Source organism: Pseudonaja textilis, chromosome 1 (assembly GCF_049901715.1).
Source record: "Pseudonaja textilis isolate UNSWEBS1 chromosome 1, rPseTex1.2, whole genome shotgun sequence".
Lineage (NCBI taxonomy): Eukaryota > Metazoa > Chordata > Lepidosauria > Squamata > Elapidae > Pseudonaja > Pseudonaja textilis.
In genome coordinates, this window is record NC_141990.1 from 254,106,726 (window position 1) to 254,169,908 (window position 63,183).

The window sequence follows — 63,183 nt, forward strand, 5'->3', positions numbered from 1 at the left end:
CCCGATTTAACTCTAGCTATTGTTAAGTAACTGGAACAGCCAAACCTTGCTCACTCTGTAACTCATTAACCTGTTGTTCGTGTAGTCTCTCCTCCTTGCCCTTCTCCAAATTACTAAACTCAAGTTCTCAGAAAGCGCGATCCTCCTCACAGAGGCTTCCGAGTTTTTTCCCCGTACCTCCTTTGTCTTTGCTCCCCATGGATAGAGGTTTCGAAGTATTTCTAGCAGGACTACCAGATTCCGTAACAGCTTTGCTCCCTATTGCCATCCATCTGGTAAACTCACAAGATTCATTTTTCTCGCCATGTACATGTATACATCCGAACTACACTGTGTGGTTTGTCTGTGTCATATATGTGACACATATGTGTCATATATGTCATATATATGCATAATTTTATATTTATTTTGTCATGCTTATGTAGTGCATATTGGTGTGGGTGACCTTTTCAGAGCTGTATGCAACATTTCATTTTAATGTATGCCGATTCGTGTACATTCAAAGTGACAATAAAGTTATTCTAAGTCTAAGCTATTCCCCCTTAGAATTGGCAAAGAGGCAACTGGACTTTCTGTTGTTGTTTTTTTCTTTGAAGACGTTTCGCTTTTCACCCAAGAAACTTCTTCAGCTCCACTGGATGGTGGGCAAAAAAAAAAAAAAATGGCAAGAAGCCAAGAGTCAAGCCTCCTGGGGCATCTCTCAGTAAATACTCCCTTGGGGGCGGGTGGAAGGGAAAGGGGAATATGGCCTTTCAATTAGTACTGCACACGTGTTGTTTATTTAGGAGGAGGACCTCCGTGTTTGACGGACCTACTTCCCAGCTATGCCCACATTGGGGGGGGGGAGAGAGAGAGAGACCGCGGCCAGCTTCGTCTTCAGGCTCTCAGGAGGATACCCCGAGCCTGCTGCCAATGCCCTGAAACCAACCCCCACCCCACAACAATCTAGTGTTGCTTCGCTGAGGGAGGGGGAGTAGCTTCCCCTTCGCCTTCCAGGGCGAGACGAAGGCCCCGCCGCGCTGCATTGTGGTCCTCGCCGTTGTATGTTGAAGCCGCAGAGGCTGTCGGGAACCACGGGAGGTGGCGGCCAAACTCCGAGCGGCGGTCGAGGGCCCGGCTGGAAACAGGCACCCCATCGCCTCCTGGAGCTTCTCAAGCCTTCCCTGCAGCGCTCTCCCGGGCCCGGTTCGCCGTCGCTGCCGCCGACCGTCGTTGGGAACTCGGAAGAGCCTTTGGGAGCATCTCCGAATTTAGCTACCTCGGATGGGGATGTGGAGGCAGGAGGCGGAGCTACCTGGGCAGAGAAGGCCGAAGTTGAGAGCGAGAAGCGGAGCGCAAAACTCCTGCCTGGCGCGGTGGGTCCCTTGAGGCCTCCGAAAAGCAGCCCTCCGAGGCCCAGGAAAGTCTTTGCGCGGCTTCCCGGTGAGGTGTCCGTGTGTGCGGGGGGGCGAAACTCCGAAGAGGTCCCCTCGGGGCTCTCCGCCCCGGTCCTCTCAACTTTTTCTCCGCTTTCTGTGCTCCTTTAACTCTTCCTTGCCTCGTGAAGGTGGCGGTGCGGAGAGCTCCCGCCTTCCCGTGGAAGAACGGCAGGATCATGCTTGGCACCCACATCCCAAGGACGGTCTTTGGATCTTGGCTCTGCTTTTGAAGTTTTCCTTTCGCAGCAACGTCCCCCCACCCCACCCCCGGAAAGAGGAATTACAAATGCACGGGAGAAGACACGGAAACTTAAGAGACGGAAGATAGGAGTGTCTTCTAGTGCCTCCGTGAGAATTATACCAATTTCAGCTACTTCTTCTTCTACAATTGTTGAAGTAAATGCCGTTGTGACCTAGAGTAAGATTTCTACATCATGCACAATTTGCCGGCTCAAAGACGCTGAGAAAGCATTCGGTCTTTCTCTCTTTTTTTGCACATAACCTCTCGCTTTTGGAAAAAAAAAAAAGATTTGTGGACCAGGCTTCGAATAAGGGAGCTTAATGTAAACATACGTTGTTTTAACCCTTTTACTGCGGAAAACTAGAATAATTGATCCTCCTGTAGGCTTATCTTTTGTTAGGAAGATTACTTATTGCCTTTGTGTGACTACCCAAGGTGTGATTATTTAATGAATGAACATTGTAGTCAGGGTGGATGGCTGCTCTACCATTTCAAATGCTTTTGGAAATCGTTATGCAAACTTGCTGAAAAAAGCTGATATCGTTGGGAAAAATTGATCTCTCTTGACAAATCTCTTTTATCAAACAAGGTAAGTGGATCAATTCAGGCTCGCACAGTAAACACATTTTATGATTATGAGGTGTGATGGATTACTAGAATAAAATAACGAAGAAGTCCATTCTGAACATGTTATTTCAGTGCTGGTTACATTGTTTAGTTTTAAATGATTAAACTCATTCTCATTTTATTATATAGCTTTTAAAATATGGGAACTCAAATTGGAATAGAGAAAATGGTGTATGTTTAGCTCAATAATTACAAACTTGTAAAGGGTAAAAAAACTTTGAAACTAATTTGGTGGCCTTTTAATAAAGAGCTGTTTTCCTTTTTTTATTGCTTACTTCAGGGAACTTATTAAATAAGCTTATCAATAAGTTTGGTAAATATGCTTTGGTACAGTGTATTTTCTAATGCTGTACCAAAGCGTTTAAATCCCTGTATGTCTTAATTGAAGCTCTGAAATTTATAGAATCACAGAAAAGTTTATCATAACTTATTAATAACATCCAGCATTCGCTTGGGATAGAAGGATTCAGGTTCAAGGCTATGATAGTTCAGGGCTTAATGATTTATTTGTGATAATACTTATTTTTTCTTTTGAACTTTTTAAATATAGTATTTCATAAAAAGTTTCTTATTAATTAATAGCATCCAATTGCAAAATGGCACCTATGCTGTTTCTGTATTGATATATTTCTTTTTTAAAAAATTGTGTGACCATCTCCCTCCCACCAAGCTCAGAGAAAAATGAAAGTAGGTAGTAAAAGTTTAAAAATCAACTAAAGCAATTATAAGAGTCTTATAGATACCCCATTTTGTTCCAGTAGACTATGATGGTTGATTAATAGTCACATGAACAAACAAGTTTGCTTTATACCTATTATGTCTTTTGCTGAATGCATTTTTTCAAATTAATCTATCTGCAATAATGCTACTGATGCATTTTCTGTACTAGCAATTATTAATGCAAATTAGAATGTCTGTACTTACCCATGCTAGAATCAGATAAACGTCTATCCCCCTATACTTTTCTTAGGCACCTACTAAGGTAAGAATTTTAAACAATTATCCATGTCAAGTGAACTTTAGCATGGGCAATTATAGGGAAGTTTTACCAAGTTATATGTTGCACACAGATGTCTGATATGGTAAATTTGTAATGAAATTGTGACAAATTCAGATAAGTATAATTGGATACTTGTAGCTAGATAACACTGTAGCATCTTGATTTTGTTAATTAATATGAATTGGTATTAGTATGATTTCATAACTAAACTTAACATTAATTTCAAGATGATGTGTGAAGTGATGCCGACCATCAGTGAGGCAGAGATTCCCTCAGGGGGAAGTGGAAACCGTGGTTCAGGTTCTCCCCTTCAGTCGGATGCTGATTCCCATTTTGAGCAATTAATGGTATCCATGTTGGAAGAGCGTGATCGCCTCTTGGACACATTGCGAGAGACTCAAGAGACACTTGCATTGACCCAGGGTAAACTACATGAAGTTGGTCATGAGAGGGATTCTCTACAACGACAGCTTAATACTGCACTTCCTCAGGTATTTATTTAAATGAAAACTTTTTTAAATTTAAAAATGTTAAAATCAATATTTTAAGTTTAAATTCTTTTCTCTAAGTATTTACTTGTCATGCAAGAAGATGTAATCTAATGATCATGTTTATAGTGGTGGGTTTTCTCACAGAGAACCTAACATTAAACCAATGCTTGACAAGAACTGTAGCTTTTTAAAAACTTGAGTAGAATGACCGGCTAGAAGAAAAATAAAAAGTATTTACAAGATTAGCAGGTGTAGCATCCTGCTGTTTTTCTGACTGCAGATTAGCTTTGTCATCATAATCTGTCCCTTTATAAGGAAAGACATTTCAATTTTAACTTACAATTGTGAATCTGAAATATAAAATTATGCAGCATATTGTGACTTAGCCACTATAAGTCTTAGTTTTTCTCTTTGAAATTTCATATAAATAGTTTCACTATATTATTTTACTAGTCTGGCTGATTAAAAACTCTGAACTGTAGTGCATACAGTATTTTCTGAGGAAAAGTCTGAGCTTTCTTTAAGAATGACTTGACAAATGGCACCCATAGAACTTTACATCTGAGAGAAAATTTCATGTTTTCTCCATGGTAATAATGGCAACACAACATAACCATAATTTTCCAGTAATATAACACTTCCCCAATATTTTGGTTGTGGTTATAAATATATTGTGGAAGAGGATCTTCACATATCAAAAGATAGGAAAATCAAGGTTCATATGAATAAGATCCTTTATATAGATTTGTAATAGCCATAGCTTGATTCCACTGTATAACATATATGAAATATTATATTGTAAGCTACCCAGAATCATTGACTAAGATAGGTGGCCATAGGAATTGAACAAATAAATTATAAAGTTGTGTAGATGAGCATATTTGTGTGTGCATACATGGTATATGTTTATGTATGTATATTTATACATGCATACATATTTGAATATCATTTACAAAGTCTAAATCTCTCTGCTTCCTATAGATAATTACTGGAAATCATTAAATAATTTGTAACTCATTTTCTTCTCTGCTTCACTAAATTAGATAAAATGTGAATAATTGGAAGTCCTTTATGTGATATGTGGTAAAGATTCCAGATTTTTAAAATGTTTTCTTTTTGGTAAATGTATTAAACATTAGAGTAAGATTAGAACTAATACAAACTAAAAAATAGAAAGTGCAGAAAAGTAGAAACAATATAGTAAAAGAAATATATAAACAAATGATTTCTCCCTTCATAAGTATAAACAATTTTAGTAATTCATCACCTTCTCTTAAAACACAATAGCTGATCTTTTCTTCACGTATTTTATATCTTATCTATAAATGAATCTTTAAAGCTTAATTGTTCTAGTTAAGTCTATTGAAGGTCCAGAGATAACTGAATCTATTTTAACCTTGATCAAATAAACCAACTTGTTAATTTAAATGTTTTTAAATTAACTTTTTATCATTCTATAAGCTACCCAGAGTTGCTTCAACAGTGAGATGGGTGGCATTTAAATTTTTAAAAAAGTTATATTCCTTTCTTTTTACAGTGTTGGTTTTTAATCTCTTCTAAGACTGCATTGAACTTGATTTCATTTTTTCTTTGTCCCTTCTCACAAAGTCCTTTAAGACTTTAACAAGTCTCCTTTGTATATCCAATTTAAGAAAATTATCCAGATCACTCTTTTGGTTTGTTATTTGTATACTACTTCTAATTATTTAAGACATCAACCAGTTTTATTTGTATATCTGGTGTAGCATCTTTTTCCATATCATTCTTGTAGCCTCTCATTTTTAAATTCATTTTGAAATCAGGAATGTCTTGTCTGGTAAAACTTGTTCTTCAGCTGTAACATCTTTTAAACATAGTCTATAATGACAGACATTTTTAAAATTAAATTCCGGGTCCATTCTTTACAAATACCTTTAAATGCATCCAGTTAATGTATTTTGCTCCATTCTATTGTATTGGTTAAATTTAAGTGTTTTTCTTCTTCAATTGTAATCTTTAGTTTCTTCTAGTTCTCTCTTGTAGTCAACTTTCAAAATCTTTTCCTTTCTTCTTTTTAAAGAATTCAAAGCAACATCATTATCTCGCAGGAAGAATTTTTATAATTATTTTCAAAATCTTATTTTGAATCCTATCTGGACCTTAATCCTTTTGTAACTTTCCAAGATCAACATTCTAATCATCTATTTGCTGTTTATTCCAAAAGGGAAAAAATGAGGTCCTTTGCATTTAAAACTTTTGCTAAAGATAGAAGGAAACTCAATCAGTGCTCTAAAACTTGTCACTGCAAAGATTCCTAATACCTGAAAGCAGTTGAGCAATTTCCAAAAGTGATTAAGAAATGAGGCTTGGCAAACCTTAGATCCATATAGGCTGCATTCTGGCTGTGAGCTGCTTGAAATCCTCTGCTCCCAGCCCCTCAACTTACAAGTTGACCACAAAAACCTCAGTTTCTGCAGTCTGTTCATGAGAAACAGCTGTCTGGAGAACACGTGGTTGGTTTCATGATCTTTACTTTTTCTGGAGAGATTTTGCTGTCTAGCCACTCATCTATGATGCAATTTTGTCCCTGCTCCTTCAGGAATTGATTTCTAGTTCACTATGGATCCTCATCAAAACTCATACCAATATATTTTTTAAAAAATATTTTAAAAGTGATGTCTGGGTTTTGTTTTTTGATTCTAGGTGTTGTCCATTAAAAAAAAACTTCAGATTTAAACATAACCTTTGTATTCCTTGGTGGTTTTGGAAAAAAATTGCAAACAAAAGTTTTTCTTCTGAGATTACTATTAGGTGAAGTTCAGATCTTAGATAAATGGATTTAGGATATCTTGTACTTAAGGGTTCCACCCCCTCCCTTCCAAAGAGCATGTTTATATTGGTTTGTTTTGCTTTAATGGCAACTGCTAGGAAAATGAAGGAATTTGTTACCCTTCATTCTTTCTGTATTTTGTTTTAGAAATTTGTAAGAAAATGCATAATTCATAATGAAATAACCACTGAGAAAAACATGTAAAATACCTTAAAGGATGGATTTAGGGGAGGTGTAGTTAAAAATTAATAAAATACTGCTCAGATACAGTCATAGAAATGAAGGGCTTGGACTTATAGCCTTTGCCTAATAAGATGGATGTAACTTTCTTTTGAAACTGAATCTGTTTTTGAAGTAAATTCATATATTTGGCTAGTCATGTTTATATTTTTAAGAATTTAAAGTTCAGAGCCACCTGCTTTTAGAGAACAGCTTGGTCACAGTATTTTCTATCCTGATAATTTCTTCATTTGGTTACTGTAATGTGTTATGTATGGGGCTTCCCTTGAAAACAACCTGTAATCTTTCAGTAACTCAGAAAGCTATAATGACAATTGTAATTTAAACAGCCAAAGAGAAGCATACTATCAATTATTACATCAATTCTGAACAAACTGTTCTATCTGCTCATTTGCCTCTGGGCATTATTTAGTGTCTACCTTTAAAATGTAATGTAATGATTTAGGAGCCAAGTATTTGGCAGTAAGTGCCATTTTTCCTACATCACAAAATCTCTTCTTGGGATCTTTCTGTGGAAAGTACTGTATATTGATTCATGTTGAAGAAGCTTTGTGTCTAGACCTAATACAGTAACACATATAGCTTTTGAGAAGCTTCAGCTAACATCCCCCCAAAAATCACTCTTTAAGTTTCCAACAAGGCTTAGGCAAACTTGATCTATATTCCATTTTTCTCCATAATTTGCACAGGTGGTCCTTTCATTTTTAAACTCTTAAACCAAGCAAGACAGTGGCGATTTAGAGCAGTGGTCCTCAACCGTTGTAGCTTGGTGGCCTGGCTGGGGAGGAAGGGAAAAGCTGGTGCATGCATGTGCATAAATGCAACTCAAGTCACGTGAGCGGTGGGACAGTGTGCATATGCATGCGAGTACAACAACTCAACTTGTGCAAGTTGAGTTGCATGTGCATATGTGCATGTGCACTGTCATGCCACTCACTCAAGTTGAGCTGCACGTGCATGCTCACTGGCTTGCTGCTCTCGCAGCCTGGTTCCAAATAGGCCATGAGCTGTTACCCCGAGGTTGGGAACTTCTATTTAGAGTCCAATGAATCCAGGACTATGGCAGTGCTGGCCAGGAGAACCTTTGCATACCTATAGTCTATATGTATGTATCTATCACCTTAATCCTGTGCTACTGTAATTTACTGTACATAGGAGTGCACTAAATATGATTTGAGAGCACCAGCTAATGCAAGTTGTAGTTTTGCAGGAACCAGGTTTATCCGGTATGGCTACATAACATTGGTTATTATGGGAGATTGATTAGATAGTTTTCTTACATTACTTTACTCAGCCTTTAAGATCTTTGAAATATGTCTAATTTGTGATGCAGTAAAAGAGTGATGTTTTAGAGGCAGTTACTTAGCTGTGGCATTTTTAGCTTGAGTGCCCTTGTTATGGAATGCTTTCAGCATCTTTATCATTGAAATGCTCTTGTGGTTTTGTTGGTTTCGTGTCTTTTACTCTTTTATAAAGATTAGTGATGTATAAAACCAGTTAATTATTATTGTGCTCTGGTTGTAGAACATCCTTCTCAAAGAGTAGAGATTTCTGATGCTTTTTGGCACCATGTCAAAATCTGTCAACTTTCCTAAGTATTTAATGCTGATTTATCTCAATCTGGTTGCTGGGAGTAGTCTCATTTTTATAGTTTCTACTGTTTGTCTTTATTTTATTGTTTGTAAAAAAAACAAAAAAAGTGTACATGAAGAGTCATCTTTTAGAAAATTCAATTTTTAGAGTAAATTTTATTTATACTTTTTTTTAACATATATTAGTGCTTAATAAATAGTGTACTGTATGGGTCAATTTATGTATACATAATATCAATAATAATAATACTTACTTGTATATAGTAGTATTCTTCCAACTTCTCATTTCTACCTCTGCTGTCGAACTATTTGTAAAATAACTCCCATGTTAAAAAAATATTCTGTATCTTTATCTTTTATCTTTAATATTAACCCATCCATTTCCGCACAGTCTAATATTTTTTTAATTATGCTTTCATCTGTAGGAGTTCCCTTATTTTTCCAATATTTTACAATGCTTGCTGCTGTCAACACATATAATATTAAATATACAACCACTTGTTATATTTTTGGTAATATACCTAACAAAAATATTTCTGGCTTTAAGTCTACATGTTGCTTTATCATGTTCTCTAACCAAGTATGTATTTTTGTCTATTTTTTTTTTGCTTTTGGGCATGTCCACCACATATGGTAGTGTGATTGTATTTCCAACATTTGACGGACATGTTTTTGAACATCTTTGCGGTCTTGCAGGTGGCAAATGAAAATTCAATTTATCTTCAATTCATATCATTGTACAATCTATTTACAATTTTTATATTTTATTTCTATTTTTCATTTTACCTAATTATAAAAAGAGAAATGAAAAATTAAGCAGATAATTTAGTAGTCTGAATTACTAAAGACTCTTCCAATCAAGTGGTAGAATGCCTATTCAAATATGAAAAGAGATAAATTCTTCAGAAACTTGTATAATTGATAGGTAGAGAATTGATATACAAGTAGAATACTGAGATATTTAAGTTTTAAGTAATCAAGTTATTTTAATTGATAGGTGGAAATTAAACTTATAAAGATACTTTGATGCCATTCTGAAATTCTTAAATTAGAAGTTTATGTGTTTTTTAGGATTATGAATTGAATATTTAAAATTCAGTAAAATAGGCAGGAAATTTGTTAGTTTCTGAATAACTTGTAACACTTAAAACTCCAAGTTAACATTTTGAATTCAGTACAAATATTTTAGAAAATGCGACATCATATTGTTCTGATCTTTATATTGATTTATTGATTTTTTTTAAAATCAGTGTAGAAATAGGCAGTGTTAAGTAGATTTTGTGTGGTGTGATTCTTGGACTACATGCAGTTTATTAAATCTCAGCACATAGTTTCTGCTTCAAATATAGGAAAATTTAATATTTGCACGATGAAATCTGGAATATAGTTTCATAGAAATAAAATCCTATTTTGACTCCTGGAATGTTGCAGTTGTAGAAATCAGACATTTTTTCATTATATTTCTTATGCATAGTTTGATGTATCAGAAGTGCTTTATTATGTGCTTTGGATAATTGTGATATAGTGTCATTTATATGTTGTACATCATACAGATAGTCTTTGCTTAGCAACTGCTGGAAAAAAAACTTAATGACCAATGCCTTCATTTAAAACATTCACAGCATTTCTCAGTCATACGATTGCCATTACAATCAGTACACATGTTCTTTGCCTGACCTTTTCCCCCCCTCTCTTTGCAGAATAGAGAGATTGGATGGGAAAGGCCTACAAGGGAATAAGTGGGCACACAATGCGGAATAGACCAAGCTATTTGTATAGTGTGCTTGTGACAGCCAGCACCACAACATTTCTTTCGATGTATATTCCCCATTTGTGCTGGCTTACTCTTTGTACTTCCTTCCTCTCCAACGTAAATACAAACATTAATTCCTTTCTTGCTAATTATAACAAGGGAGGATGCATTCCAAAGGGTTTGAGAGTCATTAGGAGGCAAACAAAACTGGAAGGTGTAAAATTAATTTGTTTTGTTACTTTCATGCCTGCTATCCTGGTCCCTCAGTTAGTTTCCCAAAGTATGGGGAAGTGAGGAAAGGGAAAACATAGTTGTGGTTATGTGTTTTCCTACTTAGTGGCCACTTCAGTTAATGATAGAGCTGCTGGTTCCAAGTGTGATTGCTAAATGAGGACTACGTATAACTGAAGTTCATTTGCATGCTAGCTAGGACTGATAAAAATTGAAGTTCAAAACATTTGAAGATACTATGCTACTTATTCTTACATAAATTTTGAATCATTTTACATATACAGCAGGATTTATTTGGTTCTCCTCACTCCTCCTTGATTGTACATACTTCTGTTTTCTCACCAAATGGCATCACCTGCTAATTTTGATGGACTATAGAAGTTAAGCTGGCTTGAAACTTCCGGTTTGAAGGGCTTCCGCGGCGGGCAGGAATCCACGATCGTGCGCAGTTTCTGCCTGGGCTCGCCGCTGGAGCGCTCCGAGCCGGCTGGCTTCAGGGCTAAGCCACCCCGTAGAGGTGGTGAAGAGTGGGGAGATTGCCAGCAGGGTCGAGGAGAGCCGCATCTCTCCTCCTCAGCTAGCCAAACTCCCTTTCCCGAAGGCGGTAGGAGCGGTGGTCAGAAATGGCCACCTCAAAGAAGCACTCAACCGGAAAAGAAAGTGCAGGAGGAAGATAAGAAGTGAAAGTTTTTGGCTGACCAGGTTAAAAAGCAACAACTAAGGCACCCTGGAATTTAAATTTTATAAAAGATAACATCGTTCCCAAAGAAGAGTCGGAAGCAGCGAAAGAAAGTGAAAAGGGAACTTTTTTTTTTTCTTCTCTCTCCTTCCTTACATTGGCAACTAAGAGATCTGAATAAGAAATCGGAAAAATCCGCTTTGGCATCAATAGGCAATTAAGCCAGAAATATAATTAAATGCCAAAGGGACAATAAAGATTTCTGGACACTAAAAAAATTTTTTTCTATAAGCAGGAAGGGAGAGGAAAAGAATAAGGGCAGGATCTGGAGGGAGGAGACTGCCTGGACTTCAAAAGAATCTAAAGTAAAATCTCAATAAGACTTCTAAAAGATACATTTTAACTGGAACTTTGCAACTAAATAGTAACCCGAGGAAGAGAAAGTGAAAAAAAGAAGAAAGTGTAAAAAGAAACAGCTTGCATGTATTTGGATTGCTTGGTGACTTTTGGATTTTTGGTTATTATATTTGAATGACTAAAAACAATTGGGTGGTTGTTTAAAATTTTTTACAATGGCATCACTTCTGGATGAATTGAAAATGGAACTTAAAAAATATAAAGAAGATGTACAAGAAGGGAAGGGCTCTTTTGGCTTCGTTTTTCAATTTTTAGAAATGGAGATCTGTAACTACGAGGAACAACAAGAAACTGTGCAACAAGAAGATTGGGACAAAGAAGAAGCCATCTTTAATGAACAAGTAGCTCTATGTGGGGAAGAAAGAGGAAAGGGGGGAAAGAAAATGGAGAATTTTAAGGCTTAAAAACAACAGCCAAAAAAGGGAAAAATAATTTGAAAGTGGATATAATTTTGGAAAGCAACAGAAAAGGGGAATACAGAAGTGGGAAATGGAGGTGGAAAGACGGGGGTAAAGGGAGAGAGAAGAGAGAGAAGATGGAAAGGAAGAGAAGTTACAAAGGTTTGGAGCAAGACGTAAAGAAACAGGACCTATTTAAAGATAATGGGTGAAAATCTAACTGAAAAAGGGATTCTGTGAAGGTACATAAGATTGTATTGTTATATTTGTAATAGAAATAATGTTAGAAAATTGGAAACAACATATGATTAAAAAGAAGGTCAGAATAGTGTAATTTAGTGAAACGTTTGTGAATAAAATAAATGAAATAAAATAAATGAGAAAATTGAATTAGGAAGGAATGGGAACATTTTAATTAGTCAATGTTTTATAAAATATAAGTGAAGTGGGGGGGGGATTAACTATGGAAAGTTTATAATTGTTCCCATAGAAGTATATTTATTTGAAAAGTAATGTGCAAAATGTTAAGATTTAAATGAATATTAATATTAATGATAGAATTGAATTGGAATGGATTGTTGTTTTAATTATATTATACATTTATAATTTTATCTTTTTTCAAGAATACAGTGTGTAGTTTTAGAATGTATCAAGCAGAATCCGAATGGAAGTTATGTATTATATTAAGTGTTATAATTTTAGGGGAAAGATATAAAGGCGTCATACTCCAATCAGTGATTACAGGAGAAATTTTGTTTAGTGAGAAAAGACGGTAGACAGTTGAAACAGGAGAGACAAAGAATATAAGTACAATGACTTGAATTGAAATGAAATAAATAAAATAAAATTAAGAAAGTTGAAAGAGTGGAGAAGCTATATAGAAAATGTAGAATAGTAATAAGATATGGAATGGAATATAAAAATGAGCACGAACTTGAATTTGTGTCTGTACGAAGAGATGTAACCCAGGATTATGCCACTTTCAAAAAAGATATTTTATGTTTTGTTTGTTTATGTTTGTTTTTAAAAACCAATAAAATTTCCAAAAAAAAAGAAGTTAAGCTGGCTTGAGCTTATTTGGTCCTTGACTAGAGAACCAACAAAGGATAACAGGGTTGTATATTAGACTAAGACATCTGAAAATATCCAAGACTGAAGCAATGGCAAGCTACTTCTATACTGTTGCCAAGAATATTGTCTAATTGTAGTCACCACCCATCAGGCTGTTTTTTACCACTATATATTTGCTCTGGAGGGTTCCTTCAGATATGTAGAGCACAGTTCAGGAGGTGGCTAGGGAAGAAGATGGAAGATATATCTCTCAAACTTTTAATATTAAACATTTTAGAAATACTAAACTAGCACTTGGATTTGTAGTATTTGAAATTGTGACCTTTACATTGCATCATTTAACTGATCTTTGCGAGGGGGGGGGCGTGGCATGAAATTACATGATAAGGATATGCAAATACCGAGTAAATTATTAAAAGTTATAGTTGGAATTGCGTGGTGAATTATAGTTACTTAGTTGGTGAAAAGTGAAATGCATTCTGGAAGGAAGAACATTAAAATATTAAAATTGTATTCTCAAAATTCCTTCATGTTAACATAAAATAAGCAGCAGTTTTGTCCAACTAGTTGTTCTGCTTTACAATATATTACTTTGTATAATACTGAAAGCAGAAATGTAGTAGAAACACATAAAATTTAAAATACAGTATAAACATTTTTGGCAACTGATTTGTTTTTCAGGCTGTTGGATTTAATATTCCAGATTTTGCTGTGAATTTTAGTTGCTAAAGAGACAAAAAGAAATCAAGCCATTTTAAATATTAATGTTCATTTTGTATTGATGCCATAAAACACTTAAATGCTTAATTTTATTTATTTCTACTTACACATATTCAGATTATATAGGTAATAGAAAGCTCTTCTCACCACATTTTATATCCTCTACACTTCAGCAAATTCTTAAAGCCTCTTAAGTCAAGTCTAACAGTTCTGTCTGCTTGCATTCCAATATGATGACCCAAGTAAGCAGAAAGGAGCTTAGTTGCTTTACTCTATAACCTTTTGATTTTTGTTGTGAAATGTGTTTCTTGATTCAGCTACTGCTAAAAAGCCAAATTAGAAATAGATTTTAAATAGCATTCCGTTCTTTTTTATTCAAGAAATAACTTTTATTCTTTAATGTTCTTTATTTTAATTAAGACATGTACCGTGTTTCTCCAACAATACGGCCTCCCCCAAAAGGAAGACCCAGCATGTTTTCTAGCCCCTCCCCCCAAATATAGGCCTAGTTTAAAACATCCAAAATTGGGGGGGAAGGCGGGTAGTGCCCCGTGGGCAGCTATGCCTCACCATCAGCCGCTCCTAACACCATGGTGGAGCACGGAGGGCCCCCTTACCCCTCCCTTACCCGGGTCAGCAGGCGGGCGGCATGGGCGTAGATGTCCGGCAGTGTTTCAGCCGCTTCTCAGGCCTCCGTAGCTTCCATGGTTCCCACTGGTGCTGGCTCCTCTCTCGCCAGCGCCGTCTCCAACAACAGTGAGTTGCTCCCGCTTTTCCCCCATCCCCGTAACAACAGGAAAAAAAAGATTTTGAGGTACCTGGGAGTGCCGCGCGCTGCATTTTGGTTTAATCCCGAGCGGCTGGGTGGGCGTGAGAAGAGCTGAGCAAGCGTCACTGCTGCTGCTACCTTTTGTGTTCCAGCCTCGGGCTCTGCAAGTTTTCAAAAGTCCCGGTGCGCAGCCTGTTCCTGGATTCCAAGCGCTCAGGCCGAGCTGCAGCTGTCCAGCTCTCGCCAGTGCCGTCTCCAATAACAGCAGCAGCAGCAGCGGGAACCGTGGAAGTTACAGAGGTGGCTCCTCTGAAATGCTTCCACGGTTCCCGCCGCTGCTGCCGCTGTTATTGGAGACACTGGCAAGAGAGGGACAGCTGCAGCTCAGCCTGGGTGCTTGGAATGCAGCAATGGGCTGCGTACTGGGACTTGTGCAAACTTGCAGAGCCTGATGCTAGAACACCCAAGGGTAGCAGCAGCAGAGATGCTCGCTCGGCTCTTCTCACGCCCACCCAGCCACTCGGGATTAAACCAAAATGCAGCACGCGGTGCTCCCAAGTACCTCAAAATCTTTTTTTTCCTGTTGTTATGGGGATGGGGGAAAAGTGGGAGCGACTCAGATGCTGTTGTTGGAGACGGCGCTGGTGCGCGGGGGGGAAAGAAATTAATTCACCCCCGAAAAGACGTCCTAGCTGTTTTTTCGGGGCTCAAAAAAAAAATAAGGCCTGGCCTTATTTTGTGAGAAACACAGTAAGAATAGTAAAACGTAAACAGTGGTACATGTGATCAATTAAACTTCACAAAAATAATTTGTTTTTACCTTCTTATTCATGCAAAATCAGTTCCAAAGTGACAATATAATAATGTTCATTAATATGCATACCATTTGTCAAAATAAGAATTTTGTTATCTTAAGATTCTGATAGTTTTCATCGTTCAGCAATATTTTCATTAATTTCAATGTCATTTATCTTTTAATGTGAACTGTTAACAAAAATGAAAAATTTAATTTTATAAAAATATAACATCTAAAAGTGATATAAGAGGCAATTAATGCTTTTAAGATTTATTGAAAAAAAGTTGTTTTTCTCATGTTACAAACTTGTTGAACTAGAATTACTGGATTATTCAATTTTTTTTTTTAAAAAAAAAATCTCCTTTGCATTATATGCATTAAAAAGAGACAATTTAGAGAAATGTTTTTCTTCCTCCTCCTCAAATACTGCAGATAAATGCCTTAAAAAGGATAACAGAATATTAAACTACTCTTGTCAACTTTGAATGCACGACAACTTTCAAATAAAATACTGTTAAATTTTCTTTTTAGGTAAATTAGCATAGGAAGGATGCTTTAGAAAAAAGTTGACTTGTAGTTGCTGAAAATGTAAGCTATTGCCTTATACTTCTTTTAGATATTATTGCATATGGGACAAAATCCATAAAAGCAATAGGTTCATTACAAAGTTATATATTACCATAGCAAGTTTGATTCTCCAGTTGTTGGTTTAAAAAAGAGGTAAAAAGAACTATTATTTGCTGTAAGCTTTCTCTTAATTTAAAATGGTAATAGTTTGGATTTCTAAAAGTTATCCATGACTGTCAAAAGATACATGTATCTTTCTTTTGATCAGCTGGTTATTTTTCCTCCTATTAGTCAAATAGACAAGTATTTTAAAGATATAAACATGATGACAGCAAAATCATCATAAATAGGTATAATATTTACAAGATTATAAAAAGAAAAATGTCAACTGCTGTCCAGAGCAATCTGTTCAAAGTTTTTAATCATTGCATAAAACACAAACTAATAATTAACTATTATATTTGTATTCTAAACTGTATTAAAACTGGCTCTCTTGGCTTTCCCACACATTGTATAAGTAGATTAGTGTATTTCATTCCTAAATAAGGATTAGAGCTTGAATTTCTGGAAGGAGCAGCAGACACAAAGAAGCTAAAGAGTTTTTAATCACCTGTTTCTATATTCCTAGAAAGTAATGAACATGGAATTATAATCTTATTTTATTTTCCAAGCAATAAAATGTTTTTAAATTCTGGTCTGGTGATTGTGGAGACTTCACCTCAGGCAATGTGATAGAATTCATGAACCTAATAAAATTCTCAGGTGTTTGGAAGGACTGTCGTGAATAGTAGAAAACTGACCTTTCGCATGTCCATGAAACATTTTCTCTATTATTTTTCAATTCCACACTCTGGTTAATACCTAGGCATGAAACATTACATGGCATAAGGAAGAAACATTTACATTGAATTTTACATGGAGGGATAATAGTGAGCCTCTTGATCCTCACCATCACCTGTTTTACTCAAGTCATGAAACAAACCAAGCAGTGCCGTGTGGATGTGTATGCATGGACACATATTCATTATATCATTACCAAACTAATGAAGTCTTACTTGTCCATGTTGAAGAAAGGGGAAATGTAGTAGGCAATTTCTGGCCATTCAGGGAGAGGCTTTGGAGAACAACTATCTTACATTAGTTTCTCTTGAAAATAAGGAAAATAAGAATGTTCAGCAAAAGTATATATATCCTTTGCTGCTTAAGATGGATTTTCTGGAATTAGGAAATGGGATTGATTATCTTGAAAATAAAACTGAAATAATTGTTATTGTTTAAATCATTGTTGGATTTCCCTTGACAGCTTATTGTTTTATTTTGCTCAATTCATCTGACTGCAGATGGTCCATAAAGGAAAGATCATAAAAGCAACTGGTAAAAAAATACAGTAAAGTCAATCCAAGAAGAATTACATTGATGAATACTTTCAATGCCAGTGTCTTTAAGAATACTGTAATGAAATATTTTGGTAATAATACTGTGATAGCATAAGAATACATGCTGAAAAGTGACACAAAAATTCATAAGCATAGAATATAAACTGTGTGGCTAGAAAATATGGAAAAGATTGTTTGAACATATAATATTTTCTAGAATTATCCAAACTATATTTAATATTCTGATTAATAACATTACTTGCTACCCCTTTCCAAAATCCTCAAACCTGGATATATAGACACTTACTAGCTGTATTGCTGTGTTCTGAGAAAGTTTAAGAGATGTATTTATTTTTGTCTCTAAGGGTAAAGCCAGAAGTTTAATTGAAGAAAAATATGTAAAGCATCTGCAAGTTGTAGACTGATGCATCTGGTGTAAATCTAAACAGTACTTTCAGACAGATTACTGTCTCCAATATGGCGTCACAAGACAGTGGGAAGTTTATTCAAACTCATCCATGTAGAAGTAGTATAGTTTTCCAATAATTTAAACCAAGCTTTTGTATTGGGTTAATATTCGGATCAGATACTTCCTTTGAGCTTCACGTTGAACTGATGTCTTGCTGGCTTTTGCTGACTAGCAAGACAGCTTTTGTAAGGAGAATTGTGACTGGACAGCGGATCCAAGCTGGTGTAATTCTCTGTAACAAAGGAGAATTCATTGAGATCATTCAGGTGACTCCAGATACCTGCTCCTTGTGAGTAGACTGCATAACTGCCTTTACAGTCAGCTTATATGTGGAGTGGCTGGAGATAGGTTTACATCAAGCTTTACATTAAGTTCAACTATGTCTTATATTTTAATCAAATCTTTGATTCTTTTTTAATTTTTTTGTATATTGGAAAGATATAAATTCCTTCAAACTGGCAAGATTTTACTATGTTCATCGGGTGAGTTTCTACCTCCTTAAAAGATGATGGAGTAAATTTGATTTAAACATTTTTTAAAATATATGATTGTTTGGATTGTTGCAAAATGGTGTACAGATTTTAGAAAGTTGATAGCAGATTAAGGAGGCAGAATTATAGTTAGAATTATAGTTTTGAATTATTTAGAAAATATTTTTCTAACATGAAAAAAATCACTTTAATTTTGTATTTTGTGAAGAAACATTGAAGTTAGACACTAGAGCTGAAGGATAAAGAAAATGGAGCACAAAATTCTTAATACAAACTCTTGAATACATCTCAGCCAAGGTTTTGGATAGAATAGATTCAGAGATTTGATAAAATTGACAAAGTATGTTCTAATAAATTGTAAAACAAGAATGAGCTATAATGAATGTCTATGAAATTAATTTGATGGGGAATTTAAATATAATACAAATGACTCTTATGGATGACACAAAGGAGGGGAACTGATATTCAAACCAGAAATTGAATTGGATATTTTCCCCTCCTGGATGTACAAAAGAGCTGTGCTAAGATTTGGAAGGACACTTAGCAGTGGGAAACAAAATGGTAAATTTTACTTATTGATAGAAAAGAAAGCAATGTCAGACTTAGTTTTGCTAACTATGCCACAAATGGACTGTCAGTTCTTCCTGGTTGCATTTATCATCAAAAAAAATTTCTTGGCTACAATATCTCATTGGATGAGTTTTGGCCAATCACTGACTTTTTATGGAAAAAAATTTTCTCATTGACATCCAATTCCTGTTTCTTCCTGAATGTTATGTGAGATGTTGATACTAACTGTAATATTTGGCACTACCGGTATTTCTTTGTTAAAAGTCATACTTTGTTTTAAACCAGAAAAGTAACGAAGTCTTGTATAGTAGATAGAACAAGGAATTCTGTCCGATGATGTAACAATATTCAAAGTTGTGTATGCCAGAATGATCATATAATTCAGTTTACATACTTAAGAATAATATTAATATTAGCATTACTTTATTCTTTAAAAACATAAACTTGCCCTTGGGTTGAGATGATCTCCAGGTAATAATATAAACAGAACTATGCTGCTTTCTTGACATTTATCAGAGGTCTCTACCATTACTTATTTTTAACTTCGGGATTCCCTAGTGATTTTCATCCAATAGAAATAGAAAGCTTGGATGAAATAGAATGGCTCATGTTGAGTACTGCTGTATAAAATATAATCATGATTTCTAGAAGTGATATTAAGATACCCTGCATAGTATTTTGTTTTAGTATAACTTCAGTCAAAGTTATCTATATTCTACTGCCGTATACAATACATATTGATGTAAATGTTTATAATTATTATTTGCTTATATTTTTTCAGGAGTTTGCAGCACTTACTAAAGAGCTTAACATATGCAGAGAGCAACTCCTTGAAAGGGAAGAGGAAATCGCAGAACTGAAAGCAGAAAGAAACAATACAAGAGTCAGTTCATCTTCTGGTATCATTTGTTTCTTTTTGTGCTAGGAATTTTTCTTGGAATGGAACCCTTCATACAGTAGTGAATAAAATTATTCATTTTATTTTTCTGCCTTAATTTCAGCAACTTCCACCTATTAAGAAAAACATTTCATTTATCAAGATTGTGTATTTAACTTGCATAATATTTATGTAGGATAATTTGTTCCCTTGTTATGCTTTTCATATACCAAAACTATTGGATTTCTAATTGCAGGTCATTAATATATAGTCTCTCAGCGATCCTTTAACTGAGTTTTCTGAAAAGACTCAAAGTTGATATTTGCAGTCATTAGCCCAACCTATTAATCCAGGTTTTTATTACACAATACAAATATGAGAAAGGTAAACTCAACTGGCTGTCATGAACTTACACTTCATTGGGTGTATCACTATTTAATGAATTCAAAATCATTCAAAGCAGAGATTAGCAATCCATGATTTACATGCACTGCCTAATACTCTTATGAAACCTGAAATCTGTCAAGCACAAAATTTGCTGATTAATTTTTTCAGAACAATTTCTATTTAAAGAAATTAGAGTTAGAGATATATTTTTTAAAGAAAAGTGTTCAAGATATAATCAGATTTTATAACAAATATTTAAATGGCACTCTTTCCTTATTTTGAAATGGCCCATTTTTACAAAGAATGTAGGTGAACAAGCTATTTTAGATTAAAACAGTGAGAATGTAGAATTGTGTGTGATTATAGACTTTCCTAACAAAGTTTCAATGTGTTTGTGTAGGTTAGTTTTGTAGACATTTAACCTTTAAACTCCTCCTCCCCAAATATCACTCACTTTAAAGTGATGCAACAAAGTTCTTTTGTAACAAGTAAAGCTTCTGACATGAAGCAATGTCTGCTGTATTTATATGCTCTGTAGAGTATTAAAAATTATGTAGATGATATTGACGTCTCTAAGTATATAAAGCCAAATAATGTTTATGGTATTATACTTATATGATTATTGCATATTACAATGTGATACTTATCCCTAGTTTTAAGATAACTTACAGATAGCTCTTGACTTACATCTATGAGGGCGCTCACAATTTTGGTCATAAGTTGTGATGGTTATAAAGTGAGTCACCACATGACCAGACCCAATTTTATTACTTTTTTAGTGATCTTTAAGCAGATCCTGCAGTCATTAAGTGAATGCCATGATTGTTAAAAAACCCTTGTTTGCTATGGGATGGGTTTTCCCAGAAATCGGTAGTAAACACAGTTTTCTGGCAAAAACATTATAAATCACAGGTTCAGGGTGCTACAAATGACGGTAAATACCGGGCAGTTGTTGAGAGCTCAAAATGTGATCACGTATTGTGTCGGGTGGACATCAGAGCTCCAAAACCATGTCATAAATCCCATGCTTGGGGTTTGTCAGAACTACAAACAGTTGCTAAGGGACCAGTCATAAATCATAGATTTCCTGGATAACTTAAGCAACTAAATCAGAAACATTCAACATTACCATGTTCTCCATTACATCGATCAAGAAGATAAACATATTATTTTTTCTTTGCATTTCTGAGGTTCCGTGTTAGATGAGCAATTTTTTGTGCATGTAGCCTTTAGACATCAATTTATATGAATTAAGGACTGGACTAAAATGATACTTGGTTTTTAAAAAATAAAAGAAAAAATGAAAACTTAGATTTTCATACTTTTGAATAATGAATAGATTGCTGTTTACATTATAAAAGTGCATTTTTTTCCTGTAAGTTACATTCATCTTCAAAAATGATAATATATAATAATTGGATATAACTTGCATATCTTTACAGAGAAGCAGAAACAAAGTTATGTCTCACTGATAGTGAAATATATTTGAATATCATTTTCTTCAGTTTAATATATCCTACTTTTTTCTCATGTAATTGCATTTGATTTTCAGTTACTACTAGAACATTTGGAATGCCTTGTTTCCCGGCATGAAAGGTCTTTAAGAATGACCGTAGTAAAAAGACAAGCTCAATCTCCAGCTGGTGTTTCTAGTGAAGTTGAAGTTCTCAAAGCACTAAAGTCTCTATTTGAACATCACAAAGCCCTTGATGAAAAGGTAAATGATTACTGATGTTTTTTCTTCTTCATGATAATTTTGTTTTCATTTTATTTATTTTATAGGATTCATTAAGGCTGCCCAGCTCCAAGAAAACTCTAGGCAGTGTACAGTGTAACTGCCAATATATATGTTAAAAACATGTAGTAACTATTATTTTATTAGTGTGAAAATTAGTTCTTTCAATTCTTTTCATTTAAGAGCAGTCTGGTATTTTTTTTAAAAAATGGAGATATAGACTAAACATCTGTTGCTTATGTAATATGTTTTGTTTGTACATCAAGAGACCAAAATTCAAAATTGGTGTTGTAAGTTGATCTAAATCATAAAATGAAGCAAAAATAAATATTGCCCTTCCAATTTCTATTCAGGCAAAGCTTATTATTATTGTTGCCTCAGCTCTGGTACATGGCATAAATCACAACTAATATAGCAGTATTGGCATTAATTTAAATTTCTGCTGTGATAATTCATTTAAGTTATGAAGTTCGGTGGTGGTGGTTGTCCAGTACATCCATGAATGGACTACAGCTTCCATAATACCTCATGATCATTTCCATAATTATTGACCATATGACTAATCTAAAAGGGTACCATATAGTCTACCCCATATGCCTTTCTATTATAGAAACATATTGCCATCAAAAGTAATAGAAAATGCATAATGGCTTATAATTAGTTTTGCTTAATCACTTGATGGTTCCAGTCACCGGAAATGTGTTGATAAATTTGTGTTGTTTTTAAGATTTATCCCCATTCACCGACATTACTGATATAAGTTTATTCTTGATAGTTACTGAATATTTCAGCATCTAATGCCAGCAGGATTGTTTGGTGTTTATATGTTAACTTTAATCTCCTAGGTAAGAGAAAGATTACGAGTAGCACTTGAACGATGTAGCTTGTTAGAGGAAGAACTAGGTACTACACATAAAGAGGTAAGTTATTTCCAGTAAACTACAAATGTAAAAAAAAAATGTCAGGCTTGCACAGGACTTATCAAGGAAGAGAAAGCTTACTTGTAATCAGGGGCTGTTTGGCAGTTTCTTTGGCCCTGAGAAATTAAGCTAGTGATATATATTATAATATAGCAAGAAATGGGTGGGACCAAAACTGGGGGGTCTTTGGGGGGTGTATGAGACAGATTTTATGGGTAAAATTAATACCTTGCTGGAAAATCAAATTCCAAAGTAGATACACCTCACTCAGGTGAGCAAAGTCATAGTGAAATAAAACAGATTTAATTTGTTAGTATGGACTTAACATTGCAATTACAATACAGTTTGGAACTACATAGAATAGAATAGAAATACGAATAGAATAGAATAATATTCCACAGGTTGGGCATTCTGTGTGGTTCACGTAGCTTGCAAAAAGGGGATACTTTCAACAGGTCCTTCTAGATGATCAGACTGGAAAGGCATGGTCTGATACTTTCCTGTTCACAGCTTATGAACTACCAATTAATTTCTCCAGTTTAAAAAATATGCAAGCTCCCACTACTGCTTTCTTGAACTTTTTCAGAATTCTAAAAATTACCTGTCCAGGTTCATAACTGTGTAGCTATTAATTTTCCATGGAATCTTTTCACGAGGATTGAGTTTTCACTAGCAGATACCTAAACTGTTTTAGCTTAAATTAAAAATTGATTGTCCAATCTTGATTACTAATATATGACAATTGCTGATTTATTGTTAGAAATTTTTTGTATTATGTTTTAAGGCAGGCTTGTTATTTGATCAACATCTTCTGAATAGATTATAGGAATTGACCATGGTTCTTTAAAATTAAGGTCATTAATATATCTATCATCATTATCCATTCGTGAATCTATTTTGTGAATATTATCATTGCAAATATGTGTTAAATGTTCCTTTTTTATTTGAAGTACTGCATGTCATTTAATATAGTATTTTATTCTTTTTATTCCAGTTAATGATTTTGAAAGAACAAAACAATCAAAAAAGAACACAAGCTGATGGAATGTCTGATATTAATCATCAAGAGAATATACCTAGCACTAATGGGAAGGTAGGTTTAAAGCATCTTTTCATTAGCCTTTTCAATTTTTTGAGAGGACAAAATCTGCTTGTGTGCAGCAATATAACTTATTTCTCCGAACCATTCCAATAAAAAAAGAGCAAGTAAGCTATTTTAATGTGTTATTTTCTTGATCATTTAATCTATATACAATATCATTTTTTGATAGAGGATGTTCAAGTAATAAGAGAAATACCATTTTCAGGCAAAAAATGTTTTTGGCAGGTTCTTTAATTTCGAGTGAAGACCAGAACTCCACAATGGTAAAAAAAATCCTGAAAAGTAATAAGAACAAGCTATTTATTCTTTTTGTTCTCCCTTGAATTGGTGGTTTAGTACAGAGGTCCCCAACCCCTAGGGTATGGCTCAGGTAGTGGCCAGTTCGGAACTGGACCACGCGAGCTACACAAGCACCTGCTGCTCGTGTGAGTGGAGCTGCAAGTGGCAAGAGCTTGCGCTTTTGCAAATGGAGCTCTGTCATTCTCACGGAACTATCCCCTATCCTCCTCATGCTGGGCCATCAAGCTGGAAAGATTGGGGACCTGTGGTTCAGTATGAAGAATTATATGGCACATATCTATGGTCATGGTGTTAATGTTTTTTTTTAATTAACTGGCTTTTTCCTCCTCTAAATAGAGATCTTCCAATGGCTCTTTGAATCATGATGAAGATCTTGCTAAAGTGATAGAACTTCAAGATATCATAGAAAAGCAAACTAAAGAACAGTCGCAAATGAAAGAGAGAATCACTGCCCTTTCTAACAGAGTAGCAGAACTGGAAGAAGATCTTGATACTGCTAGAAAAGATCTAATCAAATCTGAAGAAATGAACACGAAGTTGCAAAGAGATGTACGAGAAGTAAGAATAAATCACTTTTAAATATGATTTTAATTAATTATATTCACTGTTCGGTGTACTTGTTTTCCCCATGAGTTAAGCATGTCTGGTCGTCTGATGTAAGTTCTAGGTTTAGGTTATTTCCATTAACTACATATCAATAAGTTCTCAACCTGAGAAGAACAACTGCTTTTATAGTTGTTGTTTTTATTAAAGACTCTGTTGTTCTCAGTTTCCATGCCATGTGAATCAGTATGATGATCACACAAAACAAAGCTAATTTAGCATATTGAGACCTATTGATATTACTATGACTTCTAAAATTGGTCAACTCAGAAATATTGATTATTGATGGATTCTAAAAAAAGATGTCCTATTACACTTCCTACTAAGAAGGATAAGAATGTTGGTACTTGGTAGATATGCAAAGTTTGAAATAATATTTTGGGGCTAAAAGATTCCCCTTTCCCATGGAATTTCTGGAGGCTTTTTAAAAATAGCTTATTTCTGTTTCCAAATACAATTCTCAAATTTTTCCTCAAATATCAAAAGTAAACTATATATTTGGAATATTTACACTTTTAATGGTGAATGCTTTTAGTATAATTAGTAGTTTGCAGATTAAAGAAAGCTGCAGTTGTTACAAATTGTATCCCATATGGTTGTTTGGATCATTCCCTTAGGTTTCTATAATAAAAGCTATTAATTTTTAAGACAAGCTGTTGGAGGGAGAATATATTTCTGTAATTATCTGACAATGTTAATTTAGGCAATGGCTCAGAAGGAAGATATGGAAGAAAGAATTACAACTCTTGAAAAACGCTACCTCGCTGCACAACGTGAAACTACATCTGTGCATGATCTTAATGATAAACTTGAAAATGAAATTGCTAACAAAGATTCATTGCATCGACAGGTAAACTTATTTAAATAATACTTTGAGGTTTCCATAAATTAATACTAAAATTTCTGGATCAGAAGGGGAATATATATATATATATAATAATTCAATCTATTTTGACATGGATAAAATTTATGCAAATTTATTACCCCTTAAAAAAAAAAACTAAACTAAAAATAAATTATAAATGAAATCCCCTGTGGAAAGGAAAGGGGAGAGTTGTCACAATCTTAGATGACTTTTGGCTGAAGGAGATAAAGCACCCTCACGGGGAGCAAAATCAGGATAACATAGAAGATAATCACAAAGGTTAGGATTTACATGGAGTGGATGCATTTAATTAGTGTTTGACTTTTTATTTTGCAAACTGTGATATTTTTATTTAGGATGAAATAAAATAAAAAAAACAAAAAAGTGTCTTTTTGCCCAAGTCTGCATTTAATATTGCAGTGGCATCCATAACACTTTTGCAGAAGTTCAGTTTTACCCAATAAAATTGAATCCCAATATTCAGTTAGGGCAGACAAAATGAAATTTTTTACACATTTTTAATAGAATAATGTACATTTTGTAATGGTCGTATATAAATCTGCTTTTGAATGTTGTGTTGTATGGTTGTATATAATTTCAGCAATCTAACACATCGATTTGCTCAAGTAGTTTTGCTAATGCAGAAACTATTAAAATGTCACACAGAATAATGTCTGCAGCTGTTGCTTTAAGCAACTTTATTTTTGCTTCCAGAGTGAAGACAAGAATAGGCAGTTACAAGAACGATTAGAACTGGCCGAACAAAAATTGCAGCAAACTCTGAGAAAAGCTGAAACTCTGCCAGAAGTAGAGGCTGAATTGGCTCAGAGAGTAGCAGCACTTACTAAGGTAGGCTGACTGTATGATATATATTTAGTAGAAACAGTTGGTTCTTGATCATTTGGGATTTCTTGCATTTCATTTTTTAACCAGGTGATTCAAATTGCCTATCTAGTCTGTTTATCTTGTTTTCTAATCCTTTGATATAGTAGTTCATTGTTTTTAATTGCTTTGAAGATATTGAAATAGCCTTTTGTACCTGATTTAAATACTGTCTTATAAACTTTTTTTCCAGTTCTTAGTAGGACAGATTAAGGACTCCAGCAATTTTGTACCCAATATTTAAAAGTAATTTTTTTTTACTTTTAACAGTCTTAATCTTTATTCTATCCAAGTAGTAATTCAACATCCAAATAATGTTATGGAACTCAATTTCTTTTCATTCCTTTTGTACCCTTTCTCACGAGATTCATCTTAGCTTTAGAAAGTATCTTCTGTAAATCCAATATAAAAGAATTATCCAGGTTACTCGGCTTATTTGTAATTCACTTTTGATTAACATTGGCATTAACTTTTCAGTTTAACTGGTTTAATCAGCATTAACTATTTGATATGCCCAATGAAACATCTGTCTTTATGTCATTGTGTAAACTTCTGTTTGTAGATTTACCTCCAGTGTCAACTCTGTCTTGTCAAAACATCTTTTGCACACAGTCTAGCCATAGAAGCAAACATCACTCTTGACACTGTCAATATTAACTTCTGTTTCCAGTTTTCAAAAGTATCTTTCAGTATTTCCAATGTTATAATATTCTATGCCATTCTGTAGCTGTCATTTGGTTTGTTTTTTAAAAATAATTTTTATTAATTTTCTTTTATTTTTTTACATTGTAAAACATCATGGTAACAACAATGTTCTTGGCATCTATACAAGATTTTGATTTAAATATCATATTGCATTATATTGCATTTATCTACTATTAAATAATATTTTAGCTATAATTACTATTCTTACATCTTTATATAGTTTACAAAATTTTACTTTACTTTCTTAAGGGTTGTTTCAATTAACATTTTTGTCTCACTTCTTGGTTCTGTTTGTTAGCCACTTATACCAATTGTTCCAAATTGTAAAGAATTGAGTCATCTTTTTCTTTCAATTTCATTGTTAGCATATTCATCTCAGCACTTTCTGTTACTTTAAAAGTAAATTCTTAATGTCACTTCATTTCCTTTTTGTTTTTTCTTGCTACCATTCTATTCCTTATTTTTGTAGCTTGACTGTTTGCCTTCTCGGAATTCTGCAACTAAAGATGTTAATCTGTTCGAATATACTTCCCTGTCTAGGAAGGTAGAATTTATACAAAGGACTTAAGTCCTTATTTCTGCTTGCTACTGCTTGTTGTTGTTTTAAAAAACAAAACTTTCACACATTAAAATGAACGTGGGGAAGATAATAGAGGGTTTTTTTTTGAGATGCATAATGCAAAGGTATCTCTTTTGTCAAGACTTCCTGTTACTTCAATCATCATAGCAAGATGTTATGGGGTGAGAAAATAAATAGCTCATTTGATGCATGAATTCATCCACTGTGTTTTGCCAGCCTTGGCAGTAATATATCTTGAACATCTTGCAGTGTGTGAACAAAAATAGCAGTCTCATACAGCATGATATGCTTGTTTGCTAATATTTTTTCTTCTAATGCATTCTTAGATTTTAATTACCAGTATTATTTAAAATGGCAGGCTGAAGAAAGACATGGAAACATTGAAGAACGATTGAGACAAATGGAAACACAGCTAGAAGAGAAAAATCAAGAACTACTAAGGGTATGTCATTACAGTGATAACATTGTGTCTCTTTTCTTTGACATAAAAAACTGATGACTTTCAGGTTGGCAGAGGAAAGCATAGTTTACATGAAGTTAAAATAAGGTAGGTAAAACTTGTCTTGGAGTATACATGAAATACCAGTAAAAACAAATTAGGTAGCATTAAAGGGTTAAGTAGGAACAGAATCATCTGCCTGTAATGAAACATTAATGTTAAAATCACACAACAGTTTTCACTTGAGTCAGGATTGACATCTGGTAACTATATGAACAAATGCCTATTTCAACCAATCTGTTATTTCATGTGGCCTTTCAAAAGAGTTAACTTAGATGATAATGATATAAAATTTGCTAGGTATCATGTTTGGGAAAACAAAGATAAAGCCTGATAAAAATCCAGGGTTGAGATACATTAAGTATGCAAAACATAGTGGTGCTCATTCTTGTTACTTTCTTTTTACTGCCCTTTCCTCCTATTCCTCTTATTTAGGCTCGGCAAAGAGAGAAGATGAATGAAGAACATAATAAACGTTTATCTGATACAGTTGATAAACTTTTATCTGAATCTAATGAGAGACTTCAGCTTCACCTTAAAGAAAGAATGGCAGCTTTGGAAGATAAAGTAAATATGAATGAATATTGCTTCTAGTGCAGTGGATGCTTGATAAATTGATAAAACATTGTAAAAACTATAAACTTCTGTCTGTCTATATCCATATCTATCTATCTATCTATCTATCTATCTATCTATCTATCTATCTATCTATCTATCTATCTATCTATCTCTATCTCTATCTACAGTTGTTAATAGATAAAAGTAATGACAGTCTAGTGCTACAGTCTCTCCTTTCTTATTGGCAACAAAAAGCAATTATATCTACGTATACAGTGGACTGAATTAACTGTTATGCATCTTCCTATCCTGAAACTTAGGATCTGGGGATCAAGAAATAAATAATACTCTATGTTGTTTTTAAATAAGTAGAAAGCATAGGGCCTTGTTTAGTAGAAAGGTTGCAAAGAATGAGTATATCAGCCAGGATAAATGGAAGAGTTAAGTATTTTATAATTGTAAAAGTAAAATAGTAAAGAGTACTTTTTTAAAAAAAAATGCAGACCCAAATCTTAACAGCTCTTTGTATTAATGAACTTTTGAATTAACTTTAATACCAGAATTCCCTTCTCCATGAAATAGAAAGCACCAAGAAACAGGTGGAGGAGCTTCAAAATGAAAAGGTAAAAATGAAAATAAAAATGATGTCTTAAGTTGTAATGAAAAAATAAAATAAAAATGAGACTTAACTTTTGTGAAGTTTTAATATGTTATACCTTTTTGTTGCAGTCATTTCTGCACTAGCAATAATATTTCACTTTCCATAGTTTTAAAGGTTTCATGCCAAGGATAATATAGTAGCCCAAACATAATAATCCATTACAACTATGCACAAATTGTGATTTTTTTGGGGTTTGTAATTGTACAAAACTGTAGCTGATTGTGGATCTTAACTATTTTGCTTCACTTCTTTTTTCAAAACCTGTGTTTGGTGAACCAGTTAAATTATTCATAGCTATACTAGTAATAATGAAAGAATGAAGTGTATTTTGGTGATAACACAAAATATTTTTGTTTTTATTCAAAAGGCACTCAAATTTAAAATTTAGAATTATCTAAAATATTTGGACATGTTTAAAAAAGTATGCACCTGTAACATTAAGTTATGTGAATAATCTTTCTTTTTTACAGGATCAGTTGGTAGTAAACATTGAAGCAATAAGGGCTGAAAATGACCAGTTAAGGATCAGGGCCCCTGCCCTTCATCATAGGTATAATTATTAATAAAAATAGTTCTGCATTCAAGATGTGTTAAATTAATTCATTTCACTGTCAACAACTAACGAACCTATAGGAGAGTAATTATTAATGCTAAATGTGCATCTGTTTTCATTTCAGAGGGCCACATTTAGGTAGTGTACCAGATTTTAGATATCCACTGGCACCTTCAGTTATAGCAGACAATCAGACAGATTCCTACAGTACCTCAGTTCTAAGACGGCCCCAGAAAGGACGCTTAGCAGCTCTGCGAGATGAACCTTCAAGGGTAAGTGGGAATTTAAGCAATTAATTTTTAAAATAGCTTAAGCTAGTGCACCATTTAAAAATATTTATTAATTTATCTTCAAGTCAGTCTTGACTCCCCCTGCATGGAGAATTCTATGCAATTTTCTAGATAATGTTTTGAAAAGTGATTTGCCATTGTCTTCCTAGAGCTAAAGCAAGACTAGGTTTTTCTGCTTCTAGTCTATTGCATTAAACTAAACTGGTTCAGTTTATTGATATAAGTCGTCAAAGGTTTGCCTGCTTTTTATCTGGTCTAAAACTATGCTAATACCATTACGTATAGGTGGCTTGGGCTGTGCTATTGTTGATTTTATTGTTTTATATTGGGGAAGACTGTTTACCCTGAAACATTTTTACTTTAAAGTAAATAACATTCCATATAGCTTGTTTTGCTACAAGACTGAGAACTATGTATTTCAGGTTCTGTATTTAAAAACATGCATTTGAAGCAGCTGTTATGAGCAAGTCTTAATGCAGGAGGCAGATGGGAATATGAATTGCAAAATATAACCATAGCAAAAGCAAAATTGTTCAGACTTCAGTGCATGTGTATGTTTATATTCATATATCAATATCAAATAAGGCTATATTCATTACTTACAATACTTCAATAACTCAATGCATTGCACTGTACTAATTATGCAAAATTAATCTTCCCTCAGTCCTCCTACAGAAGTAAGATTTATGTGGAATGTTTGCTTGATAAGCTATCATAGATTACTGCATCCAGCCCCAGAGTTGGGCAGCTGGTTTTAAATATTTGGTTGGTACTTTGTATGTAGCATTAAACAGATAAGACAGTTGATTTCAACATTGCTTACCAGGAAACTGGAAACAGATATTTTAATTTACGATGGTTCTCCATCTGCTATTTTGATTCTTTCATTTATATCCTGCTTTTTCTCCAGGAGCTCAAGGCAGCTTACATAGCACTCTCTCCTACTGTTATTCCACCAGAACAGCCCAGTATGATAGGTTGGGCTGAGACATATAGTGATTGGCTCAAAAATCACCCAATCTGATCTCCCAGGTACTAGTCCAACAGCTTCACCGGTGCATCTAAAAGCATTTGCATAGAGATTGGATCTAGACTTACTATTTCACAACTTAAAACTATTTCCCATTGTGGAATAGAGTCAGACCCAGCCTTGGCTCCTGCTAGATAGAAAAAGGTTGATACTTGCATATTCCCCATTTCTGTTTCTCTTAAGTGAAATTTAATCGGGGAAATCTGGATCTAGCCTGTATGCTGTGTTCACATAAACTGGGATTCTAATGGATCCTGATTTGTCAAGACCAAGTTGCATGTGTATTTTATTGAGTAAATCATCTAATCCTACTTTGTTCCTTCTTTACAAGCCTGGGTTTTAAAATAAAGCTTGTGTCTTCCTATTAATTCTGCCTGATAAAGTGGGGGGGCGGGGGGGCAGGATTAAGCAATAGTTGACACACTAAGTATTTCTTAACAGGAGTAGCCAAATGGGAATCAAAGGACAGTTTCACTGGTACACGATTCGTTTTCAGTTAAACAAAGATTCTCTAGACTCCTTTGCTATTAGTCTGTATAGGTTTTTTTCTGTTATTAAAAACTACACATACAGAAGTTTTTAAATAAGTCTTGCTTATTGTTATTTTATAATGTTGTCTTTATATATTGAATTTCTTGGTTTTTGATCATAAAGTATGTTCCGTGAATATAATCTAATGTTTGTTTTGCTTTTACTGCATTCTAAATACTGCTGTTGTGATTGATTTCTGCAGCATGTAAGTGAAGTTATACAGACTATATATATAATTATTTATTAATGAAAGAGATATTTAAAATTACAGCTGTAATTATGTATTAAACAGGTTCAGACTCTTAATGAGCAAGATTGGGAACGTGCACAACAAGCAAGTGTGTTGGCAAATGTTGCACAAGCCTTTGAGAGTGATGCTGATATCTCAGATGGCGAAGAGGACAGAGAAACTATATTCAGCTCAGTTGATCTCTTGTCACCTAGTGGTCAGGCAGATGCACAGACCTTAGCCATGATGCTTCAGGAGCAATTGGATGCCATCAATAAAGAAATTAGGTACAGGATTTCTTTTTGTCATTGTTTTCCAGTGTTACATTTGAAGTTCACTAATGCCCTTTTATTCACATAACATTAGAAGGCTCGCTTCCTTTCAGTGGCTTGACCTGTAGGTGCAACTAATAATATTAGGACCCCATTCTGTAAGGGGGGAGGGGGATTCCTAAAGACTGTTGCCCTGTCAAAGAAGGCTTGTCTCCTGGGACTTGCCAAATGTAATTCACTGACAGGACATGACTACAGCGTACCCTCTTGGCCAGATCTGGTGGAGTGGGTAGATACAATGGGGGAGGTCCCTCAGATAACCTAGTCCATGCCATGAATTTTATCAGAAATATACAAACTAAATTAATATTTTATGGGTTGTAATCGATGAGATGAGTTTTAGCTATCAATAACTTTTTTGTTTTTTGTTTTGCTTACCAATTCATTATACTACTGAATACTGAAAAACAGGACGATCAAGGCAGTAATCTCTGTAAAGCAACTTATTTTCTGTTGGCTAGAATTAGCAAGCAAAGTTTTTCATTTCCCCAAAAATAGGGTTAGGGTAACCCTAACTGCTCTTATTGTAAGAATCTGAATCTGAATAAACATTTCTTCAGTGATGTGTTATTAAGAAATAGGATATTGGTTGGTTATCTTTCATTATGATTTATAATAGGGTATATATTAAAATTTAGATACTACAACTTATTTATCCCAACTAATTGTAATTGTCAATGAATTTTTAAGAAAAGTACTTGCTAAGATGCATTTTTTTTCTAAATCAATTTAATTATAAATTATTTTTGATCTTAATTGATAATTGTGTATATGTGTGTGTGTATTGGCCACCTAACTCCAATGAACTGGAGTTTGTACTGCATGGAATAATTTCAGCAGTCTTTATTTGAAAATTATGTTTCTATTTTATTCCTACAATTGTATCAAGCAATTCTATACAGATCCTAAGGTTAATTCTATAATTCAGTAATTTCATATTACATGAAAGTATACTTAAAATAATTCAACAGATGTTGATAAACAAATTCAGCATGTAGATTGCCTTTATTTACTTTGTTCTGTTTGGAGCTTAAATATGTATCCTTTCCCAAATTTGCCATTGGGCTGTAGATACATTTCGATATACGCCAGCTGTTGTACTTGCTGGTTGCAGTATTGCTTTGGTTAAATGAATTGCATCATTTGTTAATTTTTTAGATTGATCCAAGAAGAAAAGGAAAACACTGAGCAAAGAGCAGAGGAGATAGAAAGCCGTGTTGATGGTGGGAGTTTAGACAATCCTGGTCAATTTCGATCAATGAACTCTATCCCACCCCCCTTTCCTAGCAGAAACCTTTCTGGCTCCTCTCCACCAGGTAGTGGGCTTTCTACTCCTCGAAGAATGCCACACAGTCCTGCTCGAGAAGTAGACAGACTAGGAATTATGACATTAGTAAGTATTACCTGTTTCATCTTTCCTCTTTCCTTCCCCCGTAAGAAAATACATCTCTAGTATTTTCTCCATTTTACATGATGATCATGGCACTGTTTATGAATGGAACTCCTTGATTTATCCTTTAGCAGTAATAAAAAACAGCAACCCCTAGCCATGATTTCTTGTCTTATATAAGAAAATAGTCTCATGCTAGTAACTTTAACACTGACTTCTTTAATCATACAGGGAATGGTGGAACTTAGCCACTTAAATGGCCTCATGAAGTTCTGGATTGTAGATTTAGCTATCTTTTGCAAAATGCAACTTGTCCTAAATTCCTTTTCCCTCTTGACTAGGCATGGAAGCTAGTTAGGCTGGACCTGGTTAGTACAAGCAGTCCTCGACTTAGCACCACAAATGAGCCTAAGAGTTCAGTTGCCAAACAAAACAGTTGTTAAGTGAATTTTGTCCCATTTTACAATCTTACTGGTCACAGTTTTTGAGTGAATCACAGCAGTTTTTAAGTTAATAACACGGTTACATGAATCTGGCGTGCCCAGTTGACGTTGATTTTTTCAGAAGATCTCAAAAGGTAATCATGTGAACCTGGGACATGCAACAGTCATAAATATGAGTCAGTTGCAAAAGCATCTGAATTTTGATTGCATGACCATGGGGATGCAGCAATGGTTGTAAGTGTGAAAAACAGTCATAAGTCACTTTTTTCAGTGCCATTGTAATTTTGAACAGTTACTAAACACATTGTTATAACTCGAGGTCTACCTGTACTTCTATGGAAGGCCTCCAGAATACCAGGAAAACAGATTAGATTGGGATCTCAGAAAGCAATAGGGAAGAACTTCCCCTTTGATTTCAAGAAAATTACATAAATGTCTCTGTGAAGTTACCAAGAGTTAAGCTTGATTTGTTGAAAACTTTATAGTTGTTGATTATCTTGTAAGAGAATTCATAATTCCTATAAATTATAGCCATGCTTTTAGGACTCAGATATTTCCTGGTTATTATAATGATTTAATCAAAAAGCTAGCTAGGTATTTTACTTCACATTAATGGTGCAATAATGGTAATGATAGAACATTCTGTTAATTCTTTTTAAAGTAAAACAATCTGCTTTATTTTACTTTCTCTTCTTTGCATGCATCTGTCAGCCTAGTGATTTAAGGAAACACCATAGAAAGGTAAACCTTAAACCAGAGACTTGTGTTGAATCTAGTATTATACAATTGTTTGCATGCAGAGTGTGTGTATAAAATGCCTTGGTCAACATGACCACTGTAGGAGTATTATATGAATTATTTCTATATGGCCATCTTTGCTGTTTGCTTATTCTCCAGATACATATGTTCCACTAAGCTTTTCTTCATTGAAAAGCAGAGAGAGAAACTGGATACTGTACAGATGAAACTTGAAACATTAGAATATCGTGCAAAAGTTCATTTATTTCAGTAATGCAACTTAAAAGGTGAAACTAATATATGAGATAGACTCATATGCAAAGCAAGATAGTTCAAGCAGTGATGTGTCATAATTGAGATGATGATGGCTTACAGCTCACGAAAACCCCAAATCCACAATCTCAGAAATTAAAATATTGTGAAAAGGTTCAATATTCTAGGCTCAAAGTGTCCTACTCTAATCAGCTAATTAAGCCATAACACCTGCAAAGGGTTCCTGGGCCTTTAAACGGTCTCTCAGTCTGGTTCAGTAGGAATCACAATCATGGGAGAGACTGCTGACCTGACAGTTGTGCAGAAAACTATCATTGACACCCTCCATAAGGAGGGAAAGCCTCAAAAGGTAATTGCAAAAGAAGTTGGATGTTCCCAAAGTGCTGTATCAAAGCACATTAATAGAAAGTTATGTGGAAGGGAAAAGTATGGAAGAAAAAGATGCACAAGCAGCAGGGATGACCGCAGCCTGGAGAGGATTGTCAGGAAAAGGCCATTCAAAAGTGTTGGGGACTTTCACAAGGAGTGGACTGAGGCTGGAGTCAATTCATCAAGAGCTACCACACACAGACGGATCCTGGACAAGGGCTTCAAATGTCGTATTCTTCTTGTCAAGCTGCTCCTGAATAACAAACAACTTCAGAAACATCTTACCTGGGCTAAAGAAAAACAGAACTGGTCTGTTGCTCAATGGCCCAAAGTCCTCTTTTCTGATGAGAGCAACTTTTGCATCTCATTTGGAAACCAAGGACCCAGAGTCTGGAGGAAGAATGGAGAGGCACACACTGCAAGATGCTTGAAGTCCAGTGTGAAGTTTCCACAGTCTGTGTTGATTTGGGGAGCCATGTCATCTGCTGGTGTTGGTCCACTGTGCTTCATTAAGTCCAGGGTCAACACAGCTGTCTCTCGGGAGATTTTGGAGCACTTCATGCTTCCTTCCACAGACGAGCTTTATGGGGATGCTGACTTCATTTTCCAGCAGGATTTGGCACCTGCCCACAACTGCCAAAAGCGCCAAAACCTGGCTCAATGATCGTGGGATTACTGTGCTTGATTGACCAGCAAACTCGCCTGACCTGAACCGCACAGAGAATCTATGGGGCATTGCCAAGAAAAAGATGAGAGACATGAGACCGAACAATGCAGAAGAGCTGAAGGCCACTATTGAAGCGTCCTGGTCTTCCATAAGACCTCAGCAGTGCCACAGGCTGATAGCTTCCATGCCACACTGCATTGAGGCAATAATTGCTGCAAAAGGGGCCCAAACCAAGTACTGAGTACATATGCATGCTTATAATTTTCAGAGGTCCGATATTGTTCTATGTACAATCCTTGTTTTATTGATTGCATGTAATATTCTAATTTTCTGAGATTGTGGATTTGGGGTTTTCATGAGTTGTAAGCCGTAATCAACACAATTATGTCAAATCACGGCTTGAACTATCTTGCTTTGCATGTAATGAGTCTATCTCATATATTAGTTTCACCTTTTAAGTTGCATTACTGAAATAAATGGACTTTTGCACGATATTCTAATTTTTTGAGTTTCACCTTTAGTTATATGCTCTTGCTCTTTCAAAGAAATAATGTAAAAGGTACAGGGTAGACTGAAACCCTATATATAGAAAAAAGATTTCTGTACTTCCTGTTCCTCTGCTTTAGATTTCTTTAAAAGAGCAATAGCAGCATCATGTTATCTAACCTCTGATTGTCCAAATCAGATTTCAGTAAGTATTACTGAAATGAAATGGAAATCATTTTGACCTTTACATGTAGCTATGTTTGAATTCAATCTAGAGAATGATTGGGTAGTTGAAGGACTGCATTTCTGATTATAATACACTCTGACTCTCCTTTTTCTGATTTTTTGGGGGGCATCTGGCTGTAGAACCTCTAAATTTCTGTTTTATGGAAAATTTTAAGAAAAATATGTGGTAAAACACTCTTGAATTCTTTGAATTCTACCTATTAATTTCAGGAAATTAATTTCAGATCTTTCAAAAGCAATTTCAAATTTATACAGTTCAGCTGCAAGATAGATTGTTCCTTGTGCATTACCATGGCTACTTATGATAAAAAAATTTAAGCATGTCTTCTTATTTGTATAGCTTTATTGTGTCAGATAATTTAATCACCTATGGAAATAGCAATTTCTGAGACAAAGAAATTTGTAATAGTTTAAAATTTGCTACTTGTCTGTTTTCACATGTTAGTATTAGATGGAAGACATACTTAAGTTGCATTCATTCTTAGTCTGCAGTTTCTAGAGAAGAAGTTAGAGATGACAAAGCTACAATAAAATGTGAGACCTCACCACCATCTTCACCTCGATCACTGCATTTGGACAAATCTTATAAAGGAGCTTTGCATACAGTGAGCCAGGAAGATATAAGAGATCTTCGAAAGTAAGTGTTTTGAATAAAGATGTATCAGTATGTAGATGTATCTGTATTCAGATGTATCTGTATCAGAACAACTTTGTATGGTTATATCATTTGTTCCTTTGTCCTCCAAAGACCAGTTTGCATTGCTGCCTGTTTTCTAAATGTTCTCTTTATCACTAGTATTTTTTTTAATTTCTTTTGTTCATTTGTGCAGGCCTTTACTTTCATTTGTATTTCTTTTGCACTCAAACCATTAAGGCTGAATGTGTACTGTGACATTTAAATATAGCTGTATTTACTACTTATTAGTTGAATGATCCTGGATCAGATTAGTCATGGGTAACAAAAACTTTAGAAATGGCTTAGCAATTTCTTTCTTACAGTTCCACAGGCTCTCAAGATGGACAAGTAAGCAATCCCAGTAGCAGTAATAGCAGTCAAGATTCCCTCCACAAAGCTCCTAAAAAGAAAGGGATCAAATCTTCAATTGGCCGCCTGTTTGGTAAGAAAGAAAAGGGTCGATCTGGACAGATGAATAAAGAGCTCTTGGGACAAGGTTGGTATATTACTAAGCCAAAATATAAATAAACGCTAGGATTACTATTACACAAAGTACTTATTTGTAATATGTAAAGTAAAAAATAATAATTTCTAGCAAAAGACAGTTGTCTTTTTATTTCTACATTATTCAAATTAGCAGAACCTAACATAAACAATACAGTTAACTCTCCTACTCATAAATGCTATATCTCAGATATGTATCAAAGTCATAGATCACAGGCAGTTAATAACCATATGATTTTGTATGAAAGTACTAATTTTTGTGATGTTTGTTTGGGTACAGATCTTTTATGGTTTGAATGTTCATTTTATACTTGAGCTGCTATAATTCACGGATCCTCTCATAAGCTATACGCCCAGCAAAAGTGTCTCCTATATTTGCACATATTTGCAAGGATGATTAGGAAAGACTCTTCAAGTAGCCATGCCAGATCTTTGGGGGGGTGCAGTTACTTTAGTTTCAATGGCTGCATTTCATTGAGTGTTCCTCAAATGAATTGTGTATTTGAATTTAATTATTTGAATGCCCCACATAATATATGTACCATCAATATTTATATATGAATTAAATTCATAAATAATATGAATTTAAAGTCACTAAATAATTAGGATAGCAGTGCATTGATTGCTGGACAGCAGACATAATGATAGAGATGTGCCATTCCCTTTTGTATACACATCTAACACTGATTCAAAAACTGGAGAAGATATTTATCACTGCAATTCCTGTTTCTTACAGTTAGTGCATTAGAAGCAGAAAGTTCAACTCAGGATGGTTTGGGGCTTGGAAAACTTGGAGGACAAGCAGAAAAGAATAGAAAACTGCAGAAAAAGTAAGTTCCAATATATTAAGGAAACTTAGGTTTGAAACTTCTTCATGACTTATTTGACTTTTAAAGGGACAGATGTTACAGTTCTACCCAACTTGGGAAAATTTGCAGCTTCCAATTATGTACACTGCTCAAAAAAATAAAGGGAACACAAAAATAAGACATCCTAGATCTGAATGAATGAAATATTCTTATTAAATACTTTGTTCATTACATAGTTGAATGTGCTGACAACAAAATCTCACAAAAATTATCAGTGGAAATCAAATTTAGCAACCCGTGGAGGTCTGGATTTCGAGTTACACTCAAAATTAAAGTGGAAAAAAAACACTACAGGCTGATCCAACTTTGATGTAATGTCCTTAAAACAAGTCAAAATGAGGCTCAGTAGTGTGTGTTGCCTCCACATACCTGTATGACCTCCCTACAATGCCCGGGCATGCTCCTGATGAGGTGGCAGATGGTCTCCTGAGGGATCTCCTCCCACACCTGAACTAAAGCATCCCCCAACTCCTGGACAGTCTGTGGTGCAACGTGGCATTGGTGGATGGAGTGAGACATGATGTCCCAGATGTGCTCAATTGGATTCAGGTATGGGGAACAGGCAGACCAGTCCATAGCATCAATGCCTTCGTCTTGCAGGAACTGCTGACACACTCCAGCCACATGAGGTCTAGCATTGTCTTGCATTAGGAGGAACCCAGGGCCAACCGCATAGCATATGGTCTCACAAGGGGTCTGAGGATCTCATCTCGGTACCTAATGGCAGTCAGGCTACCTTTGGCGAGCATATGGAGGGCTGTGCGGCACCCTAAAGAAATGCCATCCCACACCATTACTGACCCACTGCCAAACCGGTCATGCTGGAGGATGTTGCAGGCAGCAGAATGTTCTCCACGGTGTCTCCAGACCCTGTCATATCTGTCACATGTTTGCTCAGTGTGAACCTGCTTTCATCTGTGAAGAGCACAGGGTGCCAGTGGCAAATTTGCCAATCTTGGTGTTCTCTGGCAAATGCCAAATGTCCTGCACGGTGTTGGGCTGTAAGCACAACCCCCACCTATGGACATCGGGCCCCCATACCACCCTCAAGGAGTCTGTTTCTGACTGAGCAGCCACATGCACATTTGTGGCCCTCGAGGTCATTTTACAGGGCTCTGGCAGTGTTCCTCCTGTCCCTCCTTGCACAAAGGCGGAGGTAGTGGTCCTGATGCTGGGTTGTTGCCCTCCTACAGCCTCCTCCACATCTCCTGATGTACTGACCTGTCTCCTGGTAGTGCCTCCATGCTCTGGACAGTATGCTGACAGACAAAGCAAACCTTGCCACAGCTCACATTGATGTGCCATCCTGGATGAGCTGCACTACCTGAGCCACTTGTGTGGGTTGTAGACTCAGTCTCATGCTACCACTAGAGTGAAAGCACCGCCAGCATTCAAAAGTGACCAAACCACCAGCCAGAGAACATAGGAACTGAGAAGTGGTCTGTGGTCACCACCTGAAGAACCACTCCTTTATTGGGGATGCCTTGCTAACTGCCTATGCTTTCCACCTGTTGTCTATTCCATTTGCACAACAGCATGTGAAATTGATTGTCAATCAGTGTTGCTACCTAAGTGGACATTTTGATTTCACAGAAGTGTGATTGACTTGGAGTTACATTGTGTTGTTTAAGTGTTCCCTTTGTTTTTTTGATCAATGTATAATAAAATTAATGAAAGAAGAAAGATTATAGAGGGCAGTAGCAAAGCAACTATCTTAATGTACATTGCTGATTTTCTTAGGCATGAACTTCTTGAAGAAGCTCGGAGGCAGGGTCTGCCTTTTGCTCAGTGGGATGGTCCCACGGTGGTTGTCTGGTTAGAGGTAAGAAATGTTTTTAGTTCAACATAATAATGCTTTAATTTGCAACTTTTAAGTAATTATGAACCTTTTTGTAATTTTTTTTTTTATTTTTCAGTTGTGGGTTGGGATGCCAGCTTGGTATGTGGCTGCTTGCCGTGCAAATGTGAAAAGTGGTGCCATAATGTCAGCCTTATCTGATACTGAAATACAGCGTGAAATTGGAATCAGTAATCCTTTACATAGGTTAAAACTGAGACTGGCCATACAAGAAATTATGTCACTAACAAGTCCTTCGGCTCCTCCTACATCAAGAACGGTAAGAAAACTTGGACAATGACAAAGAGATTGATGAGAAAATCAGACTTCCTACTCATTCACGTTTGTTATGGGCATAAGCTATTCTCTTGAATAAGAGGATGCTCTTGGGAGTAAAAAATAGAGTTGTGAGAATTAAGCAAATGACAAGAAATAAACTGCTTATTTAAGTCTGTAATAACTTCTTAAGCTGCTTACTATTTAAAAGCTGACATACAATTTCTCTGGTGAGCAAGGACATTGAAGTACTTTGAAAGTGAAGTAGCAGACAGTCCAACTTAATTCTAAAGAAGGAATTGCAATATTGTCTTATTATAATGTTTACAATATATTGCAGGGAAGAGAAATTTGTTTTAAAAACATGACAATACAACAAAAGAATGAAGCTTTATTTTTGGCTACTGAGACCAACCAGTGGTTATTGGCCTGAGCTTTAAATTTGTAAATCCAGAAGAGACTGGATCCAGTAGATCCATTGTTTTTTTTCTGTCATGTATTGACCTTCTTTGCACAAATCTGTTCTTGAGGATCAGTAGGCTTTCTATAGTGATGCAGGATGAGATATGCAGGACAGAAAAAAGTGAAAGGAATTTAACAGCCTTTCTTAGGAAATTAAAAATTATTAGGAAATTAAAAGTTCTTCTGTATAGTGCAATATTAATGCAATATCAGGGGCATTCAATGGGATAGATCAGTGGTCGCCAACCAGTGGGCCGTGAGAAAATTTTGGTGGGCTGCAGAGAAATCTCGCTCCCAGAGCACCCCCCCCCAAAGCAATTAATCCAGGCTGTACAGAAACACAAGGCTGCTCAGCCCACATGGCCCATGGGAACCCCCCCCCCCGCCCACTCACTCCTTACCCAGAAACTTGTCTGCTAAGTTGCTATTTTTCCTTTTTCCAACCATCTGTTCTGCTGTGCCGGGAGATTTAGATTAGCTAGGAAGCAGGACATGGTTGTATTTCTTGCTTTCTAGCTAAGCACAGCCAAACCTCCCTTAGGACTGAAGGTTTGCTTGCAAGCAAATTCAGTGCAGACTCACAGCAAACAAATTTGAGAGACTGAGCTAGTCGATGGCAGATAGATAGATCACCGAATGATTCTGTGAGCAACTCAATCTGCCTGCTTTGCCTGATTTTGGATAAAAGTTGCTCTTTTTTGTAAAAAATTCAATATTTATATAAATATTTATAATATTTACATACAAGCCATGCCCAGCCAGTCACATGACCACCAAATCACACCCATAAATTAGGCCACACCCACATAACCAGTTAGTGGTCCCTGGAATCTAAAATTATGAGTTTGGTGGTCCCTGAGGTCCAAAAGGTTGGCGACCCCTGGTATAGAATGTGAAGGACGTGTGTTTTTGTTTATTTTTTTAATGTGTAACGTACACTGAAGGTGGCATTTAATTTTGTTGTACAAGGTGCGGTAACAAGTAAACATAGTGGATAAGCCAAAATAACTTAGATGCCAAATATTTTACATATGGGTACTTTGATAAAGCAAATAGTACTACAGTTCTATCCAAGTAATATTCTAGTAAGCAAGGGCCATCATTGGTAAATTTCAATTAGATACGTTTCATAGTGCATTTAATATATTTTGTCCAGTACATTTTAATTTCATGTTATTTGTAATGATCACTGTGTGACTAGCATCAGCAAATTCAATGGGAACTAGATGAAATCTGTAATGTGGATATGCATCCAGATCTGAATTGGAATGTATTCTGGCTGCGTATATGCATCTCCCTCCTAGCAATTAAGGCTAGCATAGTTTTCCATGATTTTATTTCTTCCAAAACTGTTGGATTACAATTTCCTCATTTCCCAGCTAACTAGCATTGCTAATAGTTAGACTGACTGGATATTTTGCAAACTGTAATTTAAAAACATTTGAATGACAGAATTTCAGGTAACTGTTCCTCTTATGAAAATAACTGTGGATAAAGACTGATTTGAAAGAAAAATGGGAGACAATCAATTAAAGAATAATTGGATCTTAAAAGCCAATTTCTCAGTTCCCTGGAGTGATTAATATAAAATGTCAAATAATGTCTTGTTGGTACATAATTAAATCTTGAACTTGCATGTTGTACTTACTTTCTGATTTGTAATAAAATATGTACCCTTTGTGTTCTACTAGTAAAATGTGGTTTGTACTTGTTCTTAAATCCAGGATTTTTTGTTTGGAAAATGACTTGCAATCCTAGTCTAAAGAACAAGTGCAATTCACAATTTTGTTGTTAGAGTATTACCATAAACTAGAAAATGTGGGATGAATGTGCACAAGAGGACCTGTTAAAGTACTGTATATTATTTTTCCGGATGAGAAAGTAGATGTTTATGGCAAATAACCTAAAATCAACTGAAGCACTCTCCAAAATCTAATTGAAGTACTCAGTGTAAATATCATGTCTGGAAATCATAATGAGCAATTTTATTTATTACAATTGTATTTAAATATAGTTTTCTATGTAATGGAGATAAATATATTATCTGTGGGGCTTGCTTTTCACATGAGCTTATACTTAATAGTCTTGAAACTTGCTTTTGCCCATGCCTGCTCCTTAAACACACCTGTTGCTTATATATTCTGCAACCTTTCCTCTTTGTTACTGCTTTCCTTTCATTGGATGTGATTGGTTCATTATGGGGTCATTTTAGACTACAGGAAATGTCTGGGTAACGCATGAAGAAATGGAAAATCTTACATCTACACCACAAACGGTTAGTTGTGGAAGTGCTCCTACTTCTTGATTGCTTGAATCATGTACATCTGGAAAAATAGAAATATTAATATTAGATTCTTAATTATGATTGATTTTAAAAACTAACCCACTTATCAGCCATGCTGTAAAATGTTTTTCCACCAAGATCATTGTGTAGGTGAGGAGAATAGATCATTTGCCTGTGTATATTTCAAAGAAGATCAATGCATTAATTTTGTATGAGATGCCACTACTTAAAATTTTCCTTGAGTTTTTATATAGAGGCTACTACTTGTGTGGAAAAATAAAGCAGTATGTGGTATATCAATTTTCCTGAAGGTATAAATATAGTAAGAGATGTATATATTCACAATTTTAGATGCATGCTTCTTCTATCTTGAAATAGCATGTTGCTTTTTTCACTATTGAAATATGACTACAATCCAGAAAAATAATTTTACACTCAAAAATATTTACTGTTTGGGGATAGATAACTACACTTAGGAAAACATGTAGTGATAAAATGTCTATTGAGAATAATTTTATATGGATTTACACGTTTATTTAGTTCTTTTGCGCCCTGGATTGTGGTCATTACCTTCAGTTTACTTACATTACTAAATTTATAAATACTAACATCTGTATGTCCTTTTACTTTTTCTAATTACCTAACGTCAGGAAGATGAGGAAGGAAGCTGGGCTCAGGTTGGAGACTTTTCTTTTACATGTTTAAACTTTAGCTCAGATTTATTAAATCATAAAATCCAATTTTCAGTGTCTATATATTTAACAGAAACACATCAATCAGTTTTTCTTCAGAATAATTCTTATTTAAATATTCATAATTTGAATTATTTGAATAATTTTTGAAATATTAAAAGACTTTAGAAATTGACATTTATTTATTTATTAAATTTGTTTGTTCCCCATCTTGCTGCAAGGTGACTGCTTGGCTTACTGTGTTAAAAACAATTTAAATGTTTAAATATATATGTAAATTTTTATCGCTTTATTGTTTAACGCTGTAAGCCACTCAGATTGGCCTCGCAGTGAAACATTTTATCTTTCAGATGTTTAATTGATAGGTGTTGATTTTTTTAAACAAAACCTGCAAAAGTTATAAAATTGAATTGAATTGTAAGGTGCCCAGAGGCATTGATTGAGATGGGTGGCTATAGAAATTAAATAAATAAATCAACATGTATTCTTAAGACTGGGAGTTGAGATTATATTAATAGTTAGAACTTCCAGAATCAGAAGATGTTAGGCTTCTTTTAACAATAGCTTCCACTTATTTATTAATAGTAGGTACATGCGAATGGTCCTGTAGTGTTTACTGTGGTAAATATATTAAATGTGAAAAACTAATGTAAATTTCTAGGTAGGAATGGATGCATATTAGAGAATTACTCCTGTTTGATATGATCTCAGAGGATATGGATGGAGATTACATATATTCATCTCCACTAGTGGAATTCAACCAGTTTGCACCACTTTGGCCAAACCAGTTGTTAAATTGTTGGCTGGCCCCTCCCCACCCCTTCCAGGAGTCCCCCCCGTGCCTCGTTTTGGCTCCCAGGTAAGTGCAAGGAAGCCCACTAAGCCCAAAACGGGGCACGGGGGGATGCGACGTGGAGCCCCCATGGTCCATTTTTGCTGCAGGGAGGCCTACTAGGTCCAAAACGGAGGTGGGCAGCGCCCTCCCCTGGCATTCCATTTTTGCTCCCAGAGAGGTGCAGGAGGCCAAGTGCTGTCTGTCACACCCCCTGGCCATGCATACCATGGCCATGCCCACCCAGCATTAGTACAGAGAACCAGTTGTTAAATTATTTGAATCTCACCACTGTTCATCTCCCATGTATACTTCACCTGTTTTTTTAGTGAGCACTAGATAATAAAAATAGTGTGAAGTAGATTTAAATTTTAAGGTATGCGTTTTACCATGACTGAAACTTCCTGTGTTGACTTTTGGTAAATGCAGCAAAACACTTTTGCAAATATTTCTGATCTGTTGAAGCTTCTAGCTGAACAGAGGAGAAGCAGTCTTTTTCAGTTTTTCCCTCCAATCCCATGTATCATCTAAAAATATGGGGAAGCTATAAGGAATTAAAAACTAGAACATTTAACATCTTTTATTCTGTCAAGAAAACAAGACTCTTAGATAAATTCCTATCAGTAGAGAAAAATGCTGGATTCAGTCCCCGATTTATATGTAAAAGCTCCTTTTTTTCAAATAACCCTTTGCTGTGTTTTTTGTAGACTTTAGCCTATGGGGATATGAACCACGAATGGATTGGCAATGAATGGCTTCCTAGTTTGGGACTTCCTCAGTATCGCAGTTATTTTATGGAATGTCTTGTTGATGCTAGAATGTTGGATCATTTAACTAAAAAAGATCTTCGTGGTCAACTTAAAATGGTAGACAGTTTTCACAGGTAAATATATTTAAAATAGTAATTAGTAATAAACATTTCAATTGCAGTGCTTAATCTCTCTCTTTTTAAAACACTTTTAAAGAAATAGTTTCCAGTGTGGCATTATGTGTCTCCGAAGATTAAATTATGACCGGAAAGAACTTGAAAGAAGAAGAGAAGGAAGCCTGGATGAAATTAAAGGTAGGCTTTCGCTTCTCTGGCTTTGATGCTGTTAATAATTTATTAAATGTTCAACTTAAGGTCTGAACCAGTTTAGGATAGAGTCAAGACACTGCACTAGAGAACAGGAGGCTGAATTCTAATCTTCTCTTGGATATAGAAACTGGTTGAGTGACCCTAGACTAGCCTTGTCTTAGTACCCAACTCACAGGATGGTTGTTGTGCGGATAGCACTATGCATGCCACACTGAGTCATTTTTTTTTAAAAAAAGTAAATAAATGTGATAAATGTAATAAATAATACAGTAATTTTAATCCAGTTGTTTTCCATTGACTAAAAGACTGCATAGTTGTAAATATTCTCAAAGATGCTTTTTAGGTTTTATGCAGGATTAACATAAGATGCCTAGCTTCTTCTTATTGATCTTACATTCAGTTTTTTAACCAAGCAATAGCATTATATAATTTCTTTCTTCTTAAGGTGTTTATATTAAGCAGATTGAGAGACAATAAAGTAATTCAGGCTTATTAATATAATAGTATAATACATCCTGTACAATGAAGCTTGTCTTCCTCAACACTATGGCAGTTTTCAGAAAGCTTTTTATGGAGCAGTTTTCATCAGTGCAGCTTTTTATCAGTTGCAGCTTTTTATCAGTGCAGCTCAGGTGTAGAGCCAGAAGGGCAAATTAGTATGTCCATGGAGTTCCTATCTTTTAAATATCCTTGCCTTCGCTTATGCTTTATTTAATGGCTTCATTCATATAGTCTACAGAGCTATAATAATAGTCCACAAAAGCTGGCTTCACACATTATGCTAAGCTCAAACAAGGCTTAGCGTGGCTGATGAACCATGATCTAGTATATGTAAAATGAGCATAAGCTGAACCCTTTAAAAATTTAGTGTACAAAAATTGTATTAGCAGTACTGTACTGCGGTTAATAAAACTTGGAGAATGTATCAGTTATTACTCTTTTTGTCATCTATTGTTAAAATACTGGTAAAACATTAAAATATCTATAATGTACTAACACCAAAACATTTAAGTGAACTCTTTCCTTAAGTACTTTCTCTCCTATTTGAATTATAAATTGTGGTTAATACAAAAATATTCCGTCAAATATATTGTATACCTTATGAGCACAAAGTCCAAATATGTAAAACTATTTTTTCTGAACTTTGATATTCAGTACAACAATAATCCACCTATCATTCAGCCATTCTTTCCTCCACCCCCACCCCCGTAAATATTGGGCTTTTATTCAGATTATTGGTAAAACCTATTAAGATAGTTCCACTGGAAGAAAGACAAGAACTAGTTTTGTCATCTCTTCCCTCTAACTCCATGTGCCTCTGCAGATTTGCTTTCGGGGTTTAGGAAAGTTTCTGCAATAGTGTGGGAGGTACCAGAAGGGGAAATCAATGAAGGCAGCTGGAGATTCTACTGAATCTTGTATCATTGAATAGTATAGAAATCTGAATTCATCATTTAATCTTTGCCAAGTACACATGATCAATTATTTTATGACTTAAATATTTATTTTTCCTCATATAGATGTCCTTGTTTGGAGCAATGACAGGATGATTCACTGGGTGGTGTCAATTGGCCTTAAAGAATATGCAAATAACCTTATAGAAAGTGGAGTTCATGGTGCACTTCTGGCCTTAGATGAAACTTTTGATCACAATGCATTAGCTCTTTCTTTACAAATACCTACTCAGAATACACAGGTAATTATAATAGCATCACTTGGTGGGGTATGTTTCTATTCATAAGGCACGTTTGGAACTTTGTAAGATTTATATATGAGAATTTTTAAAAATTAACTATTTAAAGAAAACTTCATACTAAAAACTGACATTTCTGAACTTTGCTTTTGTTACTGTGTTTTATCTGAGAGCTGTGACAGTCAGAAAGCAAAGCAGATTCACTGGTGGTAATAGCTTTAATCATAGTTGTAAACATGTAAATAGTTGTAAATCAACAGACATTTTGGTTATCATGGTCAATACCTGTTCAATGTAGGAATCCCAACTAAATAATCTATTTCAGGGGTGTCAAACTCACATCATCATGGCGGTGTCACATGATGTATCGGGACTTTTCCCCCCCTTCACCAAAGTGGGCATGGCCAGCACATGACATATCCGGCCTATGGGCCGGGAGTTTGACAGCCCTGATCTAGTTAGATGGCTGGTTAGTTTCTGTTTCTATCCAATGAAGGGAAGCTTATAACTTTTGGCTAATTGGTTGTACTTGTCAAAAGTAATTGTTAGGTGTTTTTCCAGTCTGCAATTTAAACCCATTATTCTAAGTTTGGCATTCTAAATAGAGAGAAAACTAATCTTGACTTTTTATATGACATTCTTTGAAGTATTTGAAGAATGATGTAAATCCAGGAAAATACTATTTTGTTTGGACAATATTTAAATTATATAAATTTTGTAAATTAAATTCTCAAAGTGTAACAGCTCAAATGTTTGAAATATTTTTAAGTTTTGTAATTGTTTTTAATTTAGGCCCGTGCTGTCTTGGAGAGGGAATTTAATAATCTTCTTGTGATGGGTACGGAGAGAAAGTTTGAAGAGGTAAATTTAATTTTAAGAGTCTATCCAGCCTATTATTATTTATATGGGCAGCCAAAATAATCTGCATCAAATCTTTCTTTACAGAAAAATTTTAAAGCATGTGACACCACATTCACTGCAGAAAGATACTACCAGTAATAAGGTTTCATATAACTAATGGTCCATCATTGTTCTTTCTGCTATTATGGCGCCAAGAAGGTTTTATATACTTCTTCACTACAAGTTCAGTATTAATTTATCTTCAAGATTTTTCATTGTTCTGTTTCTATAAATGCATTCAAATTTTCATTTCATTAGCTACAATCAAGCAGATTCTAATTCTGAGCAGATTTTTTTAGAGAAAAGAAGCAGCAGTAGTTCCTCAAGATTTCTTACTGTATATCTCATGCTTTTTTACTAAATACCAATTGATCAAAATCTGGGGTCATGGTCTGGATTCAGCCATAAAACCTATCAGTCCTATAAGTGAGGCCACTGGGGAAAAATAGTCACACAAGTGCTATAAAACAAAAATGGATATGATGACCCAAGTAAAATTCTTCTTCAAGTTTTATCTGTGACAATCCCGGTAGCAAAATTTACTTTGCATTTTTTTTACCACCCTAATGTCCACACCTTCCTCAGTTTAGCTATTTATAAGTTGAGGACTCTTAAGTAGAATCTTAAATAATTGCAGTAACCAGTTTTGCAGATAAAACCAATCACAACATCAATATGATTGTTGATCCTATAATTTTTAAAAGCAGCAGATGCAGAGCATTTCATTATCCCTTTTATGAGAATGTAAGTGCTGGTATACCCACAGAGATCAAGTTTGGTAGCAAAAACCAGAAAACTGATTTACCATATAATCTGGTAATTCTATTTTTGGTTACTGTTTATGAGACTAGATAAGAAAAAATGGTTCACTTTAAGTACTAAGATATATGGCAATGAATTATTATCTTTATAAAAAGAAAGAGGAATATTATTAGGATTAAAAAAAAATCCTGATCATAAATTCTTGTAAAAAGGCCAATAAGATGTAAATGTACGTTTCAAGGATACAGCAACAGTACCTGTCATAATCATCTGTAATGTATTACAAGTACAGGAATTTTGTGGTGTCTTGTTCATTTTCTAATATGATTTTTTTTCACCCTGCTTGTTAATTTGACAGGATGATGATAAAAGCTTTAGACGTGCACCTTCATGGAGAAAGAAGTTCAGACCAAAGGACATAAGGGGTTTAGCTGCTGGATCAGCAGAGACCCTCCCTGCAAATTTTAGAGTTACCACTTCAATGTCTTCACCTTCTATGCAACCAAAGAAGATGCAGATTGATGGTAAAATAATTATTAATTATTTAAGCATGCTATCTATTTCTGAATTAATTTGTAAGAAGTGAAAAGCATTTGTTTCGTGTAGAAAACTCACTTTGCATGACTTACTGGATTGCTTTAATTTCTCAGTGAATGATTTTGGTATTTGTATTTTGTGCTCTGTTAGTATTAATTGGCTATCCATATATTCTGTTTAATGAAATCTATCATTTAAAAATACTTTTTACAAAAGAAAAAGTAAAAAAAATGGAAATGTTTATCAGCTTACTGCAGAATTAAGATAACTTCAATGTATCTTTTCAGGGAAATGCTAAAATACAATTTGATATTTATTTATTGAAAGTATTTATAGTCCATCATTATTCAAAATACCCTGTGTCATTTATTAAAGCTAGTATAATATGGTACAGGCAGTCCTTGACTTATAACCCTGTTGGCACTGGAATTTTGATCGCTAGGTGATGTGGTTGTGAAGATAGTGATCACATGATCAGATCCAATTTTACAATCATTTTATCATTTAGTGAATTCCTGTGGTCATTAAGCAAATCACAGTTTTAAGTCAATTCAGCTTCGCCAATTGATTTTGAAGCTGGCTGGGTAGGTCACGTGATCCCAAGATACTTCAACAGTTGTAAATGTGATCTGGTTGTGAAGCACCAAATTGTGATCACATGACTGTGGAGGTGGTGTGACTGTCATAATTTTGTGGATGGATTGTCACTCACTTTTTCCAGGTCCATCATAACTCTGAACAATCATTAAATTTTCCTAAATTTAATGTACAAAGAATACATTATTACATTAAAAAGGAGTAATTTTTTTAAAAAAAATATTATTACTAGCATGGCCATCTGTGGACACCATGTCTTCAGTAAGAGAGTAAAAACCAAGGTCATTTGATACTGAAAGGTAGACATCAGTGTCCAGAGGTAGAATGGTTCAACTGGGAGCCATGGCAGAGAAAAGCCCTTCTAGCACAACACTCTTTTCACATCTTTGAGATGCCAAGGATTTGGACAGGTACATAGTCCTTCAGGTATCAGAGTCTAAATTATGAAGGGCCTTAATCAACATTACAGCAACCTCGAACTCCAATCAGCAAAATAAAAGTGCTCAGTGCAATTCTTGTAAGACCAGTATTATATGGCTTCTGGATAAGAGCCTTGCTATACTGCACTCTGCACTAACTGCAGCTTCTGAATTATATACAAGGACAGACCAACAGAGAGCAGATTGTAATAATGCAAATCCTAGCATTCAACAGCATGTTAAAATGTTATTTTAAAATTCTGATCTATAATTTTCCCCTTAGTGATAGCACTATTTTGTTCATCTTTATTTTACTTTTGTTTTTTTGTTTTGCTTTTTTATTCCTATTTTGATTATTTGCAGTTGTTTCCATTTTTCTCCCAAGTATCTGAAGTCATTCAGCCCCAAATAATTTTTTTTTACTTTTCAGTCAATCATTAATTTTTAAAGAGTGAAAACTTCAAAATATATTTAAATATTTTCTATAGCTCCTGATGTCCAGTTCATCAGAGCAAAGCATTAAAAAAGATTATATACACACACTGACACTGTTCTCAAGTTCAAGTATTCTAATACTAAAGAAATCAAAGAATTCTGAAGACAAAAAGTCTGTATGAAATAAAAATGATTAGTAAATGATTTAAAACCTGTAATACACATCACCTTATTCAATGTGTTGTTAACATCCTAGAGACTGCTTTCTGTAGGCAGTGATTAAATGTTTATTGGTTGATGAGGGGCTACAAAATGTGCCTGGTAATTTGGACTTTTAAGTACCTGTCTCCAAGTTTTGTCTGCTAGAATCAGAATTGTAAGCTTTATTTTGTACATATAAAATTTTATATATAAAAATAAATACTATACAATTGACTGTATACTATTTTTTTATAAATGCATTAGCATTTATTTAGAGAATACTGACAAAAGATAAAATAATAGATTGGTCTCTTGCCTCTTAACAATGTGATGGTTCTCCTTCTCTGAATGTTGTTAAAAAGCTACTGCATTTAGAGACTTAAATAATTGTCTTGTACTACAACTACAAGATTTCACACAGGAGTCTTTCCCAGCCTGAAGATTTCCAGGATCATACTCAAAACCATATGTTCTTCCTTTAAATTGTAGCTCTTTACACTGTGATGAGAAACTTAAGTTATTTTAGCCTGTTCAGATGAAGGGTGTGTAGCTCAGTCGATAAAACTCATTTAATCATGCATTCAGTATGTTCAAAACATACCTGCTATATTATGAAGTGGTTTCAAATATATACTGAAGCTTGGAAAAGCAAAAACATAACCAGGAATGCTTCATTCTGTGTAGTTAACTTTTTGTGAGTTTCTTGTGTAACACTAACCGCATGCTATATTCTGCATGTCTTCTTGATTGTTGTTGAAATAGGCAATGTATCAGCAACACAAAGATTGGATTCTGCTACAATAAGAACTTATTCATGTTAAAGACTTTCATTGGTAAGTAAAAGTGACACACTCATGAACAATATGTATTTATTGTGTTTAAAGTTTTACTCCAGAGATTGTGGCTTATTGAAGATTAGAATACAAGAAATTCATTGTGTAATATTCAGAGTTATGAATTTATAAATCAGTTTGCAGATTACATGAACCAGTAATCCTGACATAGAATCATAAGATTGTAAGGGACCTTGGCAGTCCATCCCACAAAAATGGCGGTCCAATCTTTTCTCGAAAACCTCAGTGCTAGAGACTCATGACTAAGGAGGCAAGCCGTTCCATAGCTTAATAGCTCTCACAGTCGGGAAATGTCTCCTTATTTGAAGTTTGAATCTTTCTCTCTAAAGTTTTCACCCTCCTTGGTTCTTGCCTTACTCTCTGGTACTCCAGAGAATAAATCCAAACCCTCTACTTCATCACATCCCTTCTTTCCCAGCCTTGTATTAAATTTACAGTTGATTTTGAGAGATAAAGTATAGCCATTCCTGTAGCTTGTAACCGTTGTCAGACCTAATTCCTTTCACATTGCTACTTATCATGGGAATGGGTGTCATCTTATTTCCCACTTTCCTGTGGCAAGTAATCAGATGGTGAGAGCTTTTTATTCATCTCTCTGGATTGAAATGTGATGTATGAAGGTTACTATCTTCTTTCATACTTGCTCTTTCTTGTTTCACGGCAGTTTCTAATGTTCTGAAACTAATGTTTATTTTACTTTCAGTTTATCCCCACTATTTCTACAGATGAACTGAACCATTTTGAACTCAATGACCATATTTTGGAAACAGCTGAAATCTTTAATCTGTTAATACTTGTTAAATCAACACTTTGAAATATTTTATTACAGAGTTTTTAATTAGCAAGTGAATTTGTGAGTACTATAAAAAGTATTTTAGATTAAATGTTTCTTATACCGATGTGGGTGTATGTGTGTCCCATTACTTAATTTTCTATTAGAATTGTCTGTCACTCAAGTTATTACTTTATGTTAATTTTAGTATTTTCATCTGAATGTACTGTAAGGCTTGTATGTATCTGTCCCTATAAGTAATATAGGGCTTGTAAATTATGCAGTTATTGTAATTACCAGTAATGAGTTTAATAAAGTGAAGGTGAAATTTTTTTTTACAATCTTTGTAAAGACATCATGACACCAAGCAGTATATATATATTGCCGTTTGAAAAATGCTACCTAGCTCTAAAAATTGAAATAATTCCTTTTTTTCAGAGAGGCATATGTTTATTAACAAAGCAGGCATGGTACCTGATTCCATTTCCGTTAGAAACTGTACCTTTTAAACATAACATTTGATTATTTAGTGTGTATTCTTATTTAAGGCTTTTGTTTAGTATAATTTGCTTTACATTCATAAATCTGGGAATTTCTAGAACATTATGAAACATGAGACCTAGCAAGGTCATTTATACTACTTTTTGTGGCTGTATTTGTATAGTCTATGTTCATTGATTGAGCATAAGCAAGCCATAAATGGAAATATTTTCTGTTAAGCAAGAATAGCTACTAAGAGTACTTGACAGGCAACACAGAGTGCTCCCTCTTCTGTGTTTTGATGTGAAAATGTTTATGAAAAGTTATTGATGCAGTTCTTTTAATGGACCAATCATGATGCACTGCTGCCTAATGACAAAGATGCTTAAGAGCATAACATACGGAGGCATGTGGTAGTGCACCTATTAAAAAGGCCTTACTTTTCTTATGTCATCTTTTAGATATATTTATAAGCTTGTTTTAAAATCAAGACAGACTTTTTAGTTGTTAATACTTTTAGTCATTGCAAAATGTATAACTAGAAAATGCATCATTAATTTTTAAATAGCATCTTATGAAGCCAGCAAGGAGGAGATTCAGATCATGGTGCATTATTTATTATGCAATAATATACATGGCATGTCTTTTTTCTGTTTTTTGTTTTGGCTCTTTTTAAATTGTACAACTTGAATTCATTGTTACTATTTTTTCTATTAACCTTATATGTACTTTGAATAATGTAACAAATTATGTACAGTCTAAGTACTTTGAACTATTTTTATCACAGTATTATTTATTGCTTTCTTTCAATAAATTTCTGAAGCATTTTTCCACTGCCAATAAAATGCTATTATCTTGTGATGAGGCTTGAAATGTTTTAGAATGGTAATTCAGATATTAATGCAAATACAATTTCTTGTCACATATTAATGCTTCCTTTGGCACAGAGAGTTTTATAAGATTTGTTTCATCTTACAAGTCAGCAGTCTGCAAATATGTAATGTACTTCTATTATATAAACCAATCAAAATGATTTTGTGTGCAAGAAATTTAAAATCTTAATGTTAATAGTTGTTCTGCTTTACTATAATGACAGATACCAAGGAATGATTATATGCATTAAATCTGTCAGATCTGGGCTCCATAAATTCACATAACTATCAGATAACAGCAAGGAAATGCAGAATACTTTTTTTTTTACTGCTCAGTACTTGTAGCTGATACACATGCATTTTTAATCTGAATTTTAGATATTAAGATTAAGGAATTTAATATTCGGCATGATCATACTGAAGCTTTATATAAAATGATCAAACAGATTCCCTTGATGGTAACATCTTTTTAATCATCATTCAGGTGGAGTTTTGCTTCCACCCATCCCTAAGCTGTCTTTTTGACACAACAGCAAGTAGAATAGTCACCGAGCAAAATGCTTTGTCAACTATATAAAGTATTACTTTATTTTTATGCTGCCTTTTTTTCTGACCCAAAGCAATGCACAGAAGTAAAGTAAACAATATTCAATAAAACAATTCAGTAAAATGATCTACTATAAAACAAAGCAATAAAGCAATAAAAGTAACTGCAGCAGTTTAAAATATAGTACACTGGAAAATATTCACATTAATAATTATTCACATTTACTCAGACAGTAAAAGTCACAATGGTATTAACTGACATGAAGACATATACAGATTTTAGAGAATGCTAATTATATTTCATCTTAACTCTAAAGATTTATACTAAATTTAGACCCATCTAGCTGTGCAAATCAAGACTTGGGAAATTATTTTAGTTTCTTTTGATCATCCAATCAGATAGATAGTAAGTAAGAAGTGGTTGTTCCTGAAACAAATTTTTAATAGGCAGGGAGCCTGCCTGCCTGTGAATTTTGTGAAATTCACCAGAGAAAAAGTTTTATTCTACATTTGGACAATGTCATTTTGCATTACATTACATAGGCGTAACGTGGCATTTAATTTGTTAACATGAGAGGCAAGATCGTGAAATCCCTATATCCTCTGGGGGAAGCCAATTGCAATTTATGTATTTGGTAATAAATGCACACCAGCTATCAATGTTTAAAATTATTTCTGTATCACTTCCCATTGCGTAGAATTCAGGAGCAATGTAAACTTTTTAAAATAAAAATGAAATCAAATTTAGTGTAAAAGCAAAGAGAATATGTTAAACATGTAAAGCAAAATAAATGGCCTAGAAGTTTATTTAAAAAATGCCTCAAAGTCGTTAGCATTAAGTTTAGGGGGATTTTGTCATATGACGGGCCTTTTTCCTGCTCAGAACTGTTTCAGCTGCTAGTTTTTCCTTCATAGATAGAATTCTGGATTCACACACTATGCTAATCACTACAGTTCATTTGTTCTGGTATGTGGGCATGCAGTTCGGCAACGTCTGCTACTTTTAATATTGTTGGACTTCTAGTTAAGATTTCTAGCCACAAAATATATGCTGCATCAGAAGTTAGACTGCTTACAGTCTAAATCAGTTCCTACTTTTACAAACCTAATATGGATAGCTGCTAACCTCATCCATTTTCCTTACTGATGTCTTTGGCAGCAACGCATACATTACTGTGTTATAAGTTGGCAGTTTGGGAGTTAACAGTGCCTTGCACAGTGGAGACAGGAAATTCCTAGTACCCCATGAGTCTTTGCACCGCAAGAATACTGGCAATGCTATACAATATCTGACTCATTAGGCAGGCAGCAATGGATGGGTGTGTGTGTGTGTGTAAAAAATGAGTCCAGGAGGACTTCCTACAAAATGTAGGACAATTTTCCTTGGGGCCCTTATTCTGCTAGCAAATCCTTATATTAATCCACGTAGTTTAGTAGCAAATTGACAGCAACTGAGAGAGTATCTACATAAGGAGAAAGATAGTTTCACATTTCATTCCTGGTGATGACATCACATGCTCCTAGAAGGCTGAATGCTCATAATGAGGAACACTCCTGGCTCATCATCTGAGGGTAGGAACCCCCATATGCAACATCACAGCCTTTCAAAGACAGAGTGTTTATCATACCTGACCACCCTTCTCTAGATAGTGATTCCATCAGCTGGGCATTTTCCAATCACCTTGTGCTTCTACTTAATGGCAACAGTTTAGTTACTGTTAGATCATTGGCACTTGAATCATATGGACCAAGCACTAAGTTTATGTTCCTGTAGTGCATTGGTGGGGGCCAGAAACAATCTAAAGATGTGAGGTAGGCCAAAAATAACTACTGCCATTGTCAGCCTTGTGAGGTACTCCAGACAAGAAGCACACCCAGAAGTACCTAGCTCTATTTTGTTGTAGAATTATATTAACAGAATATAGACTGACATTTGAAAGTACATCTCTCTCCACTTTTACAGTCTAAGGTCCCTACTTTGTCATGTTCCTATTCCTTCTCTGGGGCAACCACCTCTTATCTGACATGGTTTGGTCTGCATGCCTCACAAGCTCATTCCTGCATACCACTACATCCTTCATCTATCCCAATTTCCGTAACTATACATGTATATTTTTGGCTTTGAGTCAGTATTATTGATTCCTAGTGAACAATGCTTATCAGGATTAATTGGTTTACATAACTTAGTAAGAATGAAAGGCAGAGACTGATTTCTCATCTTAGCCATGGGCTTGGAGATATATTTGTCAGTGATTCCCAAAAGAACAGTGGACAATGGAAGAAAAGGAGGAGGGGTGCTACAGTAGCGTCAACCCTGAAACTGGCCTGGCCGAGGCCATTTTGAAGCTTCAGAGTTGCCACACTGGAGCTGAGGGACAGGGAGAGGGGAATAGAGACAGCTGTGGGTTTTGTAGCCAAAACAAAACACTCTCCTGGGAACAAAGGACATCTCCACAGGTGGTTGGATTGAGGAGTGAAGTTACCAGGCAACTGGACAGCACTTTGGATCATGTGACTGATTGTTTGGGGAAGGGGGAAAACCTTTTCCTTTAATTAGGTGAAAACCATGGGAACATTCAGAGTTGGTTTTCACCAGGCTGTGCCAATATGTTATGTCCAATAAAACTATTCTTTGAGGAACCTACTTGCCTTGGAGTTCTGTTTGCTATGGGCGTATTATTTGAAACCTTGATAAGCTGTTTCTCAACTTCAGCAATTTTAAAATGGATGGACTTCTGAAGACAAGTTGTTCCAGTCAGAAATTTCCTGACTGGAACAATTCCTGATGAATTGTTCTGTCTGAAATTTCCTGACAGTGGAATGACTTGCCTCCAGAACACTGGAGTTTTTAAAAAAGAGATTGGACAATCCTTTATCTATAATGGTATAGGGTTTCCTGCTTGAGCTAGAAGACCTGCTTGACTAGAAGTCCTCCAAAGTCGGTTCCAACTCTGTTATTCTGTTATTCTAATTTCAATTTCCAGAATTTCCCAGCCAGCATAGATAGAAACCAATGCTACAGCTGAAATAGGGAGCAAGCACTTTTGTAGAATTTGTATACTGCCTCTTCCTGAAGTAAATCATTATAATGCTTTATAAAGATATGTGTGATTGTTAGCATTTAGAATAATTGTAAATATTTATAAAGAATTCTGAAATTTGCATTGTTAGAAAAACAGTTTTATATTCTAGTATTTTTATTTTCTTATCAATATTGTTTTGTAGTATGTGGTTTACAAGTAGAACTTGACTTACAACGACAATGGGGGCTAGAATTTCTGCATAAGTTGTTGAGGTCAAGTTGGACCTGATTATGTGACTGTATTTCAAGTGGTCACTAAGCAAATCAGTAACAAAAGTTGCAAATCACCATCATTGCTGCAGTCAGTCGTAAATGTCACAACCATGAGAGGCATGAAAGGGGCACAGTGGCTCAGCTGTTAAAGATGACGAGCTTGTCAGCAAAAAGCTGACCTGAGTGCTGCATGATGGGATGAGTTCCCATTACTTGCTCAGCTCCTGCCCACCTAACAATTTGAAAGCATGCACATGCGAGTAGATAAACAGGTACTGCTTCTATGGGAAAGTAACAGCATTCCATACACCTTGACATGCTGGCACATAACCAGGGAAATGTTCGAAATGTCTTTGGACAACACTGGCTCCCTCAGCTAAGAAACAGAGATGAGCATTGTCCCTGTAGTCAGACAAGACTAGACGGGAAACCTTAACTTTTTTTAAAATTTTTTTTTATTGATTTTACAATTAAAACAAACCAACAACACATACATAAATGAAAGAGAGAAAAAGAAGAAAGGGAGAAGAAAATAGAAAGAAAAAAATAGAAAATTAAAAACATTCTCACCTTCAACAGTTTGTAAGACCTCTTTTTTATCCTTATTTTATGCCATATACACACACACTTAATCCTTACATATATCTGTGTATCACTACTTATGGATTTATCCTATCCTCTTTTGCCTTTTAGTGTGAAGTCTATCTTTGGCCTATCCATTTGTACCAGCAGTTCCAGCTGTTGTAGTATATTGAAGTGTCTTTATTTTTTAATGCCAAAGTTAATTTGTCCATTTCTGCACAACTTGAAATTTTTTGAATGGTCATCTCCTCTGATGGAACATGAGGCTGCTTCCAACATTGTGCAAAAGCCAATCTGGCCTCTGTCAAAATGTGTATTATTATATATTCACTTTTTTGATATTTATCAAAGATCCCTAACAGAAAGGACTCTGGTTTGAATTCAATCTGTTCTCCTGTCATTTCTTCCAGCCAATTTCTAATTTTCTGCCAATATTTTTGAGCTTCTGTACAGGACCACCACATATGGGAAAAAATTCCCTCTTTTTTTTGCATTTCCAGCAATTCGGACTCATATTGGGGTGCATCTTCGCTAATCTTGAAGGAGGAAGGTGCCATCTATAAAACATTTTATAGGCGTTTTCTTTGTATGCTACCGATTTTGTAATTTTATTATTTCTACCCCAGACCTTTTCCCATTCTGTTATGGTGAAGCTAGGTCCTATATTCCTACTCCAGGCTATCATGTTCCCTTTTACAATTTCTTCTTCTAATTCTACTTCTAATAAGTAATTATAAAATTTTGTTATACTTTTTTTGCCTGATCCTAATAAAATTTTATCTAGTTGCTGGAGTTTATTGTTAATTCCAAATTCTTTCTTGTCCTGTTTATATCTACTTTGAATTTGAAGATATGCCCACTGATCAATTTTTAGTCCCCGCTCTTGAAGTTCTTGCCGCGATTTCAAATTTCCTTGTGTATCCAATAGATCCTTATATTTAATCATTTTAGTGATAACCAGATTATTTGGGATTAATTGCCTCCATTGTTGAAATCCAAATTGGTATTTTTAAATAGTGTTTTTTCCATATTTTCTTCCAATTAGTTAATAATGAGTCTCTGATTAGGTATCTGTGAAAATATTTCTGGCTAGTTTTCCCTACATCCCATAAAAAAGCATGCCACCCCCTTTGCAAGTCATGGCCTTCTAAGGATAATATTCTCTCATTGGTTAAATTCACCCATTCCTTCAACCATACTAAAGAGGCTGCACTATAATGCAACTCCCAATTTGGAAGTGCCAGCCCTCCCCTGCTCTTCATATCCTGCATTGCCTTTAAATTTATGTTAGGTTTTTTTTCCTTGCCAGATAAATTTTACAGTTATTTTATTAAGTTCTTCAAAAAAAATTTTGTGTACTTTGATTGGGATCATCTGAAATATATATAGGAATTTTGGAAGAATATTCATTTTAATAGCAGCAATCCTGCCTAATAATGAAAGTTGCAGCTTGCCCCATGTTTCTAAATCCTTCTTTACCTGTTACATCAATTTATCATAATTATTTTCTTTAAGTATCTTACAATGTGCTGTCAACCATATTCCTAAGTACTTAACTATCAATTGTATTCCCATAACTTCTTCTAGTTCTATTTTCTGTTTTTCTGTTAAATTTTTAGTCATTAATTTTGTTTTCCTATTTATTTTAAGTCCTGCTACTGCTCCAAATTGTTCTAATTCATTCATCAATTTTTGTCCTCTTTCTACTGGTTCCTCAATGAAAAAAATCATATCATCCGCAAACGCTTGCAACTTATATTCTTTTTTCTTAACCTTTAATCCTTTTATGTCTGGGTTCTGTCTACTTCGCATTAGTAATGCTTCTAATGATAATATGAAGAGCAGGGGTGAGAGTGGGCAGCCCTGTCTGACTCCTTTTTCTATTTTTATTGGGCGGGTATATTCCCTGTTTATTATAATATTAGCCTGTTGTGTATCATAAATGGTTGTTATAATATTTTCAAATTTGGTGCCTAAATTCATATTATAAATTTTTTGGATTAAAAATTGCCAATTTAAATTATTGAAGGCCTTCTCTGCATCTAAAAACATAAGTGCAAATTGTTTTTCGGGGTGGGCTTCATAAAATTCTAAGACATCTAGTACCATTCTTAAGTTGTTCCTGAAAAATCCATTTTGATCTTCATATATATGCTCATTTAACATTCTTTTTAGTCTACTTGCTATAATAGAAGTGAATATTTTGTAATCAGTATTTAACAGTGAAATCAGCCTATAATTGTGTATATATTGGGGATCCGAATCCTCCTTCGGGATCAGCAAAATCACTGCCCCCCTCCATGAGTCCGGCATCCTGGCTGCCAATAAGACGTCATTAAAAACTTCCACCATAAGAGGTCCTATTTGTTCTGCTATTGCCTTGTACAGCTCCCCTGGAATCCCATCTGGTCCCGGGGATTTATTGTTTTTCTGGTTCTCTATTGCTGATTTCAATTCAAACCAAGTAATGTCTTTGTTTAATAATTTTTCCATTTCTTCCCCAATTGCTTTATGCTTCACTTCATCTAAATAGTTTCTTATTCTATCTTCGTTAACTTCTTCCTTTTTAAATAACTCTTCAAAATACTTATGGGCAATTTCTTTTTTCTGTTCTATCTCCTGTTGTATATCCCCTTTTCCATCTATTAGCTGGTATATCAATCTCTTTTCTTTCCTTTTTTTTAGTCTATCAGGGGTGTCCAACCTTTCACCTTCCCTGGGCCACATTAGAAGATGAAAATTTGGTTTGGGCTGCACATAAAATAAAATAACAGTAACGATACCTGATCATCCCCCAAAACCATAGAAAACATAGTTAACATATTAAATTTATTTGGAAATGAAGTTAGTGAGATGTTTTTATTATTTATTATTTATTAAAATTTATTTATTTTTTATCACGGTTTTTTTATCACAGTTTATTTTCCGGCCAAATTTTGGGGGAGGGGGGGAGAAAGCTCGCCCGCCTCACGCCTACCTCTCCTCCTGCAAATGGCCCGGCTGGATGAGGCAGGACTGGAAGGGAGAAGCAGCAGCAGCAGCGGCGGGGGCAGAAGCCTTCCCCCGCCACCGCTGCTGCTTCTGCCCCTGCTACCCCTGCCGCCGCTGCCCCTGCCGCCGCTTCTTACCCCGCCACCACTGCTGCTGGGGCGGGGGAAGAAGCGGTGGCAGGGGCAGAAGCGGCGGCGGCGGGGAAAGAAGCAGCAGCGGTGGCGGGGGAAGAAGCGGTGGTAGACATGGCTTGAAGCTCCAAAGTGAACACGATGATCACATGCTTCAAGGTGAGAAGAGAAGGTGAAGAAGGGCTGAGATGCTGAGTGTGCCTGGGTTTTATAACCTTTGTTGGGATTTGAATTGGAGCTTGTATTCTGATTGATTGTCAAACTCCCATGGGATCATGCAGGGGCAACTCTGTAGGATGTCCTGGGTTCCAAGCTTGGTTGAGCCTTGCTGGATGATGATGCACTGAAAGGGCTTTGAGCAATTGCTATAGTTTTACCTGGAAATCTTCGTTATGTAAAGTATTCTGGCCCAGGCCTTAATGGCCCACCCATTAACAAAGGTGAGGGTGAGCTTCTACTTCTGAGGTGAGTTTCTGCTTCTGAGTTTCTACTCTTTTTAGGGGAAATATTCTGCCTTTTTAATATTTCCTAGGATATTTCAATTTTCTAGGAGAGGGGTGGGTGCTAACTTCCTACAGGAGCATGGTGCCCTTAATTTTCTAATGTTAAAAAAAAATTAATTGTCAAGGC

At 35.0% G+C, this 63,183-nt stretch overlaps 1 protein-coding gene across 11 annotated transcripts; it reads left to right on the forward strand.

Annotated features, from left to right (window-relative positions):
- The first annotated feature begins 844 nt into the window (after positions 1-844).
- On the forward strand, positions 845-54,997 carry PPFIA1 (PPFI scaffold protein A1). Of its 11 annotated transcripts, XM_087921308.1 has the most exons (32): positions 1,057-1,836; positions 2,060-2,248; positions 3,514-3,777; positions 19,507-19,608; positions 21,542-21,706; positions 22,570-22,644; positions 23,639-23,737; positions 24,383-24,604; positions 25,353-25,499; positions 26,229-26,363; positions 28,040-28,123; positions 28,616-28,747; positions 29,299-29,361; positions 29,870-29,949; positions 30,077-30,224; positions 32,096-32,319; positions 33,523-33,757; positions 34,909-34,938; positions 37,462-37,613; positions 37,976-38,148; positions 38,893-38,986; positions 40,766-40,847; positions 40,942-41,142; positions 43,813-43,875; positions 44,535-44,561; positions 46,116-46,291; positions 46,374-46,471; positions 48,007-48,182; positions 48,972-49,040; positions 50,200-50,365; positions 52,793-52,863; positions 53,588-54,997. In XM_087921308.1, the coding sequence occupies exons 3-31, from the start codon at positions 3,514-3,516 to the stop codon at positions 52,849-52,851; spliced, it is 3,741 nt and encodes a 1,246-aa protein (XP_087777434.1). In that variant the 5' UTR covers positions 1,057-1,836; positions 2,060-2,248; the 3' UTR covers positions 52,852-52,863; positions 53,588-54,997. The 11 variants fall into 11 exon arrangements, with proteins under 11 accessions (XP_087777433.1, XP_087777435.1, XP_087777437.1 ...); XM_087921307.1 differs by having other exon boundaries at positions 845-2,248; XM_087921309.1 differs by lacking the exon at positions 44,535-44,561 and having other exon boundaries at positions 845-2,248.
- Positions 54,998-63,183: the final 8,186 nt, after the last annotated feature.

Excerpts from the sequence above, each read along its gene's own strand:
- PPFIA1 (XM_087921307.1), top strand. The coding sequence starts at position 3,514 with ATGATGTGTGAAGTGATGCCGACCATCAGTGAGGCAGAGATTCCCTCA. Across the intron at positions 29,362-29,869 it reads AGGAGCTTCAAAATGAAAAG|GATCAGTTGGTAGTAAACAT; the intron begins GTAAAAATGAAA and ends TCTTTTTTACAG. Across the intron at positions 43,876-44,534 it reads TTACATCTACACCACAAACG|GAAGATGAGGAAGGAAGCTG; the intron begins GTTAGTTGTGGA and ends ACCTAACGTCAG.